Raw genomic sequence first — 72,089 nt, 5'->3', positions numbered from 1 at the left:
CCAGGAGTTGGTGATGGACAGGGAAGCCTGGCGTGCACAGTCCATGGAATTGCAAAGAGTCAGACAGGACTCAGTAACTGAACTGAACTGAACTGAACTGAAAATGAAGAGACCTTTAAATACTTAACCTTCTATTAGAAAAATTCATCATTACAAACTCATGATAATTTTTATTAAAAGGAAACATGACTCAGAGATCAGATATAAGAGACATGGAGAATTGTTCATGGCATGTTCATTGAGCTCCAATTATTGCCTTAGGTCTATCTTTATTTTAGAACTGCTGCAGACCATTGGCTGCAAGGTGCATTCCATTTCCTCCCTTTTGCATAGAAGAATCTATAGTGGTTTTCCTGTCCCTGATTTGCAGTGGTAACTCTATTTTAGAGGAGACAAAAGGGATAATGTTTCCCTTACTTCCTAATTCAGAGTTCTCTGCATTGACAGAAGCTTCTCCTGGGTATTTGTGGTTGTTGTTGCTGTTGTTTTTCCCTCCTCTGAACCTGCTAAGATGATGTGATCTCGATCTTGAAACCTGTTGGGTAAAACTTTGAGGATGTTGGAATGGAGTGAGTACTTTTGTTCATGAGAAGAATGTGAACAGTCTGTGGTCAGAGAGTAGACTACATTGGATTAAAAATTGTTATAATATTTTTATTCAGTCAGTTAAGTCACTCAGTCATGTCTGACTCTTTGCAACCCCATGGGTTGCAGCATGCAAGGCTTCCCTGTCGGTCACCAACTCCCAGAGCTTACTCAAATTCATGTTTGAGTCACTGATGCCATCCAATCATCTCATCCTCTTTGTCCCTTTCTCCTCCCGCCTTCAATCTTTCCCAGCATCAGGGTCTTTGCCAATGAGTCAGCTGTTCGCATCAGGTGGCCAAAGAATTGGAGTTTCAGTTTTAGCATCAGTCCTTCCAATGAATAGTCAGGACTGATTTCCTTTAGGATGGACTGGTTGGATCTCCTTGCAGTCCAAGGGACTCTCAAGAGTCTTCTCCAATATCAAAGTTCAAATGCACCAATTCTTCAGTGCTCAGCTCTCTTTATAGTCCAACCCTCACATTCATATATGACCACTGGAAGAATCATAACTTTGACTAGATAGAACTTTGTTGGCAAAGTAATGTCTCTGCTTTTTAATATGCTATCTAGATTGGTCATAGATCTTCTTTCAAGGAGCAAGCGTCTTTTAATTTCACAGCTGCAGTCACTATCTGCAGTGATTGTGGAGCCCCACCCCACCGCAAGATGGATGTGAGATTTGAACAATAAAGAAAGCTGAGCACTGAAGAATTGATGCTTTTGAACTGTGGTGTTGGAGAAAACTCTTGAGAGTCCTTTGGACTGCAAGGTGATCCAACCAGTCCATCCTAAAGGAGATTAGTCCTGGGTGTTCATTGGAAGGACTAATGTTGAAGCTGAAAACTCCAATACTTTGGCCACCTGATGCAAAGAGCTGATTCATTTGAAAAGATCCTGATGATGGGAAAGATTGAAGGCAGGAGGAGAAGGGGACCACAGAAGATGAGATGGTTGGATGGCCTCACCGACTCAATGGACATGAGTTTGGGTGGACTCTGCGAGTTGGTGATGGACAGGGAAGCCTGGCGTGCTGCAGTTCATGGGGTCGCAAAGAGCTGGACACAACTGAGCTACTGAACTGAACTGAAAATAAAATATATCATTATTTCCAGTGTTTCCCCATCTATTTGCCATGAACTGATGGGATCAGATGCCAGGATCTCATTTTTCTGAATGCTGAGGTTTTAAGTCAACTTCTTCTCTCCTCTTTTGCTTTCAAGAGACTCTTTAGTTCTTCACTTTCTGCCATAAGGGTGGTGCCATTTGCATATCTGAGATTACTGATATTTCCCCTGGCAATCTTGATTTCAGCTTGTGCTTCATCCAGCCTGGTATTTCACATGATGTATTTTGCATATAAGTTTAATAAGCAAGGTGACAATATACAGCCTTGACATACTCCTTTTTCTATTTGGAACCAGTCTGTTGTTCCATGTCTAGTTCTAACTGTTGCTTCCTGACCTGCATACAGGTTTCTCAAGAGGCAGGTCAGGTGGTCTGGTATTCCCATCTCTTTCAGAATTTTCCACAGTTTATTGCGATCCACACAGTCAAAGGCTTTGGCATAGTCGATAAAGCAGAAATAGATGTTTTCTGGAACTCTCTTGCTTCTTCAATGATCCAACAGATATTGGCAATTTGATCTCTGGGTCCTCTGCCTTTTCTAAATCCAGCTTGACTGTCTGGAAATTCATGGTTCATGTACTGTTGAAGCCTGTCTTGGAGAATTTTGAGCATTACTTTGCTAGGTTGTGAGATGAGTCCAATTGTGTGGTAGTTTGAACATTCTTTGGAATTACCTTTCTTTTGGATTGGAATTAAAACTGACCTTTTCCAATTTGTGGCCACTACTGAGTTTTACAAATTTGCTTGCATACTGAGTGCAGCACTTTCATAGCATCATCTTTTAGAGTTTGAAGTAGCTCAACTGGAATTCCATCACCTCAACTAGCTTTGTCTAGTGATGCTTCCTAAGGCCCACTTGACTTTGCATTCCAGGTAGTCTGGAAATATTATTTCTAATATTTTTCTTAGCCCCTTACCTAAAGAGGTTGAACTTGTTTTCTCTCTTTTGAAATATGGATGAGCCTTGTGGTTGTTTCAGCGATGAATGGTAGTGGGATTGACAATTGCCAATTCTAGGTCTCAGCCGATTGCTTTCATGTGACCAGTCACATAACCACTAGGCTGTTGTTGTTTAATCACCAGCACAAGAAAGCATAGAAAGAGACATTCCAGCTCTTCAGTGTCGCATAGGTCAGTGCCCGTGTGTGTGCTAAATCTTCAGGCATGTCCAGCTGTTCGTGACCCTGTGGACTCTAGCCCTCTAGGATCCTTTGTTCATGAAATTGTACAGACAAGAATACTGGAGTGGGCTGTCATTCACTTCTCCAGGGAATCTTCCCAACCCAGGGATCTAACAGAGCCATCCAGATGAGTCCCCAAAACCACAGAATGTGAAAAATAATAAGCTGTTTTTAATATGTTTCCAATCACTAAATTTTGGAGTATTGTTGTGCTTTAATGGTGAGTAGTATTCCATTATATCACTTTCTTTAAAAGCCAACTTTCCCTATAAAAATTAAAACCATCATCAAAAATCAACTCTTTGGCTTAAAGAGTCCATTTTTTAAAAAAATTCTGATTTTACTTTGAGAAATGGTAAAGCAGAAACAGTACTAGACTGGAAATCGAGGCATCTAGGCTTTAATAATTTCACAGTTCTGTGAAAATCTATCTGATAACTTCAAACAAAATTAACATTAATTTCACTTTTTACATAAAATGATAAATTTGGTCTTGATTTAAATCTCTTCTAAATATCACACTTTATGGCTAAGATTTTGATCACCTAGAGCAGAATTTCTCAAAGAGATATGGAAAGTTCTTCCTTTTGAAGTCATATCTTTCTTGTTTCGGCCCTGTTCTCTAGCCATTAAACTATGTTTTGCTCCTCCCCCATCATTAAGAAATAAACCCACTCACACACTACATACACATATATTCCCAAACTTCCTCAGGGATCACTACCATCTGAATCGAGAATCTCCTCAATTTTTACAAAATTAAATTTGGGGGAATTTTTTATGGATTGTATTGAATCTGTAAATCAGGATGTGAAGAATGATTGTCTGAACAATGTTAACTTTTCTAATTTAAAATCAATACATGGCTTTCATATACTTTGGTTCTCTTTAATTTTATATGCAATGTTTTATAACATTCAAAATAGAAGTTAAGCAGGTTGTGATGAATATATTTCCAAGCATTTTATGTTTCTGCTGATGTGAATGTTTTATTCATTTTCCTAATTGTTTTTGGCTACTATATGGGAATAAATATGAACTTTGACTAGTAATAGTGTACAACTCTATGGTGCTAAATCCATCTATTATTTCCTTTTTTGGGAAGTCCCTAAAGTTTTACTTTCAGCAATATTGTTGTTTTCAAGTAAAAGCTGTTTGATTTTGTCCTTTCTAATCTGAATACATTTTATTTCTTTCTTGCCTTATTCCAATATCCAGGAATGCCATTCAAATGGTGGGTAAAGACAGTGAGATACCTGGGCTTCCCAGGTGGCTCAGTGGTAAAGAATCTGCCTGATAAAGCAAGAGAAGCAGGAAGCTCCATTTTGATCACTGGTCAGGAAGGTCCCCTGTAGGAAGAAATGGCAATGCTCTCCAGTATTCTTGCTGGGAATATCCCATGGACAGAGGAGAACTGTGGGCTACAGTTCATGGAGTCACAGAGAGTCAGACACAACTGAGTACCAGCACCACCAGTGATAAACAGCTTTGCTCTCCTCTCCAACATAGGGAGGAAAAGTTTAGTATTTCATTATTAATATCATGTGAAGTTTTATAGACATGCATTATTTGAGAAAAATTCCCTCCCTTCCTATGTTGCCAATAATTTTTTATTGAGAATAACTATTGGATTTTGAAATGAGTTTCTTAAATCTGTGATTTTTTTTTTTTTTGGCTCTATTTATTTGGTGAATTACGTTGACTGATTTTTAAATGTCTAATCAAGTGAGATAAACTCTACTTGGTTATAATCTATTGTTTTTTTGCTTTTGGATTTGATTTGCTAATATTTTAAAATATTTCTAAGTCTGTGTTTCTGAGGAAATATTTGCTTATAATTTTTTCTTATACTGTCTTTTAAAGATTTGATATGAGTTGTTCTGGGCTTCCCTGGTAGCTCAGCTGGTTAATAATCTAACTGCAATGCAGGAGACTGTGGTTCAATTCCTGGGTCTAGAAGATCCTCTGGAGAAGGGATAGACCTCCCACTCCAGTATTCTTGGGCTTCCCTGGTGGTTCAGAAGGTAAAGAATCCGCCTGCAATGCAGGACACCTGAGTTTGATCACTGGATTGGGAAGATCCCCTGGAGGAGGGCATGGCAACCCACTCCAGTACTTTCCTGGAGAATTCCCATGGGCAGAGGAGCCTGGCAGGCTATCGTCCACGCATTCTCAAATAGTCAGACACGACTGAGCGACTAAGTACAACGAAGCACACGTGTTGTTCTGGCTCAGTAAGGAAGCTGGCGAATGATCCCTTTCTATTTTCTGAAAGAGTTTAACTTTTTTATGTTGTTTCTTTTTAAAATGTTTAATAGGTTTCACCATATGTGAATGAAACCAAAGTGCCTGATATTTTTAAAGATAGTTTATAGCAAATTTAAATTTTTAATAAATATGAGACTGTTAGATGTGCTTTTATCAGTTTTTATGAGTTGTGTTTTCAGAGACATTTTCCTGCTTCATTTAAATTGTGGAAAGTATTGGCACAAACATTTATAATGTTATTATCTATTTCATACTTTAATTCATTCTCGATACTGATATTTTGTGCTTTCTCTATTTCTTGGCTATATTTATTGCTATTATTATATTATATTATTATTGTGCATATTGTTATTAAATACATTTATACATAATGTATTGTTATAGATCACTTTCCATATTAAATATAAATAAATTTTATCTACTGTAATGTAAGTATACAATAGTTTGTTGAATATTATATATTATTATTGCATTTAACTGGATTATTGTTAATCTTTTCAAAGCAGAAGCAATGTGGCTTTATTACTTTACATTTTTGCTACTTCATTTTCCTACTTATTTTCATTTCCTTCATTCTGGATTTTTCTTTCTTTTGGATTTTTTATTTTGGATTTTTCTTTCGTTTCTACTTATTAATTTTTAAGTATCTTCTTTCTTAAATGTTTTAAAAAGTATTTATCTTTAACCATTGCTTATATCAAAGGTCAATAAACTTTTTCTATAAATATTCATGCAGTAAGCAAGTATTTTCGAGAAGAAAATGGCAACCCACTCCAGTGTTCTTGCCTGGAGAATTCCAGGGATGGCGGAGCCTGGTGGGCTGCCGTCTATGGGGTCGCACAGAGTCGGACATGACTGAAGTGACTCAGCAGCAGCAGAAGCAAGTATTTTAACATTTGTAAACCATATAATCTATGTCACCATTACTCCACTCTGCTGTTGCAATACAAAAATAGCTGTAGACAATGTATCAATGAATAATGTGGATTGTTTCTAATAAAACTTCATTTACAAAAAAGGAGCTGACTGGACTTTGAGCTATACTTTGTGTCTTTATATGCATCTCACAAATTGTGATATACTACATTTGAATTGTAATTCATTATCATATATACTTTCTTTTGATTTATTTTTTGAATATGGAATAATTAGAACTGGTTATTTAATTATAAATATATTACTTTTCTGTATCTCTTGGATACTTATTTCTAATTTAACTTTTTCTGTTATAGGAGAGTACAGTATAAACTTTTAATCTTTTCAAGTATACTGATATTGTTTTTCTTATGCAGGTGCACATGATCTATCTTGGTCAACATTCCATGCACAGTTTGAAAAGGATATATGTTCTACAACTGTTGGATTAAATATTTTCTAAATATTGAATATTAAAAAAATATTGAATATTGCAAGTGTTTGGCAGTGTTATTCAGATTCAAATATGTAATTTTTAACTCTAGGCATGTGCTGTGGTTTGGGTGATCTCAATTCCTAGTGTTAAAGTCTCCAACTATTATTGTGGATTTATCTCTCTTTTTTACTGTCAGTTTTGTTATAGGAATTTTGATGTATATACATTTTGAGTTTTTGGGTTTTCCTAAATCTGTTTTCTAGTGATTGAAAAAAAAATTTGACATATTTGGATTTTCCTATGAAAATGCAGCCAAATAACATTATAGTGACAACTTTCTTATCATCCAGGAACTATAAAATATAGCTACAGCAAATGAAGGGCCATGGACTGATGCCATACATATCATTTTATCATCTCCAGATCATTCTGTGAATTCGCTATTTTGGGTGCATTTCTGTGCTTGGTATCAGCATCTAGCAGCTCAACCATCAATACCTATGCACTGATGGCAAAAAGAGTAAGTTCTTTGCAAGTGTCCCATAGGACCCCATGTCAGGAACCTATCTTTTTTGATGTGTGTGATTGAATTTGTATTTAAAGTAATATATCTATTCTTAAGTGACAATATATTAGAACATCTGCTTCACAAACCCATAAAAGGGAAAGGAAAATTCACATGATTTGGAGGAGAAACAATATATCTAATTTAGATCAAAACTGAATTGGGATTAAAGACAAATAAGTGAGGGAAGGAAAAGCAGTTCAGGAACCTTGGAGAGAATTTGATACTGAAACTTAACTCGGGAACTAAACTTTGTATGCTTGCTGTGTGACTGAGCCCAAGCCCAAAACTCATGTTACATCTTCTCCAGAATGGCTCTGTGTGTGAAGGACCAAAGAGATTGACCTTGTTAGGGCTTTTTGGAAGCAGAGTCTAGGCTCGCTCGAGCTTACCTGTGAAAGGAGTGATTTATTGCAGGATGTCAGTATGGGGCCATTGAGAATCTGAGGCTAAATACTAGGGCATAACTAGGTCTCATGACAAATGGAGTAAGAAAAGTTTTGACGTCAGGGCCCACACTAGTGTAGAATCCTTGCAGGACATTCTAATCTGAAGAGTCTATTGGAGAATTCAGATATGCCTGATCTACAGATTGCAGGCCCATTAGAGGTGGGCAAAGGGTTAATGTGAAGCATATTTGAATCCATATGCCTGACATGAACTGTAGTTTGAAAATCATATCATACTTAATGAATTATGCTCTGCTATGTGGAGAAATGGACATCCTTGGGGAACCTAGAATTTAGCATTTTTTCAAGCCAATATTTTTAAGAATTGCTATCCAAAATCACTGCAGATGGTGACTGCAGCAATGGAATTAAAAGATGCTTGCTCCTTGGAAGGAAAGCTATGACCAAACTAGACCACATATTAAAAAGCAGAGACATTACTTTGCTGACAAATGTCCATTTAGTCAAAGGTATGGTTTTTCCAGTAGTCATGTATGCATGTGAGAGTTGAACTGTAAATAAGGCTGAGTACCAAATAACTGATGCTTTTGAACTATGGTGCTGGAGAAGACTCTTGAGAGTCCCTTGGACTGCAAGGAGATCCAACCAGTCCATCCTAAAGGAAATCAATCCAATATTCATTGGAAGGACTGGTGATGAAGCTGAAGCTCCAGTACTTTGGCCACCTGATGTAAAAAGCTGACTTATTAGAAAAGACCCTGATGCTGGGAAAGATTGAAAGCAGGGGAAGGGGATGACAGAGGATGAGATGGCTGGATGTCATCACCAACTCAATGGACATGAGTTTGAGCAAACTCTGGGAGTTAGTGATGGACAGGGAGGCCTGGCGTGCTGCAATCCATGGGCTCACAAAAAGTCAGACATGATCGAGCAACTGAACAATGACAACATCTATTTAGTAGAAGTGGGGCTAGGGAGCCTTGAAGAGAGTTACAAAATTCCTACCTGAAGCTGTTATTATCTTCTTCAAGCAGAGAAATAGGGACAATTTACAATTCAATGAGAATTTAACAAGTCAAATTTAATCTGAGTTAACAGGCAACCTAGTTTTATTTCAGTATTGCTTTAGTGCCCTTTGTAGGCCGGCATTCTGATCGACTGCCTGGCATGTCTCTTTAATCTAGCTTCCTAAATATGTACCACTCTTTGTGCTTATACTACTGTGACTTCTTTTTTATTTTTATTTTTTTTAACATTTTGAAGCATCAGTAATTTAAAATAGCTTTAGTCATTTCACAAACATTGACAATACAATAACTATATTGTAGATATCTACAAAATCTTGGACAGCTAAAAAGAGTCCTCATAAAAAAAAAAACTTGAAAACTACTGTATTGAATTGTAAAGCTACCAGCTGCAAAAAGAAAAGCTGTTTTTATTTTACTGTGTGATGTATCTTTTTATTTATAAGCTCAATCTCATTTATAAATGCAAAGTGTCCTTTTTTATTCAGAGATTGCTCTTTCATTTTATTCATTTACCCAAATATCCACTTTCTCTATTACAGAAATTGATTCTTATTTGATGTTGTGTTTTCCTCCTACCCCCACTCATCTCCCACTGAATAAACTAAATGAATTTTAGTCATCTGTAGAAACGTCAGAATTTACATCATTATCTGTCTATTTTTCTCTCTCAAAATAAACTTGAATCTGTATTGTAAGTCTTTCAGATTAAATAATTTTGAACATTTTCATAGAGTTTTCCAAATTTTTTTTCTGAATGGAAACTTTGTTAAAGCATAATCTGTCTGGACCTCAAAAAATATTTGGTTGGTAGTTTTTCCTCTTCTTCTCTTTGCTCCAAATTAAAGTTGAATTCTATGTCATCTCTGATTGGAAAGATTGCTCACCCTTCTTTTCCTTCCTAAATGGGCCACACTACATTTTAAGGGCAATAACACATTTACATGAAATGTATGTGATGATAACCAGTGGACTCAATACTATTAAATATTTATCAATACAATAGTACAATTTTGACCGTGAAATATTAGGTCCTGTAAACTTACTAGTTTCTTGTAAAGGGGAAAAGATCCTTTTCAAGCCTTTGCAGCCCAAAGTTCTGAACTTAAGAAATAAATAGTTCATAGTGTGCAAAAAGTGAATTGCTGAATGACTGACATATGGCACATCCTATATGGCACAAGGAAAAGGCTACTATTGTTTGTACAAGTGTGTTTTGCTCAATGTAGATAAATAGTATGAAGTTGGTATTTCTAAATTAATCTTTGTTTTCAACCAACTACAGACAAGGAAGTGTAACACAGGGAAAAGAAGCTGAAAGATATAAGGAAAGAAGAAGAGAACTTGAGCTGATATATCCTTCTCAGAAGGAAGAATTGTTGATTTAAATTTAAGGAGATTAAACCCAATGTGGGCTTCCCTGGTGGCTCAGAGGTAAAGAATCTGCCTGTAATGCAGGAGACCCAGGTTTGATCCATTGGTGAGCAAGATCCCCTGGAGGAGGGCATGACAACCCACTCTAGTATTCTTGCCTGGAGAATCGCATGGACAGAGGAGCCTGGCGGGCTGCAGTCCATGGGGTGGCTGCACAGAGTTGGACATGACTGAAGCAGCTAGGCAGCAAGAGCAGACCCAATGTAGTAAGTTTTTGTACTCTCACTGATATAAAGACATCTACTACTTCTTGTTTTCTTTTACCGAGGAAGGAGATCAAACCAGTCAGTCCTAAAGGAAATTAATCCTGAATATTTATTGGAGGGACTATTGGTGAAGCACCAATGTTTTGGCCACCTAATGCAAAGAGCTGACTTATTGGGAAAGACCCTGCTGCTGGGGGAGATTGAAGGCAAAAGGAGACGGGAGAAGCAGAGGATAAGATGGTTAGATAGCATCACCAACTCAATGACAATGATTTTGAGCAAACTATGAGAGACAGTGGAGGACAGAGGAGCCTGGCACACTGCAGTCCATGGGGTCACAAAGAGATGGACCGAACTGGGCAGCTGAACAACACTAACAACAAAACTTTAAATATGTAGAGAGTGGTTTTAAGATACTGAACAGTAAATAAAATTATTCTTTATGACAGCACTTGGACACCAATGATATTACTTCAGTAAAAGCTATCTTTGAACAGCTACTTACATTTGAACAAGTTATCTTCCATTGGGTAATTGTTTCCAGTTTTTTTTTGAATTGGAAATACTGCATCAATGTATTATATGATACCTATATTGACCAATTCAATCACAAAACACTAAGTTCAGAGCATGTTTTTATATTTCAAAATATTCTAGAATACATAACACACACACATACATAAACCTCAACTGGCCTATTGACCTTCTAAAGCAATAAATTACCTATAGACAATAGATGACTCATATTAATATATATGTAGTTAGCAATTAAACACCATTAAGTATTTGATCCTAGAAATAGTTATGTATTTAAGATAGAAGAAACAAATATCTTGCTTTAACAATGTTAATAATGAAAATAAAGATAGCATTTATAACAAAGCATCATTCACAAACACTTCTCATCTTTCCACTTCATTCACTGATACATGGCCCAATAGAGAAAAGATAAAGTGTAGTAGCATCCTAATTTTACAGATGAGAAACCTATGACTCACAGGCCTCAGGTTAACAATTAACAATGCCAAACTTATTATAAAATCAGAGATGTCTGTCTTCTGATACTACCGTACTACTTGCCAGAAAATTACCTAATATTTTTATTAGCAATTTGAAGCAGAGGCTTTAAGGAAATAAAAAATATATATATATAATCTTGCCCATACATGGCCATAATTCCAACAGCTTTATCTGCCTTTCCAGTAACTTCCTTGCAAGATGATTTAAGGAGAGTAATATGATTTAGAAGATGGTTGGAAAAGCAACACTGACTGCTCTTAGGACTTTCCTGAACCACCGAATCAACATGTAACAAACATTTTTCTCAACACTGTTTTTTGTTTTTTTTTTTTTCATTCTGCATGTCAGGAGTAAATAGCACCTTCAACTACATGGTTACACAGCCTAAAATCTGAGCATCCTTCTCCATTTCGACTGTTTCTTCTTACCCTTTACCCTTTAATCTCTTAAACCTCTGATCGGCAAAATATGGTTTCCATTGAATCTCACCTTCCTCACAGCTCCAACCAAACTTCAGGAGACTGGAATTAAAGGTCTTCCAGAACAGGAAGTGTGAGAGATGAAGGGAGAAGAAGGCGGAAACCATCATAGTACCTCCCATTACATTTGGAATTCATCACCCCATGATCCAACAAAGCCCTCAGGCTTCTGAGTGCTCACTTTCAGCTCCAGCCTTGCATGATCTGCGTTCAGTTCTCCTGGCCAAGGTGATAGTCCCTAGGGAAAATGTCAACAACAGCTTGGGGAACAACTTATAATGAGGAGGCTTTTTTAGCATCTTCATATCTCATTGCTGATATACCAACTTTTTGGCCTGTATGCAAGGTTATCATCATGATATCTGTAATATACTCTAAAATACGTCAGTCACGATACTGAGAGAGTACATACGCGTCAATATGTTAAAAAAGATCCCTAATGGTCAATATCGTAGCCCAGAATCCATGTTGGAGGGACAGCAAACCTGATATGAAGAAGACCAAATGCAAGTCACAGACCTATAAATTCATCCTTAATCCGTATATACGATGAATATCAGAAAAAAAGATTTTCATTCATTGATTTGTTTGCTAATCAGTCCAATAAAACGTTAGAAATAGGCTTTCATTGCAGACATCAAATTTACTCAAGATTTTACTCAAGATTTACAAATTTACTCAGTTACTAAATGTCTTTTAAAGACTTCTCACATTTGCCTGAACGTGTCATTGTAAGACTTGAGTGAGGTCTTACTGTTTTACCCATGGGGAAACTAGGCTCAAGCTAAATTCCCAGACTGTCCTGCTTCCAGGCTTTAACTCTGTAGGACTCTCGTCACCTAATGCCAACACGTAGAACATTAATAACTTGAATCTGGAACCTTGGTGTTTAACTTGAGTGAACCCTCCATGCAAACAGAAAGGACCTTGAGTGTGCATGGAAAATTGTGTATGTATGTCTGTGTGTGTGTATGTGTTTTCTGCTTACTTTTAAGTGCATGTGTAATAAATAAATGCCTGTATTAATGGCAGAATTTGGTCTGGAGTGTGCTTTCTTTATAGTTTTAAAGCAAGGTTGGTAGGTGATTAGTTAACCTTACTCTGCCAAAACTTCTTTGGCAGCTATCGTTAACACCTAAAAAGTCCCCAAAGTTGTGTAGGAACAGTTCTGCAGGTCACTTTACCTTTACATTCTGAACCCCCCCACCCCCGCTTTTAGGGAACTAGCAGCATAAACAGGTTTTTTTTTTTTAAAATAAGATTTCAAAATGATTTTATCCCTTGTAATTCTATTTTGTCAGTATCTTTTATAGTGCTCTGGAGTTTTCCGCAAATTTTCTCTTAAAATTACTTGAAATCTCAGGATTGGTTTATATAGAATACATACATCATGATATATATGTGTATATTATTTAATATATAAATATATACACAGAAATATGTATATATACAAGCATATTCTTTGTGTAAGTATATATATATGCATATAGGTATATCTAGATTTTAAGTCATCTGTGAGTGGCTAGTTATCACATTTGATAATAACTATATGAAAATATAGATAGGTTGATAAATAAAAGACATATCCAGCATATGGCATAGTCAGCAGAGAGCAATATAACTTTATTCTAAATGGGTTTGATTTTCAATGAGGATAAAAGTCGTGGTAGTTTGATAGCACCAAGATATTACTAGTAAGGCCTGGAGAGAAAGGAGGGAAAGCTTGCTCATCTTGACAAACATTTGATCATATGTAATTTCCTTTCATTTCTAGCATCTTATCTCTGTAGAAACAATCAGTTATCTCTGTCAAACAATCGGTCAAAGAAGATCTGTAGACCTAGTGTGCAAAGAATAATGTCTTCAGAGGATCGGTTGCCTTTTAATCATTTTGGAGATCCAGAGAACAGATAGCAGACATGAAGGCATTTGTTTTCAGGCTAATCACCTGAGTAATTTTCATGTACATTAGCATGCTATTAATCCACAGCGCACCAATACTTCCCTTACACATCGCTCAGGTACTGCTTGCACCGTTAACTTGGTTCTTTATCTTATTTACACTGTTTGGACTACCAGACTTCTCAGACAAGTCTTAGAACAGTTCCAGGTCAGTTAGCTCCTAGTGTCAGCAAGAGAAGAAAATTCGATCTGTTGCAGTTCTTAATGTCTTTTCTGGCTAAAACACTCAAGGGGCTACCCTCTCAGTTTAGTGTTTCTTAAAGTCTCATTCTCTGTGAATTTGTATGAGCCATCTGAGGAGTTATTAAACACAGAGATTCTGGGAGCTCCTCCAAGGTCACGGATCAGAATGGGGACCATGAACCTGAGTTTTAAATATATAACCTCTTTTAGTGATTCTCAGTGAATGTTAAGACAGCTATATTCCAATGAGTCTAAATGAGCTGTATTTTTTCTATCTTGAGGACCCTAAATATCCCTCTATATCTTTCCAGGAGGCATGTCTAGGGCATACCTTTCTACAGTAGGGGACTCAGTTTTGCAATGTTTGGCAAGAATCCCTTCTTTTCTCACCTCTTTATGTCCTCATGGGTTTCCACCACTGGCATCACCTTTCTGTGCCTCTCGTCTCTGCTCTCCTCTTCTCAGTTTTCTCTCCTCTTCTCTTGAATCCATTCTCCATCTGTTCTACTATCAGAACTCTCTTCCTTTCGTTCTCAGTCAGGAAGGGGAGATGTAGTCTGTACATTCTGATAGTGTAAGTTTCCAGGAGATTAGTGAAAAAGTGTGATCCATGAAGAAGAAAGTCCAGTATTTCAGGCAGAGTGATTCTGTGAAATATGTATGGAGAGACCTATATTCTAGGAGATCAGGAACTTCAGGGAGGTATTTTGGAGTCTCCAGTGAGAACTACCCTTAAGCCCCGAGTTCCTGGATCCAGATATTGAAGCCAAGAGAGGAGCCAAACAGGAGTCTGAAAACTGGTAAATAGGACTGACACGTTCTTGTTGTTTTAGGACCTAGGTCATCAGCTTGGGAGTGAAATGCCTTTCTCCAATCACATAATAAGATAACCCAGCTTGACAAACTTGACTACATAATTGGAATATCGATATACGTAAAACATGTATCTTGTCCACATTTTCTCATATGGGCAGGCACTGCTAACCTTCCAAAGTTTTAGCTGAATTCAGTGCCTCATGTAACCAAAACAAAAAACCATTTTACCAAGTGCTTAGTGAGAAATGATTATTTTACTGAAGATTTCTTTGATGAAAACAAGAAGGCTTATATTAAATGTTACACAGAAAAAATCAATACAAATCCCCATTTGTCATTTCTATTGCTTCCCAAACACGTACTTTCTCCATCAGACCCCAGTTCTTCTCCACAGTCACTTTCAGAAGAGCCTGTTTATTTTCCCTCTTAATGTTCTTGGTCTTAAAATCAGGAATCTTCATTCTGGATGTTTCAATAGTTTTTGTTTCATATTATCTAGTTATGAATAATTTACATTTGTGTCAGTCCTTACCCACTTTAACACCCAAACCCATTAACTTTTGATTCAAAGTTAACCAATCCTTTTGCTGATGATCCGCCCCCTTAAGAAGTCAGTGTTGCTGTTTTGTCTCTATGTCCTGTCCAACTGTTTGAGACCCCATGGACTGCAGCACTCCAGGCTCCTCTGTCCCTGGTATTTTCCAGGCAAGTATACTAGAGTGGGTTGCTGTTTCCTTTTCCAGGGGATTTCCCCAACCCAGGAATTGAACCTGTATCCCTTGTGTGGTAGGCAGAATCTTTACCACTGAGGCACCTGGGAAACCCTAAAAAATGAAAAGCAAGTTGCTAACATGTCCTTTTTACCATGTCACAAATGTGACACTTCTTATATATAGTATATTAAATAGCACTATATACACCCTATTATTTTTCTTGAGGCTTAGAGAGGTTAAGGGCCTTGCACAATATCAAATAGCTGGAAAGTAATAACTAGCTATTTGATGCCATGAAAGATCTTTAATCTCTCTTGGCCTCAGGAAAAATATTAGTACTCATTTCAAAGGGGATCACAAGAATATATATATACACAGAGTCCAGAATACTGTCTGGCCAAAGTCAGGATATACAAAGTACATTAGAAATATATACTGTTATTTATTTTTCATTTATCAAATATATGACACCACAGAAGTTTACTGGAGGAGTTTTTAAAAATAGAAGTCTCAAAATGGAAAAGTGAAGCTTAAAATCTAACTCACAGCAGAACATAATAAAAATATTTAAAAAGACCTAGTGTATGTTTTTGCATCTGTAGGAGATTTGACAGGACTCAAGTTTAGCTCTTTTCATCCTGTTTTGCAGCACCATCCACATATCCCAAAGTCTTATCTTCATCAGAATCTCTGCCTTCTTTGTAGTTATACTTGGAGGCAAGGATAAGATGATCTACTCTTTCACTTGGTAAGTGTCAAAATTTACATAGGAACATAATAGTGAGCCGTCCTTGCCCTTGTTCCAGGCGTCTTGCCAGGTTGTGAGGTTGAGTATTCAGTTGGGTTTGTATCTCATCATTACAGCTCTGGCCTTCCAGGAAGGGCCAAAAGGGCCAGACAGAGATGAATTAATGAAGCTCCATGGGAAGTCTAAATAGAGACAAAAGTTTTCATCTATATTTGTTTAAGAATGTTGAAGTAGAGACTGCTTTCCAAATGCCATGTCTAATTTAAGAGCAGGCCTGCAGTGGTAATAGACCAATATCACCATGTCTCCACTGCCTGCTAAAGCTGATATTAGGCGACATCATGCTGAGGAAACAATTATATCAACATAATTGGATTTTTTTTTTTGGGGTGCTGTTGTGCCTTAATTAAAGCTCATTTTACATCTTGAGGAAGGAAGTGTTTTCTCAAAACTTTGGGGTATATTCAAATATCTTTCAAAAAAATAAAGCCTGAATGAGGCACACACGAGAAAACTAATGTAGATTGCAGATACAGAAAATCAAATGGCAAGCTTTACATCAGATGATCCAAGGTGGAATTCCAGTCCTGTCACTTACTGCCTATATGACCTGAGACACATGATCTCCAGCCTATAAATCTAGGGCTTTTTTCCCTCTGAAAATGCCCATGAAAAATATGTGCCTCTGAGCATCATTGTGGGAAATGATAACATGCTCATGAAAGTATTTTGAGAAATACAGCAGTGGAATGTGCCATCCTGGGTGAGTATGGTGGTAACAAACCTGTTCTTCATGAGTAAATGAGAAAAAATGCTGTTATGTTCATGAGAGCAGCATAAAAAATAGAGAGGATTTAAAGTGAAACAGGGAAAGAGGAGAGCCCTTAATAAAATGGCAGAAGGTTGGACAATGAGGGTTCATGTACCTCAGGCAGCCATCATTGAACTTTTAGAACACAGAATAACAATAACACTAACATACAATTTTTTATAACTACCCTCTGATTCTGATTCGATGCATCTCATTAATCAGAATTCCTAATGATACCTGTCCATCACACCTGTGACTACATTCAGTTCAGTTCAGTTCAGTCACTCAGTCGTGTCCGACTCTTTGCAACCCCATGAATCGCAGCACGCCAGGCCTCCCTGTCCATCACCAACTCCCAGAGTTTACCCAGACTCATGTCCATTGAGTCAGTGATGCCATCCAGCCATCTCATCCTCTGTTGTCCCCTTCTCCTCCTGCCCCCAATCCCTCCCAGCATCAGAGTCTTTTCCAATGAGTCAACTCTTCACATGAGGTGGCCAAATACTGGAGTTTCAGCTTTAGCATCATTCCTTCCAAAGAAATCCCAGGGTTGATCTCGTTCAGAATGGACTGGTTGGATCTCCTTGCAGTCCAAGGGACTCTCAAGAGTCTTCTCCAACACCACAGTTCAAAAACATCAATTCTTCAGTGCTCAGTTTTCTTCACAGTCCGACTCTCACATCCATACATGACCACAGGAAAAACCATAGCCTTGACTAGATGGACATTTGTTGGCAAAATAATGTCTCTGCTTTTCAATATGCTATCTATGTTGGTCATAACTTTTCTTCCAAAGAGTAAGCGTCTTTTAATTTCATGGCTGCAGTCACCATCTGCAGTGATTTTGGAGCCCAGAAAAATAAAGTCTGACACTGTTTCTGATGTTTCCCCATCTATTTCCCATGAAGTGATGGGACCAGATGACATGATCTTCATTTTCTGAATGTTGAGTTTTAAGCCAACTTTCACTCTCCTCTTTCACTTTCATCAAGAGGCTTTTTAGTTCCTCTTCACTTTCTGCCATAAGGGTGGTGTCATCTGCATTTCTGAGGTGATTGATATTTCTCCTGGCAATCTTGATTCCAGCTTGTGCTTCTTCCAGCCCAGCGTTTCTCATGATGTGCTCTGCATAGAAGTTAAATAAGCAGGGTGACAATATACAGCCTTGACGTATTCCTTTTCCTATGTGGAACCAGTCTGTTGTTCCATGTCCAGTTCTAACTGTTGAGGCAATTTCTCAAGAGTCAGGTCAGGTGGTCTGGTACTCCCATCTCTTTCAGAATTTTCCACAGTTTAGTGTGATCCACACAGTCAAAGGCTTTGGCATAGTCAATAAAGCAGAAATAGATGTTTTTCTGGAACTCTCTTGCTTTTTCCATGATCCAGCAGATGTTGGCAATTTGGTCTCTGGTTCCTCTGCCTTTTCTAAAACCAGCTTGAACATCTGGAGTTCACGATTCACGTATTGCTGAAGCCTGGTTTGGAAAATTTTGAGCATTACTTTACTAGTGTGTGAGATGAGTGCAGTTGTACGGTGTTTGAGCATTCTTTGGCATTGCCTTTCTTTGGTATTGGAATGAAAACTGACCTTTTCCAGTCCTGTGGCCACTGCTGAGTTGTCCAAATTTGCTGGCATATTGAGTGCAGCACTTTCACAGCATCATCTTTCAGGATTTGAAATAGCTCCACTGGAATTCCATCACCTCCACTAGCTTTGTTCTTAGTGATGCTTTCTAAGGCCCCCTTGACTTGATATTCCAGAATGTCTGGCTCTAGGTGAGTGATCACACCATCGTGATTATCTGGGCCGTGAAGATCTTTTTTGTACAGTTCTTCTGTGTATTCTTGCCATCTCTTCTTAATATCTTCTGCTTCTGTTAGGTCCATACCATTTCTGTCCTTTATCGAGCTCTCCATTCATATGCTTATATCTTTCCTTTTCTCCTTTGCTTTTCACTTCTCTTCTTTTCACAGCTATTTGTAAGGCCTTCCCAGACAGCCATTTTGGTTTTTTGCATTTCTTTTCCATGGGGATGGTCTTGATCCCCAGCTCCTGTACAATGTCACGAACCTCGGTCCATAGTTCATCAGGCACTCTATCTATTCGATCTAGTCCCTTAAATCTATTTCTCACTTCCGCTGTATAATCATAAGGGATTTGATTTAGGTCATACCTGAATGGTCTAGTGGTTTTCCCTACTTTCTTCAATTTAAGTCTGAAATTGGTAATAAGGAGTTCATGGTCTGAGCCATAGTCAGCTCCTTGTCTTGTTTTTGTTGACTGTGTAGAGCTTCTCCATCTTTGGCTGCAAAGAATATAATCAGTCTGATTTTGGTGTTGACCATCTGGTGATGTCCATGTGTAGAGTCTTCTCTTGTGTTGTTGGAAGAGGGTGTTTGTTATGACCAGTGCCTTTTCTTGGCAAAACTCTATTAGTCTTTGCCCTGCTTCATTCCGTATTCCAAGGCCAAATTTGCCTGTTACTCCAGGTGTTTCTAGACTCCCTACATTTGCATTCCAGTCGCCTATAATGAAAAGGACATCTTTTTTGGGTGTTAGTTCTAAAAGGTCTTGTACATCTTCATAGAACCGTTCAACTTCAGCTTCTTCAGCATTACTGGTTGGGGCATAGACTTGTATTACTGTGATATTGAATGGTTTGCCTTGGAAACGAACAGAGATCATTCTATCGTTTTTGAGATTTCATCCAAGTACTGCATTTCGGACTCTTTTGTTGACCATGATGGCTACCCCATCTCTTCTGAGGGATTCCTGCCTGCAATAGTAGATATAATGGTCATCTGAGTTAAATTCACCCATTCCAGTCCATTTCAGTCCGCTGATTCCTAGAATGTCAACATTCACTCTTGCCATCTCTTGTTTGACCACTTCCAATTTGCCTTGATTCATGGACCTGACATTCCAGGTTCCTATGCAATATTGCTCTTTACAGCATCAGACCTTGCTTCTCTCACCAGTCACGTCTGCAGCTGGGTATTGTTTTTGCTTTGGCCCATCCCTTCATTCTTTCTTGATTTATTTCTCCACTGGTCTCTAGTAGCATATTGGGCCCCTACTGACCTGGGGAGTTCCTCTTTCAGTATCCTATCATTTTGCCTTTTAATACTGTTCATGGGGTTCTCAAGGCAAGAATACTGAAGTGGTTTGCTATTCTCTTCTCCAGTAGACCACATTCTGTCAGCCCTCTCCACCATGACCTGCCCATCTTGGATGGCCCCACGGGGCATGGCTTAGTTTCATTGAGTCAGACAAGGCAGTGGTCCTAGTGTGATTAGATTGACTAGTGTACTTTGATTATGGTTTCAGTGTGTCTGCGTTCTGATGCCCTCTTGCAAAGCCTACCATCTTACTTGGGTTTCTCTTACCTTGGACTTGGGGTATCTCTTCACGGCTGTTCCAGAAAGTGCAGCCGCTGCTCCTTACCTTGGACGAGGGGTGTTTTATAATTGGTGGTACCAATGGTGGAAAGTGGAGACTTATCTGAGTTTTAGCTCTCTGGTTCAACATGGCATCGAAAAAGGGTGCAGTTGGAGTCAGGAACTTGTTCAAAGAAGGAACAATGAGAACAAATTCCATAAAAAAATTGCAAATACTTTGAAGAGATCAAGTTTGTTGTTAGACATAGAAGAGGGATCTGGCATGAAAATCATTTGACTTGGGAGCCCCTCTAATACCTGGGTTACAGGCACATGGTAATCAGCGTGTAGCCTGGCACAGTGTGTGCTCAATGCATTTTTATTACAGTTGTTAAACTGAGGATGCTATCTCAATACAGTAATATTATGTTTTCACTATATGATATTACCCTTTATAACATCTTCTCATTTTTGTAATCTCTTGGTCTCTTAGACCTGGTTGTCTTTTACCTTCCCCCACTGCTTTTCTAAAATGTCCCCAGAATATTATTCATCACAATTCATTCAAGCTTACTTACACATTTGTTCTAGGAGAGATTCGCTAGAAATGAGTTTATGTCCATCTTGTATTATAACTATCCTCATGAAATCTAGTAAAGTATCTGATGCATAGTTAGTATCTATTGTAAAGAACCTGGTGCTTTACTAATATACTAGTAAAGTATCTGATGCAAACAAAAAATATTTGTTAAATGAATCAGTGGGTTTGATTTTCCCAATAACAGATAGGAGGGATATAGTTTCCTTTTGTGCTGTGCTGTGCTTGGTTGCATCTGACTCTGAGACCTATGGACTGTAGCCTGCCAGGCTCCTCTGTCCATGGGATTCTCCAGGCAAGAATACTGGAGTGGGTTGCCATGCCCTCTTCCAGGGGATATTCCCAACCCAGGAATCAAACCCATTTTCCTGGCACACTTCTGCATTGCAGGCAGGTTCTTTACCCACTGAACCACCTGGGAAGCCCAGTAACTGTGGGCAAACTGAAGAGAAGAGCAACATGTCCAAAGTCAAAGAGAAGTAAACGACACAGTCATGACTAAGATCTGGGCCATCTCCAAGGGTAGAAATCTTCTCTTTGTGCTTCTTTTTTCATCACACACTTTTCCAACAGACAAAGCCAGCAATGGCACCCCACTCCAGTACTCTTGCCTGGAAAATCCCATGGACAGAGGAGCTTGGTGGGCTGCAGTCCACAGAGTCGCTAGGAGTCGGATATGACTGAACGACTTTCCTTTCACTTTCCACTTTCATGCATTGGAGAAGGAATTGGCAACCCACTCCAGTGTTCTTGCCTGGAGAATCCCAGGGACAGGGGAGCCTGGTGGGCTTCCATCTATGGGGTTGCACAGAGTCGGACACGACTGAAGTGACTTAGCAGCAGCAGCAGCAGAATTTAAAGTTTCTGCTAATTATTTTAATTTTATGGGAAATTAGACAACTCCCTCATACTAATAGTTGCTACTCTAAAAAGAGTTTGAAACTTTAATGACAGATTGTATAAATTTGTTTCCCTTGGTACTGGATTTAGCCATAACTTCTCGAAATAAAATTGCATCATTTTTAGTTTGTTATATCCTTTCCAGTGAAGAAGAAATGAGTGTTTTTTCTGCTTGATGACACAAATTCATGACATTAAGATGTATTTTAAGATTTTAAAATTCTGTCTTTACATTTTTACTCTAGATTGTTGGATGCTGATTAGCCTAGACATTGCTTTTAAATCTCAAAAAAAAAAAAAAAAAAAATGCAAGGGATTTCTGTGTGTTAATTTTATATTTCACCTTTATTATATTCATTGATTAGTTCTAGTAATTTTCTGGTGGTGTCTTTAGGTAGAGGATCATGTCTTCTGCAAACAGTGAGAGTTTTACTTCTTTTCTAGTCTGGATGCCTTTTATTCCTTTTTCTTCTCTGATTGCTGTGGCTAAAGCTTCCAAAACTATGTTGAATAGTAGTGATGAGAGTGGGCAATCTTGTCTTCTTCCTGATTTTAGGGGAAATTCTTTCAGTTTTTCACCATTGAGGATAATGTTTGCTGTGGGTTTATCATTTATGGCTTTTATTATGTTGAGGTATGTTCCTTCTATACCTGCTTTCTGGAGGGTTTTTTTTTTTTTAATCATAAATGGATGTTGGATTTTGTCAAAGACTTTCTCTGCATCTATTGAGATAACCATATAGTTTTTATCTTTCAATTTGTTTAATGTGGTGTATCACATTGATTCATTTGTGAATACTGAAGAATCCTTGCATCCCTCAGATAAAGCCCAGCTGGTCATGATGTATGATATTTTTCATATGTTGTTGGATTTTGTTTACCAGAATTTTGTTGAGGATTTTTACATCTATATTCACCAGTGATATTGGCCTGTAGTTTTCTTTTTTTGTGGCATCTTTGTCTAGTTTTGGAATTAGGGTAATTGAGGCCTCATAGAGTGAATTTGGCAGTTTACCTTCCTCTGCAATTTTCTAAGAGTTTGAGTAGGATAGGTGTTAGCTCTTCTCTAAATTTTTGGTAGATTTTACCTGTGAAGCCATCTGGCCCTGGGCTTTTGTTTGTTGGAAGATTTTTTATTATAGTTTTGATTTCTGTGCTTGTGATGTGTCTGTGAAGATTTTCTGTTTCTTCCTGGTTCAGTTTTGGAAAGTTATACTTTTCTAAGAATTTGTCTATTTCTTCCAAGTTGTCCATTGTATTGGCATATAGTTGCTGATAGTAGTCTCTTATGATCCTTTGTATTTCTGTGTTATCTGTTGTAATTTTTCCATTTTCATTTCTAATTCTGTTGATTTGATTCTTCTCCCTTTTTTTCTTGATGAGTCTGGCCAATGTTTTGTCTATTTTATCTTTTCAAAGAATCAGCTTTTAGTTTGCTGATTTTTGATATAATCTCCTTTGTTTCTCTTTCATTTATTTCTGCCTTAATTTTTATGATTTCTTTCCTTCTACTAACCCTGGGGTTCTTCATTTCTTCTTTTTCTAGTTGCTTTAGGTGTAAAGTTAGGTTATTTATTGATTTTTCTCCTGTTTCTTGAGGTAAGCTTATATTGCTATGAACCTTCCCCTTAGCACTGCTTTTACTGAATCCCATAGGTTTTGGGTTGTTGTTGTTGTTTTTTTTTTATTATTATTCATTTCTATGCATATTTTGATTTCTTTTCTGATTTCTCCTGTGATTTGTTGGTTATTCAGAAGCATGTTTTTAGCCTCCATACACTAACATTTGGAAAACAGAAAGAGAAATTAAGGAAATGCTTCCATTTTTGCAATTAAAAGAATAAAATACTTAGGAATAAATCTACCTAAAGAAATAAAAGACCTATATATATAAAACTATAAAACACTGATGAAAGAAATCAAAGATGGCACAAATAGATGGAGAAATATACCATGTACATGGATCAGAAGAATCAATATAGTGAAAATGAATATACTACCCAAAGCAATCTATAGATTCAATGCCATCCCTATCAAGCTACTAATGGTATTTTTCACAGAACTAGAACAAATAATTTCACAATTTGTATGGAAATACAAAAAACCTCAAATATCCAGAGTAATCTTGAGAAAGAAGAATGGAACTGGAGGAATCAACCTGACTGACTTCAGATTATACTATACTATTCAAAGCTACAGTCATCAAGACAGTATGGTACTGGCACAAAGACAGAAACATAGATCAATGGAGCAAAATAGAAAGCCCAGAGATAAATCCTTGCACCTATGGACACCTCATCTTTGACAAAGGAGGTAAGAATATACAATGGAGATAAGACAATCTCTTTAATAAGTGGTGAGGGAAACCTGGTCAATCACTTGTAAAAGAATGATATTAGAATGCTAACACCATACACAAAAATAAACTCAAAATGGATTAAAGATCTAAATGTAAGACCAGAAACCATAAAACTCCTAGAGGAAAACATAGGCAAAAATCCCTGACGTAAATCACAACAGGATCCTCTAAGATCCACCTCCCAAAGTACTGTAAATAAAAGCAAAAATAAACAAATGGGACCTAGTTAAACTTAAAAGCTTTTGTACAACAAAGGGAACTATAAGCAAGGTGAAATGACAGCTTTCAGAATGGGAGAAAATAATAGCAAATGAAACACCTGTCAAAGAATTAATCAAAAATATAAAAGCACCTCATGCAGCTAATTCCAGAAAAATAAATGACTCAATCAAAAAATGGGCCAAAGAACAAAAGAGGCATTTCTCCAAAGAAGACATACAGATGGCAAACAAACACATGAAAAGATGCTCAACATCACTCATTATCAGAAAATACAAATCAAAACTACAATGAGGTACCATCTCACGCCAGTCAGAATGACTGCTGTCAAAAAGTCTACAAATAATAAATGCTAGAGAGGGTGGAGAGAAAAGGGAACCCTCTTACACTGTTGGTGGGAATGCAAACTAGTACAGTCACTGTGGAGAACAGTGTGGAGATTCCTTAAAAAACTGGAAATAGGACTGCCATATGACCCAGCAATCACATTCCTAAGCATACACACTGAGGAAACCAGAATTGAAAAAGACATGTGTACCTGAATGTTCATCACAGCACTGTTTACAATAGCTAGGGCATGGAAGCAACCTAGATGTCCATCAGCAGACGAATGGATAAGAAAGCTGTGGTACATATACACAATGGAATATTACTCAGCTATTAAAAAGAATGCATTTGAACCAGTTCTAATGAGTTGGATGAAATTGGAGCCTATTACATAGAGTGAAGTAAGTCAGAAAGAAGAACACCAATACATTAACACATATTTATGGAATTTAGAAAGATGGTAGCGATGACCCTATATGTGAGACAGCAAAAGAGACACAGATGTAAAGAACAGACTTTTGGACTCTGTGGGAGAAGGCGAGGGTGGGATGATTTGAGAGAATAGCACTGAAACATGTATATTACCATATGTGAAATAGATCGCCAGTCCAGGTTTGATGCATGAGACAGGGCGATCAGGGCTGCTGCACTGGGATGACCCTGAGAGATGGAATGGGGAGGGAGGTGGGAGGGAGGTTCAGGATGGGGGACATATGTACACCCATGGCTGGTTCATGTCAATGTATGGCAAAAACCACTACAATATTATCAAGTAATTAGCCTCCAATTAAAATAAATTAATTAATTTGCAAAAAAAAAAAGCAATTTGGCCATAGAAAACAGGTAAAGGGGTCATGCCAGGGGCTCTTAAAAGCAAACCACTAGCCAAGTTTATGGACATTTCCCATTTACTTTCTTTTTTTTTTTTTAATCTGACTTTATCATTAAACTCTGTTCAAATCTCACATGATTTCTTGAAAGTCATTTCTTAATTTCACCCCTTTACAGATTAGTCATCTCTTTGGTATTCATTAAATGCATGAATTTGAAGTTGAATCCAGCCTCTATTCCCACACCTAATTCAAAGATGGCATGGTCAGCTTGTGGACATTCCTCTGATTGGTGGATATTCCTCCACTTGGTGGTGTTATAAAGGTTCCAACCCGCCTGAAGCCTATGTACTTATGGGGAATATACAGTTAACTTCTTTCACCTGGTGGGAGTTTCAGTATCTGCAAAACATCATTGAGGTATTATTATTTATATCCATTGAGGGGGAACCAGGACCTCACACCAAAGCTATACTATTGTTTCTTGATTGTTTCTTTCTTGTCTCTGCATCCCCTCTCTTCCTTTAATTAGCATCTATTTGAGCTCACTCATTGGAACCCTTGGAAATTGAATGAAGCCTATTTCCTATAATCAAGAAACAGGGGATACAGAAAAGCTTTTATGCCCTGGAGCCCCACAAGGTCCTGCTTGGTATCAATTTTGGCTGTGTACTCTTATACTCAGACTCTCAGTCATGTCTGACTCTTTGCAACCTCATGGACTGTGTGACCCCCCCAGGCTCCTCTGTCTATGGAATTCTCCTGGTAAGAATATTGGGATGGCATGTCATTTCCTCCTCTAGGGGATCTTCCTGACCCAGGGATTGAACCCATATCTCTTAAGTGGTCTGCATTGACAGGGGGACCCTTTACCACTGTACTCTCAGTCACACATTATACCCTTTTTTCTGTATTGGTTTCAGAGCTTTTTGATTAAAAATGGCAGAAAAAGAAATGTAGTCATTTAAAAACACACAGATCTGTTTATTTTATATGATTTTAAATCCAGAGGAACCCATTCAAGAATTGGGAGGGCTGCTTAGAGTTATTCTCATTTACCTACTTTTTTTTCTATCTTTCTGCTCAACCTAGTTTTTCCCCACATAGTTTGATGATGGCAACTGCCCCTCCAAATGTCCACTGTGGATTTCTTACTGATGTCTCACATTTCCATTCATAGAGACATTAGTACATATGGTTTTGATCAGATATTTATCAAATGGATAACACTAGCTGGAAGGTTGCCAGGGAAGACAGGTTTGTGATTAAGAGAAAACCAACAGTGTCTACCCAAATGGCGTTATTATAGTTCATCTCAAAATTTTGACTGTTTTTCTTATCACTGCTACTATCAAAGATATCTAAGTATAAGAGAGAGGTTAAGTAACTCTAATATATGTAATTTCTATAGTAAAACTCTGTGTTCCCAAACCTCTGAAGCTTGTGCATGGGAAGGACTTTAAAGGTCATCTAGACCAATCTTGCATTCGGTGCTGATTTTCATGAAAATGAATTTGCTCAGCTTGCTTTAGAAAATCTTCAGCAATTTCCATAAGCCAATGGCTAGGCTGAGGCTGGCATCAGTAGAGTGTGGCTTTTGATTCGCTTTAGTTCTTTCTAATGGAGCCACCTACCAAGTAAAGTGTCTCTCTGGTCAGCCTTCCCCCTGGGCTCAGATGGACGGGAAAAGTGCACAGCAGAATATACAATAACTTACTTATCTGGAGTTCTTTTTCCCAAGTGGCTGCTGCTGGCCTGAAATACTAACAGCCCACTGGAAAATTCTGGGGGTGAAATTAATGGTTAGAACAAGCAATGCTGTCAGGGAGATTGCCAACAAGTCCCTTTCCTAGAACGCTATCCATCCTCTGAATGTGACATGGGTGGGCTGGCTAAATTGTCAGTTCATTTTGCTGGGTTAAAAAGGGAAGAATGTTTGAAAAAAGAACTGGGGAATTCTGAAGATGGCTCTCCTAGAGTATGATTTGTTAAAGGAAGTTATGTTTGTATTCACAGGCTTGAATTAGCTCAGCTAGGTGGAGACACTGTAATATTTCATTGCAGCCTAACTATATATATGTATATCTGTTCGTCATCTCCTTACTATTCACTAAGTGCATGGTTTGGGCCTCGTATATTTATGCACTTATTATATCTTGATGAGTATATCATATATATATATATATATATATATATATATATATATACACATATATATACTGCTTATCTGGTTTTAATAGTATGGGAAGTGAAAATAAAAAGGGGCCTTTGTTCTTGAGAGAACAGTTCATATTTTTTGAGATATTACATAAAATGAATATTCTCAAAATTACATGTTTTTCAAAAACAAAACAAAATGTTACCAAAAGATCTCTAAGCTCAACTACCACACTGTCCTGGAGAGATTACATAAAAATATGTGCATTGCCCTTTTCAAATTGTTGTGGAAATTGGTATGACTGGAAACAAATGTTTCTGTGGCCTTTTTAGTTGCAGTTCTGACATATTTTAGATAATGCAAAAGCACAAAATTTTAAAAAATATTCTTTTACACCTAGAAAGAATTCTGTGTTATATAATGTCTCTAATATCATATAATTTATTTCATGTGATTTTTGTTACATTAGGTTTCAATTTCAAATTTTAGAGATATATGTTTTCCTATTTCCTCTGTGATAGCAAAAGAATTAGTATAACATGCTCAACAATTCACAAAAATTTGATTGCCTACAAAGAGACATTTAATAAAACACTTAACTCATGCTGAATTTTTGCCCAATTCCAAAGGGTTTTTGTATCACTGTACATTTATATATTTAATATTTTATTAACAGCATATCTTTTTACATACATAAAAAGTTACTCATCAGGTCTTTAATTGGCAGGGAACAAAAGAAGGATAATTTGGACCTTTTATATACACACAGCCTCCTATATTCAGCTGTATCATAAGGGATGTACATTTAACATTTTCCCATTCTTCTTTCTAAGTTTATTCCATTTTTAATCTACCAGAATGTGCTGACACTTTAGCCTATCTCTTCATAGGTAGGTAAGAGAGGTAAGTAAGTATATAGATAGATAGATAAAGATGAATAGGTAGATAAATAGATAGGTAGATAGACAGACAAATAGACAGACAGATGTAGTGGCTCAAAACAGAAACTCAAGTTTAACCTCTGTATATGTAAACATAGGTTTCAGAAAAGGATTCTTACATACCATAGAGAGTGCTTTAGTAGAGTTCTTGCTAGAACTTTCTTCATTAGGGTACTTCACTGACTTTCCGAATTGAAGTGCCTGCTTGAGGAAAAGAGGTACGTTTTGCCTTTTGAAGTATGATATACAAAAGCATTCTTTTGGTAATATCTCCTATTGCTGTTCAATCCTTCAGTTGTGTCCGACTCTCCGACCCCATAGAGTAAAGCATGCAGGCTTTACTATCTCACCGAGTTTGCTCAAACTCATGTCCATTGTGTCAGTGATGCCATCCACCATCTCATCCTCTGTTGTCCCTTCTCTTCCTGCCCTCAATCTTTCCCAGCATGAGTCTTTTCAAATGAGTCAGCTCTTCACATCAGGTGGCCAAAGTATTGGAGTTACAGTATCAGTCCTTCCAGTGAGTATTCAGGACTGATCTCCTTTAGGATGTACTGGTTGGTTCTCCTTGCATTCCAAGGGACTCTCAAGAGTCTTCTCCAACACCACAGTTCAAAAGCATCAATTCTGCAGTGCTCAGCTTTCTTTATAAGCTCTCAGCTTTCTTTATAGTCCAACTCTCACATCCATACATGACTAGTGGAAAAAACATAGCCGGACTGATGGACCTTTGTTGGCAAAGTAATGTCTCTGCTTTTTAATATGCTGTCTAGGTTGGTCATAACTTTTCTTCCAAGGATCAAGCATCTTTTAATTTCATGGCTGCAATCACCATCTTCAGTGATTTTGGAACGCTCCCCAAAATAAAGTTAGCCACTGATTCCACTGTTTCCCCATCTATTTGTCATGAAGAGATGGGGCCAGATGCCATGATCTTCATTTTCCGAATGTTGAGTTTTAAGCCAACTTTTTCACTCTGCGCTTTCACTTTCATCAAGAGGCTCTTCAGTTCTGTTTCTTACTCTTTCCTATTTTATGATCTTGAAACTTTTGAGGAGTAGTGTTTGGCTACTGGTGAGGAATAGTTATAAGTCAAAATGGCCCTCAATTGAGATTTTTTTTTAAAAGGAGAAATAATTATCATGTTTTCAAATTCAAAGCTAGTGGAGGTGATGGAATTTCACTTGAGCTATTTCAAATCCTAAAAGATGATGCTGTGAAAGTGCTGCACCCAATATGTCAGCAAATTTGGAAATCTCAGCAGTGGCCACAGGACTGGAAAGGGTCAGTTTTCATTCCAATCCCAAAGAAAGGCAATGCCAAAGAATGCTCAAACTACCACACAATTGCACTCATCTCACACGCTAGTAAAGTAATGCTCAAAATTCTCCAAGCCAGGCTTCAGCAATATGTGAACCATGAACATCCAGATGTTCAAGCTGGTTTTAGAAAAGGCAGAGGAACCAGAGATCAAATTGCCAACATCCGCTGGATCATGGAAAAAGCAAGAGAGTTTCAGAAAAACATCTATTTCTGCTTTATTGGACTTTATTTAGACTATGAGAAAGGCTTTGACTGTGTAGATCACAATAAACTGTGGGAAATTCTGAAAGTGTTGGTAATAACAGACCACCTGACCTGCCTTTTGAAAAACCTGTATGCAGGTCAGGAAACAACAGTTAGAACTTGACATGGAACAACAAACTGGCTCCAGATAGGAAAAGGAATACTTTAAGGCTGTATATTGTCACCCTGCTTATTTAACTTATATGCAGAGTACATCATGAGAAATGCAGGCTGGAGGAAGCACAAGCTGGAAGCAAGATTGCCAGGAGAAATATCAATCACCTCAGAAATGCAGATGACACCACCCTTATGGCATAAAGTGAAGAGGAACTAAAGAGCTTCTTGGTGAAAGTGAAAAAGGAGAGTGATCAAGTTGGCTTAAAGTTCAACATTCAGACAACTAAGATCATAGCATCTGGTCTCATTACTTTATGGCAAATAGATGGGGAAACAGTGGAAATAGTGTCAGACTTTATTTTTTGGGGCTCCAAAATCACCTCAGATGGTGATTGCAGACATGAAATTAAAAGAAACTTATTCCTTGGGAGGAAAGTTATGACCAACCTAAACAGCATATGAAAAAACAGAGACATTACTTTGCCAACAAAGGTCCATCTAGTCAAGGCTATGGTTTTTCCAGCAGTCATGTATGAATGTGAGAGTTGGACTATAAAGAAAGCTGAGAGCTGAAGAATTGATGCTTTTGAGCTGTGGATTTGGAGAAGACTCTTGAGAGTCCCTTGGACTGCAAGGAGATCCAACCAGTCCATCCTAAAGATCAGTACTGGGTGTTCATTGGAGGGACTGATGTTGAAGCTGAAACTCCAATACTTTAGCCACCTGATGCAAAGAGCTGACTCATTTGGAAAAACCCTGATGCTGAGAAAGATTGAGGCAGGAGGAGAAGGGGATGACAGAGGATGAGATGGTTGGATGGCATCACTGATTCAATGGACATGAGTTTGGGTGGGCTCTGGGAGTTGGTGTTGGACAGGGACGCCTAGTGTGCTGCAGCTCATTGGGTTGCAGAGTTGGACACGACTGAGTGACTGAACTGAAATAGTACAGGTTAGTGGATTTTAGTATATACACCTGCTTGTGTAATCATTACCCTTATCTAATTTCTGAATGTTTCATTATTCCAAAGTGAATTGTCATTTGCATTTCCTCTACCCTCAAACACTCAGAAATCACGAATATGCTTTGTGTCTCTATAGATTTGTATATTCTGGACAATCATACAGATTGAATCATATTATACATGGCCTTTTGTATATATTTTTTCATTTAGTGTAATGATTTCAATATCTGTCTGTGCTATAGTAGGCTTCATATCTTACTTCCTTACTAGGGTAAATGATATTCAATTGTATGAATATACTTTTATTTTTCTATATATCAGTTGATCAACATTAGGTTTACTTCCACTTGTTGGCTATTACAAATAATGCTTTGCTACGTACATTTGAGTATAAGTGTTGTGTGAGCATATGTTTTCATTCTCTTGGATATGTGCCTAGAAGCAGAAATACTCTTAAATTATTGAGGAACCACCAAATTATTTTCTATAGTGGCTGTTCAATTTTACATTTCCACCAGCAATGTATAAGAATTTTAACTTCTCAACATCCTTGTAAACATTTGGTATTGTCTATATTTTTAAACTTGATCATGCTAGAGTGTGGAAAGTGATACCTTACTGAGGGGCTTCTCTGGTAGCTCAGAGGGTAAAGAATGTGCCTGCAATGCAGGAGACCTGGCTTAAATCCCTGGGTCAGGAAGATACCCTGGAGAAAGGAATTGTCACCCACTTTAGTATTCTTGTCTGGAGAATTCCATGGACAGAGGAGCCTGGCAGGCTGCAGTTCATGGGATTGCAAAGAGTCAGACATGACTGAGCAACTAAGACACACACACACACAAACACACATCTTGCTGTGATTTTGATTTACTTGTTCCAGATGGCTATTGATGCTGAACATTTTTTAATGTCCTAATTGGTCAATTATATATCTCATTTTGAGAAATGCCAGTTCAAATTTATTGACCATTTTTAAATTAGTTTATCTTTTTATTTTTGAGTAATAAGCTTTATTACATTCTGGATACGTGTGTGCTCAGTTGTGTCCAATCTTTGTGACCCCATGGACTGTATCCCACCAGGCTCCTCTATCCACAGGATTTTTCAGTCAAGAATACTGGAATAGGTTGCCATTTCCTTCCCCAGGGGATCTTCTCAACACAAAGATCAAACTTGCGTCTCCTGCATTGGCAGGAGAATCCTTTACCACTGAGCCACCTGGAAAGCCCAATATTCTGTATACTAGACCAATATTGGATACATAGTTTACAAGTATGTATTTTCATTCTATGGTATTTTAAAATTTTCTTGATGGTATCCTTTGACGCACAAAGTCTTAAAATTTGGTGAAATCCAACTTATCTCTTTTCCTTTGATTGCTTGTGCTATATCTGTTATATCAAAGCCTCCACATACATTGCCTAATCCAAGGTCACTAAGATTGACATTTATGTTGTCTTCTAAGAGTTTTATAGTTTTAGCTTTACATTTAGGTTGTTAATCTGTTTAGTTAATTGTTGTGTATAGTGTGAGGTTGGAATTCTCCACAATCTTTTGCAAGTGGATGCTCAGTTGCTTTGGCACTGTTTGTTGGAAAGAATAAATTCGGGATTTGTCTGTGTTTTTATCATGATGAGGCTGGGTTTAAGGCTTTGAGTAAGAAGGTCTAAGAGATAGAGTTCTGTTGTGGGATTTTTGACTACTGTACTCTTTCAGTTGTCTCCACTGACATATTCATTCACTACATTCTCATTTGAATTCTTCCTTAACCTTTGACATTTCAAGATGTTTCAGATTCACATATTACATGACCTGGTCCTAGAAGTAGCTGTTTTTCCAAAGAGCACAGGCTTGATTTGTTGGAAAATAGCCTTAGAAACAAATATCTGAGCTCCAAGTTGTTCATTATTACTAAGGGGTTATTATTTCTAGGTGTTTTTAACTGATAGATCAAGGGGATGTGTGTGAATACTAATGTGTGTGTGTGTATTTCATGTGTAATTTTACATGTAGCTATATATAAACTTCTGTGTAAATATTAAGCTAAATATGAATTTATAAAGCACCTTCAACTGTCATCCATTACCACCTGAATCATTTTTCCCTTCCCTCTTTGCTTATCTGTAAAACCTATCACTCCAAAAGGAAGAAATCCAGCTTTTATGAGTGTATTTTATGTATGCTGTACCTTTTGAAATCATGCCAAGATTCTTGAAATTTTTGTTGTTACTTTTTCATTCTTTTTTCTCTTCCCATGTAATTTGGGAATTTTCTAATGGCCTATTTTCAACATCACTCATTTTTCCCTCAGCCATGTGGAATTTACCAAGTCATCAAAGGCATTCATCTTTTTCTGTTACAGAGGGCTTTTTCCTAGTATTTCCTTTTGCTCTTTTTATGAATAATTTATATATGTTCTGCTTTGCTCATAGAGACTTCAGTTGTCTTTCCATGAGACTAGAAATCTGAGTGATTAAGTGCAATTAAGTCAATCAAGTGGACATATTTCAATTATCTAGAATTTTATAAATGATCAAATTAAGCATTCAGACAATTAAATTGTCATTTTTAAATCATTTATTTGATCCATGTAAATACATTCTCATACCTGCCTTAGTAGGAAGCAGAATTTAATTTTGGCTGCACATTAAAGTGAATTTGCCATAAAATTTGGTACCAAAACCACAGAACCACAGCATATACTAAAATATAAATCCTGGGGTTAAGAGTTGATCTGGGGATAAATCAGTGTCAAGTACATAATTAGAATTATCCACACATTTGGGGAACAAAATTGAAGACCATAATCTTTGCTTAATTACCAGGACCAATTCAGTTGGATCTAATGTAAACACCAGGTGATGGGATAAAACTACAGTGAAATGTGAGTGAAAGAAATTTCTATGAGCACTCGTTTCTGTCTTCCTGTTGTGAAGGCTAAGAACTCCATTCTTGTTGGTTCATCTTCATACCGATTAAAGATACAGTGTGGTAAGACTAGTATTCAGGGATTGTTGAGGAGTGGGCAAAACTTACTTAAATCCTTTCTTGAAAAAAACTAATCACAAAGAAACAAATAAATACTAACATTTAATCCATGTTCATGTGTACTCAGTTGCTCAGTTGTGTCCAACTCTCTGTGATCCCATGGACTGAAGCCCACCAGGCTCTGCTCTCCTTGAGATTATTTCAGCAAAAATACTGGAGTGGGTTGCCATTTCCTCCTCCAATAATCCATGTGAACAATCCTAAGTGCAGATGGCCCCCATGTTACCATAATTTTACACAAATGCTGTACTGATATAATTTATTATGCGCACTGAATGTTGTTGAGTCGTAGTGCATATATATACTTTTGCACAACCCTCCCTCGAAACTCCTATATTCAGCCCAGAGTGCATTGTTTTTATAATCAAAGTTTCTCAAAACATTTTCTTTGAAAAGGTTAGCATCAACATGACATACTGGGGAAAGTGCAAAAACAACTTTCAACTGCAGTCATTTATTTCCAACACAAACCATAAACTATCACTCTTTTCTAATACTTGGAATTGAAAAAAAGAAGAAAGGTGTTCAAATACCAAACCTTCAAAATATCCTTGTTTTCTTTGAAATAGCAAGAAGAAAACACTTCCTTACAACAACTTGAAACAGTAACACAGCAGAGATAGTCATTACCGGGTAAAATTCTTTATAAGAAACATCACTAGACACTTGGCTTGGGTATCCTCAAAGCAGTAACTGAAGAGCTCAATGATGCCATTTTTTTTTAAATAAACAACAATGAAACTCTGAGTCTGACTGACTCCATTCCTTTCTCAAAAATTCATCTCCATACGAATGTAAAGCTGACTCTATGCCGTTGTGGTTTTGTTGCTAAGTCATGACTGTTTGCTGACTTTATGCATCCATTTAATTCTTGTCAAAAGTATCACAAGCAATTTGCTTTCTAATGAAGATAACAAAAGAGCCATGTCTCATTCTGCAGGCAATTTTTAGTAGAAAATACAAGAGACTGGCAACTTATTTTCTAGTGGTAGGATTAGTTTGTGGGGGAAAAATATGTAGGGAGGTAAGATTGGAAGGTGGGCAGAACTAACTGAGAGAAAAGACAATTCTCTTTTGTCTTTGTATTCTTAGTCCTAGTAAAAGACACTTGCTCAATTATTGCTTGTAGAGTGAAAGAGTGAATGAACCATTAAACTATGAAAATTTCCACATGGGTGTTTGCTACAACACAAAGTAAACGCTTCTTTGTTTACTACAATCATGAGTGACATCACTGAGGTCAGAGCTTAAGGATACACTTCTCATGGTCAATGTATCAGTTGTGATAGCATCAATGAAGAAGCCATTTTTTCCTTTGAATAAAATAAGTGTTGAAAACACTCCATGTTCTATAAAATTTTCCTGGTCTTATTAAACACATGCAAGAACACTAGACATATTTCTCTTCCCTCAGAGAGCTATAATGGATGAAGTAGGCATTAATCAAACTGATGAAATATTTAATTATAACTTGCAGTTATTGCTGTAGAAGAAGGTAATAGGGGTCTCCAGGAATACATATGGGGTCTCTTATCTGGCTGAGGAAGCGGTGGGGATGCATCCCTGAGAATACGGTGTTTGAGCTAAGATGGAAGAGATCGAAAAGGAGTTGACTATGACATGGCGTAGAAGGGTGGCTCTTGAGTAGGGAGGAAAAAGAAGATATTAAAACTCTGAGGTGATTGGATGATTGGAGACTACTGACTTGGAGAATGTGCTTTGTAGAGCTGTGTGCAGACTGAACTCTCCAGATGAGTGCAAGTATATTTGCCTGAGAGTGGAAAAGAGTCCCAACGTGCCAGACCCTGCCTCATCATCAGAGGCAATGAGACAACCATTGGGAAGACCAGAGCTCAAATCGTACTCCTCTTTCCCCTCAAGGCAACAATTGCTCATGCCTACTTCACTTCACTTCAAGCCAGATGCAACTGCACCTTCCCACACAGGATTTCCAAGGTCTTGCCTGTAACACTACCCTATCTTCAGAGTGCATGTGTATAAAACACAGGTCATGCAGATTGAATCTTTCCCTTTTTTTCAATGTGAAGCCTTTCTTTTCTCACACATTCTCTCCATTTTCTCTACAAGATGCCTCAGTAATGTTTCTACCAGACATCCTCTCTCCTGGTCCAACAGGACTTCCATCAAATGTGCACATCCAACCATGCCATTTCCCTGCTTAAGCTTCAGCCGTTTTCTATGACCTAAAGAAACCCCACTTCTTTGCTGGGCATTTGAACTTGTAACGATTCAGCTCCAGCCTAACTTTTCACCTTCCTGTCTGCCCCCTTGCTCTGTGCAATTTATAATCACATGATGAAAATAATTGCTTTAGAGTTCATAAAAATACAGTGTGCTCCCTTCTTCTGCTATGTAAATGATATTCTTCCTAATTCAACTAGCTTCCTCACTATACTTCATTGCCTGCTTAATTTCACATTTGTTGCCAGATCTGACTATAGCTGTATCTCTTCCAGACAACTTCCCTGATAGAAAAGTAGTTGGGCATAAGTTGGTGGGTGGCTTTGGATTTAAATAGATAGGATAGTGAATCCTGGACTTTCTACTTACAAGATATGGACATATTTAGCTCTTAGATGATGATGTTTTTGAGGATGACAGTTTTATTCTTATTGACTAGAATGATGACAATTATACCTACTTTCTTCAGTGAAGACTCAAGGAGAATAACATATAAAGTACTTAGCAAAGAACCTGAAACATCAAAAAAAAACATTTCACAGTTGATATTAATAGTCACTTTTCTGTACTTTTTTATTGTTATTTAAATGATATCTATGTTCTCTGACAGCACATCTATTTTAACTTTAAATAAATGAGACTGAAAATATATGTTTGTACACCCATAGTTCCCTTGACAGTGCAAGATCCTTATGTCACAGAAAACCAGCCCCCAGCACACTGGGACACGGACACAGCTTTGTCTGTTCAGTCTTGTCTAGTCTCAGGAAGTAAATAAACTTCTTTCTCCTTCCGACTATTTATCTGTACTCAGATAAAACTCATAATTTCCCAACTCATTAGCTGCATAGGTGTTAGAAATTCTCCATTAGTGTCAAGGAAATAAAGCTAAATTTCAAAGCAATTAGTCAATTATATTTGTATACTTTTTTCCTTTTGGCTCTTTCTAAATAAAAACAGACTTCAATAAATCTCCAGTTTGTCTTTGAAGTTTGTTTTTTTCTTTTTTTAATGCACAGATTGTACTCAAAGTATAAATAGAAAAATTGCATCTTTGCAATTTTTGAAATATGCTGATTTCAATAAAATTGCACTGTGTACTTATCTATGAATTCTGGAACAGATAATAAATGCTTTTAGGACAAACCCTTTGGCTAGTCTACAATTTTTAAAAAATAATTTTTGTTACTGAAAATCTCAATCTTTTTAAAACTTTTTACAATCCCTTGTTAAACATCAGTTCTATGACATTATAGGAAACTCAACAGAACTAAAAGTCATATATTGATAAAGTTTAAACCATAGAAATAAAAAAAGGTAGTCTAAGAAACTAAAAGGCAAGCTTCTGATATTTTATCAACAAAAAATTTAATATATATATCAGCATATGGTAGTAGAAGAATAGTTGTTTTTGTTGATGTTTAGTTGCTGAGTTGGATGGACTCTTTTGCAACCTCAAGGACTGTAACCAGCCAGGCTCCTCTGTCCATGGGATTCTCCAGGCAAGAGTACTGGAGTGCTTTGCCATGCCATCCCCCAGGAGATATTCCCAACCCAGGGATTGAACCAAGGTCTCCTGCATTTGCAGGGCGATTCTTTACCACTGAACCATCAGGGAAGCCCTATGAATGCCAATGTATGTTTGATATGAAAATAGATTTCCATTTTATTTTCTCAGTTCAATGGAAGGAGCTCATCCAGCCTCTTTTTGAGTTGAATTGGGAATCGGTAGTTGGAATGAGAAGCAGGAGCAGAATAAGTATCTCCCTTACCAGTAAGTATCAACTGCAGAAATTCAGTTCTCATTGCCTTTTACAAGTGGGAAAACCTTATTTATTTATTTTTTTATTTTTCTGTCACTCATAGTTTGGTTTTAATGGATTATTATTCAAACTACTGATTGGCTTTCAAATGTTATTACAGAAAAAAGAGTGATACGTGTCTGTGGCAGGGAAAAAAGGGCTATGAGCTAGAAAGAGAGTCTGAAAATTAGGGGAGAAAAGAGAGGTACGTGAATTTTGGGATTCCTCTAACAGGAACATGGTCACTGAGAAAGGATACTTTGTGGAAGAATTTAGTAGTAGGGGGAAAAAAAAAAAAATATATATATATATATATAATGCAAAAAGCATTGCTTTATTGCTGAAGAGCTTTGTTGAATAAAAGCTCTTTAAGTCATTCATCAGTCAGGTTCCCATTATTCAAAACATTGGGCCAACAGCCTTTAAAAACCTGCTTCCGAGCCAACAATAGGACAACGCCTGGATTCTTTGCTCTGTGAGTCATCTGACTCTCATGTGATGCTCTGTAGTTCACTCTTGAGAAACCGTAAGATCAAATGGACCCCTGAATATCTGGTGGGATAGGAAAGAGGAAGTCCTAACCCTTGTACTTGTGAGTCAAACTGTGATTATGCCCAGGTTCCTGTGACTGAGACAGTTAGGAATGGATACTCCTCATGCACCTGTGACCTGGTTAGTCACAGATAAACATCATGGCAATTCAATTTGTTAATGATGGCTCATGTAAAGCGTACACAAAATCTGCATTATAAGGAAGATATTTTGTGATTTTCCTACATGATATAAACTCATGTATCATCAGTTGGATTGTATATTAAAGAAAAAATGAATTTCTCTACTTATTTAAGAGACTGAAGTATTTATATCGAAAATTTAAGAGAACACTGAAAATAACCGAGGTTGAGAGGATTCAGATATCTCAAATGTCAGTTGATTGTCTCAAATAGAAATGGACTCAGTTATAATAGAGACCAATATTTCAAAGAGAATCATGACAATAGAATACCGCTTTCTGATTTCTGACCTAAATCTTCACCTTCCAGTCCTGGAGAGTATTTACTGTAATCTTTTTTTCAGGGTAAATCACTGAACTACCTACTTCTCTCCCTGAGGAATTTTCCACTCTTCAAACTTAAGAAGCAGAAGTGCCAGAACAATTGTGAAACTATTCAGAGGAAGAATGTCAGCTTTTGACAAGTTGACTTTTCTCTCCCTTGAAGGGACCAGAGGAAATCAGCAGATGAAAGGAAAACTCATGAAGCTTTTAGCACAGAAAATAATATCCATGTACACTGCCTCTCATAGGTCACTCACTTTCTCGGTGCTCTACCTACTATCCAATTTGTTGACAATAAGCCACTCCTTAGATGACAATTCCTAGGTGTCCTGCCTGATGACCTAGTGCTCTGAGATTGTCTGTACGGAACTGGCTATTATCTTGGTACTGACCATCAGTTCATTTCTAAAGAAAAACTTATTTCTTCCTTCTTGGACCACAGATTGACTAAATTGAGTTATTAAATGGCTGATTTTAATAAAAGATAGGAAACAATCTTACTCTAAGTATTTTCCAATTATAAACAGTTTCCTTAACTAAAAAAAAATGCCCAATTTTAATACTTAATGCTCTTTTATATAATCTTGTCTTCAGAGCTGAAGTTAAATGTGTGGATCACAGAAAATACTGCTAAAAATACTCCATGACCTTGTACAAGATGGCAGACTGAGTACTCAGCATTACTGCCTCTTCTTCATAAACTCCCTTTGGGATTATAAGAAGTTATGAAAGAAGTAAGAAGACTAACTGCAGCAAAATAAGAACTCAGTGGGCCAGGATATTTGAGGAAATCTGGAACATTTCAAGCAGATGGGTTGATATTAATAGAGAAATTCACAATCCAAAACACCAGAGGTGAGAACGAGCTGTACTGAGAAAGCCCTGGGGGCCCTGAAATCTGAGTGAACTGCAGGAAGGACGGGAGTGGGACACAGGGCAATTAGGAGTGCAATTAATTAAAGAACTCTATCAGGAATAAGTGGACCAGTTAGGGATTCACCCTTCTAGTACCATTTCTCCTCCCCTCGCATGCGAAATGGCAGTTTTCTAGTCCCAAGACAAAAGCATAAGAACTGCTCTCTGTTGAAAGGAGATGGAGCCATAAAGATAGACCCAATAAATTTCAAAAGAATGATATTATTCAGAGTATGTTCTTTAATCCTAAAGTGATTAAGCTAGAATTCATTTTTATTTAAAATTATTTTTCCCCATAAAAAGAAGATAACTAGAAAAATCCCCATTTCTTAAACTCCAAGGTATTAGGCAAATTTTTTTTACCTATTCCAGGGTCAAAGAAGAACTTAAACTGTAAGGTGGAAGATATTTTAAATAAAAGTTAACAAGCTATGAAATATTTGCAAGTGTGGAATAGAACTAAAATGATGCTTTAAGAGAAATGTATAGGGTTAATTATACATATTTTTAAAAATGTGAAGTTTGAAAATCAATGGCTTAAGCATTCATCACAAAATTTGAGAACAAGAAAGTCAAGTCAAATCCAAAGAATGCACAAGAAAATAAATACCAGAGAGAAGAAATAAAGAAAATATAATATAAATATGCGGCAGAGAACATAAAACTAAAAGCTTTTTCTTTGAAAATACCAATAAAATGGATAAACCACTAGGAAAAAAATTCAGGAAAATTTTTAAATGACAGGAATTATTGTTGTTACACTTGACAAAATAACATAAATAATTTCAATATCAAATGATGATAAGAGTATAGTAAGACCAGCTTTCTAGGATTCAATTTTATAATTTGTAAAGAATAGAAAAATTCACTGAAAAATACAAGGCTGGAAGGAAAATAAATATAAAGTCTGATTACTTCAGTATTTGTTAAAATATTGAATCCATAATTTGAGTTCTTCCACAAAGAAATCTCAGAACCAGATGGCTTTTCTCGGTAATTTTTCCAATAGCGCCAATCTTACTCAAACTTATTCCAATAAAAGAATAAAAAGGGAAATGATTCCTAACCTTTTATAAGACTATCATAATTTTTATTCCAAATATTGACAAGCATTTTTCAAGAAAATATACACCATTGCCCAGTTTTTCTCAGGAACTTACATGCAAAACTGTAACAAAAATATATCAGAACACAGAATGGTAATTGATAAAATTTACACATTCAAAGAAAAAAGAAATATAATTAGATAATTTTAATACATGTTCAAAAGGCAAAAAACAATTTGACAATGTTTAAATCTATTTAAAATTTAAAAAAAAGAAAACAAAAAGAAATTTCCCTTAACCTGAAAAAGAATAGCCCCTCAAAACCTACGTTACACATTTGCAAATAGTGAAATATTGACATCTTTTCCCCAGAAATTGGGAAAACTATCAATAAATGAATGTCCATTATTAGTGTTTCTATACTATATTTCAATAAATCAAGGAAAAAAAATAACCAGAATTATAGCATGGAGAAGATTATAGCATCAATATTACAAATGACATTACCAGGCAGACTGACAATCCAGAGAAGCCAATAAACAATTAGAATGAATAAATATAGCTAGTTTGTTAGTTACATAGTAATGTAAAAAAAATCAAATTTAGTTCTGTGTACCAACACCAAAAAGTTAGAAAATCAGATTAATAAATTATCATAAGAATCCTCCAATACTAGTCCCTAAAAATGGGTAGATCAGAAGATATGTATTGCCTATCTGTGGTGTTAATAGTGGTAGAATATTTGTTTTTAGCTCCACATGGGCTTCTTTTGGTACAATTATTTTGCCTTCATCTTGATGCCTGGTGCAATGTCTTGCACTGTTCAGACAATCATGAGTGACGTGCTCTGATTCTTTCTTGAATGCACATGTAAAGAGAAAACACACAAACAAACACATAAACAAGAAAACAAATGAAGAAAGACCTGGCACAAACACTTTGCTTTTGTTTCTTTCTTTTTACGGCGTCTCCCTCAGTCCTGCCACGGGGCATGGCAGAGGTCCACCCAAGGACAGTGTATCTTTCATGTAGACAGGCCTGAGAAAATTCTCATCAGAGGTTTGCAACTTCATCCCAAGTTATTACTGTTAAACTCTAAAACAACGGAGGCTCTTAATTTTGGTAACAATCAAGACTTCTTCCCAAGATACTGCCACACTTTTCTTTGTGGTCACGAACTAAAACCATGGTTTAAAATAGCAAAATACATGTAGAAAAAAAAATGAACTGTAGCTAAGCAGTCGATGTCATTATACTTACAGAATCTCAAGACTCCTTGACTTATACATAGGTTTCAGTATCCCATAATGGGGAACATTTTCCAAGAAATGGACCCAGAGTCATTCTCATATTCTGTTGGTCAATGTTCCCTGAACATGTTGTATGGCATTATTGACTTTATGCTAATTTTTAACTCTTGGTTTGTTGGTATTACAGTAAACCACGCCACCACAAGGAGTCGGACAGGACTGAGCGATGGAGCTGAACGGACAGTACACCTGATCAGCATTTGAAAGGCTTGACTGTTGATTATTTTTAGTTAGCTCAGACTGCCATAACAGAATGCCACAAAGTGGCTGATTTAAACAAAAGAAATTTGTTTTTCTCATAATTCTAGAGACTAGAAGTCCAATATCCAGGTGCCAGCAGGGTTGCCTTTCAGTTAGAGCTTCCTTGCTGTGTTTCCACAGGGCATTCTCTTCGTGTGTACTCTGAGACTTGAGAGAGAGAGAACTGGCCAAGGGTGCTATTTTCCTCTTCTTGTAAGGACATCAGTCCTATCAGACTAGGGGCCAGCCTTTATGACCTTATTTAACTTTTAGCTCCCTCATTAAAGGGACTATCTCCAAATATAGTCATACTGGGGTAAGGGCTTCAGTATGTTAATTTGCTGCTGCTGCTGCTGCTAAGTCATTTCAGTCGTGTCCGACTCTGTGTGACCCCATAGACGGCAGCCCACCAGGCTCCCCCGTCCCTGGGATTCTCCAGGCAAGAACACTGGAGTGGGTTGCCATTTCCTTCTCCAATGCATGAAAGTGAAAAATCAAAGTAAAGTCACTCAGTCGTGTCCGACTCTTCACAACCCCATGGACTGCAGCCTACCAGGCTCCCCGTCCCTGGGATTCTCCAAGCCAGAACACTGGAGTGGTTTGCCATTTCCTTCTTCAATGCATGCAAGTGAAAAGTTAAAGAGGAGAAATATAATTCACTCCATAATGTTAACACTGAAAGTCTTAGCCATTCAGTCCTGATAATTCTTTATGACCCCATGGAATGTAGCCCATCAGGCTCCTCTATCCATTGAATTCCCCAGGCAAGAATATTGACTGGGTAGCCATTCCTTTCTCCAGGGGATCATTCCTACCCAGAGATTGAACCTGGGTATCCTGCATTGCAGGCAGACTCTTAACCATTTGAGCCACCAGGGAAGCTCAATGTGGTATTATATTACTTTTTAAAAAAAGCAGTATTGGAATTAAAAAATGGATTTTAAAATATTTTTAAAATTTAGAATAGCAGATTTTAAATTTAAACTATATGTGTTTGATAGCAAAATTCACCAGTCAGAATGGCTGTGATCCAAAAGTCTACAAGCAATAAATGCTGGAGAGGGTGTGGAGAAAAGGGAACCCTCTTACACTGTTGGTGGGAATGCAAACTAGTACAGCCACTATGGAGAACAGTGTGGAGATTCCTTAAAAAAACTGGAAATAGAACTGCCTTATGATCCAGCAATCCCACTGCTGGGCATACACACTGAGGAAACCATAAGGGAAAGAGACACGTGTACCCCAATGTTCATCACAGCACAGTTTACAATAGCCAGGACATGGAAGCAACCTAGATGTCCATCAACAGATGAATGGATAAGAAAGCTGTGGTACATATACACAATGGAGTATTACTCAGCCATTAAAAAGAATAGATTTGAATCAGTTCTAATGAGGTGGATGAAACTGGAGCCTATTATACAGAGTGAAGTAAGCCAGAAAGAAAAACACCAATACAGTATACTAACACATATATATGGAATTTAGAAAGATGGTAACAATAACCTTGTATACAAGACAGCAAAAGAGACACTGGTGAATACAACAGTCTTTTGGACTCTGTGGGAGAGGGCGAGGGTGGGATGATTTGGGAGAATGACATTGAAACATGTATACTATCATGTATGAAATGAGTCGCCAGTCCAGGTTCGATGCACAATACTGGATGCTTGGAGCTGTGCTCTGGGACGACCCAGAGGGATGGTATGGGGAGGGAGGAGGGAGGAGGGTTCAGGATGGGGAACACATGTATACCTGTGGCGGATTCATTTCCATATATGGGAAAACCAATACAATATTGTAAAGTTAAAACATAAAATAAAAAAAAAAAAAAAAGAAAATTATAGCTAGTTAAGGTAAGTGAAAAATACTCTCAGTCAACTGGAGAAAAAACTGTGAGTGGCTGTCAATACTACCTTGCTGTCTTATTTTGATATTCTGTGATCTCATAAATAAATATTAAATAAATAGTAAAAAAATAATGTAAAGTTTAACATTAATTAGAGCATCACAAAATTTAAAAAATAAAATAAAACCTTACCCCAACATTTTTCACATACCTTAGCTAAGTTAACAAAAATGATTCTAATGGTATCCTGAAGTGATTTGTATTAAGCAAGAATTTTTTTAGTTTCAGCTTCCTTGACTAGTGAGAAGTGATAGTGTATAACAATACAAGGAAATAATATTTTAAAACGTTTACTTAAAAATTAAAGAATGGATGTTTGTGTGTATGTGTGTGGCCATCTAGTGTAGGGACCAAAACACTTTAAAAAAATCCTTTACGATTGTTTTCCTAAGTTTTGTCATAGGAGAAATTAGTAACAATAAAATTGTTTTTTAGGATCTTCAGTTTAGGCAGCTGGAAATTTGTGAAATATATTTTAGAAAAAAATTCCAACAGAAATTATAAAAGAAGCAAGAGTATTACTTGGCTATCTAAAATCATTGATTTTACAAAACAATTCATTCTCCTACAATATGAGGAAAACAAGCATTCTCTATCAAACTGAATTAGTAATGCTACCAGTGCTCTGGAACCACTGTTTCAAACTATGGCTGAATCCTGTCAATTACTGAAAAATTTATCAAAGTCTAGTGTTGTCATTATTATAAACAGAAAATTGAATAACTAGTAATTTGATATTTGATATTTTGATCCATACTGTGGAACCTTTTCAGTATTTCTTGAGTAACTTCAAGCTATATTTGATGAAATGTTCCTCTAGGTAAATCAACCATGTGACTTATAGTACTTTAGAGTTGATCTACATTAAGACCATTTTGAATCATCAGTGCTCAGATAGAGCCACACGTAATGTATTTTAACCAAATTGTACTTGGTTTTGTACTGTAGCAACTTCCAGAAAATGTAATTCCTTGAATATCATGCAGAGAAATGTTTTAGGTGGTGCTAAGGGAAGTTGGATATAGAGGGTACTAGTAACTGGAGAAATGCTTTTATAGATGTGATATTCTAGTACTTTGTAACTATAATTTCCTCACTGAAATCATTTTTTTTCTGTTATCCTTCACTATTCAATTGTCTTTAATGCTGTTCAAATTCAAGACAAGATGAAATTGGCATCACTATAAAATTTCAGCCTGGAAACTGGAAGAAAAATCTATTCAATTTATAAAACTGGAGTTTGAATGTTTATTGGGGCTCTTCAGGAAACTTTGTTGGTTAACAAAGCACGGCTCTGTTTCAAGAACGTAAACTTGAGAATAAATAAATCTTTTTCACAAGCAACCCCAAATGCCTGGTTCTAACACCGAGCACACTATAGAAATTTTTATGAATGCAGATAATGCTGTGCTAAATTTAAATTGCTTAAGCATCTTTTTTTTTTTTAATCCATTAATGTGATTTGTGATCCAGGAGGTGCCGTTGTAAATGAACGTGGATTTAATGAGACAATTACCTCAGTTAGGACTTTGTTCTTCTCATATTTTTGGCACAGATGCCTATAAAAGTTGGTCAAAAGTTACAAATTTGGTTGTTTCTCGAAAATGTTATTTAAAATGAAAGAATATTGGTGTTAGTACCTGTCCCTTATTTGGGACTTCTTTATTTCATTCGTATCATTTTTTCCTACCTTTCCTTTCTTTCTAATATAAAGTTACTTTGATCATGTTAGCTTTCAAATATCTTGCAATTACACAGTTTGACTAAAATACAAAGCAACAGTTCTCATTAGCTTCACGTCAATCACATTTAATCCTAGACAGGGTCACAATTTTTTTTTAATTAGTCCATGATAGAGAAGCCATGCATGCCATTTTTAAGCCTTCCTAAAGAGTATAGATTCTCAAGTGGAAGAATGAACATAGCACCACTTTTTCATTACAAAGTAATTTCTCAGGTATCTTCAGAATTCCATAGCTTTCCTGGCTTATACACTGTGTCTCTAAGAGCTTTCTTTCTTTTTTTTTTTTTTTTGGACCTAATCCAAAGAAACTTCACCCCATCACTCCAGTTGGTCTATAAATGTCAATTCACTACTGATGACTCCTTAAATTCTATTTTTACTTATTTATTAACTGCACACTCCAATAGGATCTAATCTACATCAAGCCAGGCACTTTGTCCATGTTTTCTTTTGCTGTAGTTCTAAAATATAGAAGAATGCCTACTAAATAAAACATATCTAGTAAAGCTATTTTGAATAAATTATTTCATTACTATTTTTCTTTTTGATGAGCATTTTAAGAGACATGCTTGTACTATTTAGAATTTCCTCCAAATTCCAAACAAAAATATTGAAAATGATTACTTTTCCTGAGATAACTTTCTTTAAAAATACACACGTGGATTCTAACAGATTTCTCTGTTTTCTTTGCTCTTGATACACACATTCTATGAAAATCTACATCCATCTGACCCACAGAAAGTATTTGTTGAAATCAAACAGCCCAGAGCTTATATCTTAATTCAGTCATATAATAGCTGTGTGAATCTTCTAAGTCACATAACATCTGTGAACCTCAGCCTTTGCAATCAGACATAAATAATTCTTAATTTGCAGAAATGGTAGAAGAATTAGAGATAGTATACATACAGCCAAGATCATAGAACCTGGACATATTTCAGGGGCTCAAAAAGAGAAAGATAATTATTTCCATTCATTTTATTATGATCAAAACTATTTAAATGTTCTCAATAAAACAGAACTCAATTTATTTAAATTTTCTATAGAGTTCAAGGGATTTTGTCAGGCTCTGTAAGGCTGTTTACTTCTGCTTCTGGAAACCAGCTATTTTAGGCTTGGACCCTGGAATCCAGTCTGACTTGATGGAAGATGTCAATCATTGTGAGGGCTGGTTTTCTTCCCTTCGAAGTAAGACTTTGGGGGGTCCCAACAGAACTGGTGGTGTTAACCAAGATTCCGCTCTCATGTCGAAGCTTGATCTCTGAGCTCCAGTCCCCTTCTACCCTCTTATTGCTCAAAGCTCCCTACCAGCGTCTCAGCCTCCAGACTTCCACTTGCATGTTAGCAAATGCCTCCAAGGGAAAAACTATGCTAATCTTTGGGCATACATTTGAGCATCCCACCTTTAAGACTCTGAACCCTCAAGTCCTGGCCGCCTTGGTTTTTCACCAACACTTTCAAACAAAATGTAAAAGAAAAAAAAATTCATTTAGCTCTTGTTGTTTCCAGTGGGAGAGTTAATCTGGAGTAGTTTATCTACAAATACCAAAAGAAATATCTGGACTGGCAATTCGTTTCATATATGGTATTATACATGTATTAGCCTCCAATTAAAATGAATAAATTTATATCAAAAAAAATCTGTAACATTGACCTTAGATATGCAGATGACACCACCCTTATGGCAGAAAGTGAAGAGGAACTAAAAAGCCTCTTAATGAAAGTGAAAGTGGAGAGTGAAAAAGTTGGCTTAAAGCTCAACATTCAGAAAACAAAGATCATAGCATCTGGTCCCATCACTTCATGGGAAATAGATGGGGAAACAGTGTCAGACTTTATTTTTTGGGGCTCCAAAATCACTGCAGATCATGACTGCAGCATGAAATTAAAAGAAACTTACTCCTTGGAAGGAAAGTTATGACCAACCTAGATAGCATATTCAAAAGCAGAGACATTACTTTGCCAACAAAGGTCCATCTAGTCAAGGCTATGGTTTTTCCTGTGATCATGCATGGATGTGAGAGTTGGACTTGAAGAAGGCTGAGCGCTGAAGAATTGATGCTTTTGAACTGTGGTGTTGGAGAAGACTCTCGAGAGTCCCTTGGACTGCAAGGAGATCCAACCAGTCCATTCTGAAGGAGATCAGCCCTGGGATTTCTTTAGAAGGAACGATGCTAAAGCTGAAACTCCAGTCCTTTGGCCACCCCATGCGAAGAGTTGACTCATTGGAAAAGACTCTGATGCTGGGAGGGATTGGGGGCAGGAGGAGAAGGGGATCGACAGAGGATGAGATGGCTGGATGGCATCACTGACTTGATGGACGTGAGTCTGAGTGAACTCCGGGAGTTGGTGATGGACAGGGAGGCCTGGCGTGCTGCAATTCACGGGGTCGAAAAGAGTCGGACACGACTGAGCGACTGATCTGATCTGATGACAGAAGTGTTAAAACCTCCTCTCTAATTTTGCTATCACTGAACTTCATTTGCAATTAAAAAAAAAAATCGTACTCCACACAGGTTGTTAAATATTGTATCACAAGCGAATCAAGGAAGATCTGGGATAATATTGACCAGGTGGCTTCTGATGGCTGCTGACGAAAAGGAGAAACATTTCTCCTCCAAGACTGGGATGGAGATGCGTCTCTTGCACAGACAACTTTCAGGGTAGATTTGCCTGATCTCCTTTGTTTACTCTACGAGGCTGACTGTCTGTGAGGGCCTTCGTGTCAGACTACATTAGCATGCACCTACATGTAAAATTAATCAACAGACCCAGCAGCTTGCCAAGTAGTCCCCTTAGAGCCTGGGGTTAAACATCTGTCTGGAGTGGTGTTTCCTAAAAGGCTTTATGTAATGGCCAGAGGAGCTCAGAGTAGGCACTTAGTGTGGAAGGAAGGGCAAGACTGACACTTGAGGGGAAGCGCTGGTTTCAGTGAACTGACGAGCTCACCAGCATACCCAAAGGTTACAACCTTAGACTCCGAAAGCTTTTAAAGCTTCTGGCATCTGTGTTGCCTGACTGCCTTTAACATTAAGCACTTATGCCCAAGATACTCTGCACATATGTCTTTGTTCAGAATATCTTTAACGCTGGGTGAAAATGGTTGCATCTTTCTGAAATGTCTGTTCCATTAATCACAAATTGCACTTTGTCGTATTGGGCTGAAAAATTTGATTTTGCCATGTTTTGCAACTGAGAAAACTTGAACCAGTAATGCATGAGATACTTTTTGCAGTGGTTGAAAGCATCAGCAAGTTTTTTTGTTGTTGTTGTTTGTTTTGTTTTTTTCTTAATAGTTGACAAATTTGTGATGTGTTAGAATGAAGCATCATGTAATCAAAAGAACATGAGCTTTGGGCTCAATCTCAGCTCTACTACTTATTAGCTGCGTGACTGAACCTGTCTTCCTGTCTATTGAACTACATCATGCCATCTTCTGAGGGGTATCATCCATAAGTCTGTAGTTGGGGTTATACATACTGTACTTCTATTTGGAAGGTGCTTTATAAGAAAACTTACTCTGGAATCAGTTCAATAACTCAGTCTTATGTGGTTGTTTCTAAAACTAATTGTGGTTGCTTAGCCATTAAGTTAATTCTGACTCTTTTGCAATGCCATAAACTATAGCCCACCAGGCTGTTCTGTCCATGGGATTTCCCAAGCAAGAATACTGGAGTGGGTTGTCATTTCCTTCTCCACGATCTTCCCCACCCAGGGATCAAACCCATGTCTCCTGCATTGCAGGCAGGTTTTTAACACTGAGCCACCAGGGAGGCCCATAACAGATAATCGTAAACAAATTGACTTCTGTACTGACACTCTACAGACAAACAAATAATTAATACTTTGGGGGGGGAAACTTTAACAGTGACAGAATAGCTCCTTCCACTTAGCTGTTTGAATGCCACTTGGAAAATTTTGCAAAATGATAATCAACTCATCTTAAGGCAATTTATTTAGAATACAGAAGATTTAGAGACATGCATAGGAGAGATTTCCCGGGGTGAACAGATGCGTCGCTAAGTATCACTCATTTGGAAGTGAGTTATAGTCAGCTGTCTCTGAGTTGCATGGCAGGGTTTCTTGCTCAATGCAGTGTTTGCACTGAATGTTTGAAGGTGCTCTACTAGTGAAATAAGAGAAAAAGTGATTAGGTTTTTGTACAAGTGTCCTCAAATTAGTCTCTTATTAAATAAGAGATATTTCTCAAACTTAAAATGAACTCACTTTATATACGAGATCTGACAGAATCACTTTTTTTCTGGGAAATAAATGGACCAGCAGTCATAAGCTTTGAATTTTAACGATATTCTGCTCCTATCACCTGTGACCTTGGGCTTATGAATTTAACTCCCAGAATATCAGTTGCCTCATCTTTAAAGTGAGAATTAGAAAGAAGATTAGCTCTCAAAACAATTTCTTGCTTGAAGAGTAGATGAAAGACAGTGCAATATTTAGATGGTTTCCTGGTTTTGTGATGAAGAAGGTAGTCGGAATTTGGGGACACAGCTAGATCTCATGAGTAAAGATGAACAATGTAGATTTGAGACTGTACTAGCAGAATAATCCCCCAAAATCCTAATCCCCAGAACTTGCAAATATGATATTTTACATGAGACTGTGCAGCTGTAACTAAACTAAGACCTTGAGGTGAGGAGATTATCTTGGATTATCCAGGAGGGCCCAATGTACTTGCAGGTATCTTTGCAAGTGGCAAAGGGAGGCAGAGTCAGAGTGAGGTGCTGTAAGTAGGACTCCTACAACCTGTCCTACAGGCCTGCTGTTGGGTTTAATGATGCAGGAAAGAGAACATAACCATAGGAATGCAAATAGCATTTGAAGACGCAAAGGAAGTTTCCCCTATAAAACCTCCAGGCAGGAATGCATACTAGACATCAACTTGATTCTAGTCCAGTAAGGTCATGTCACACTTCTGACCTAAAAAACTGCAAGTTAATAAATTTTGGTTATTTTAAGCCACCAATTTTGTGGCAATTTATTGCAGTAGTAATAGAAAATGGATACAGCACTTAACATGGTAACCAACACATAAAAGCTTCCCTATAAAAGAAAGGTTTAAATTTCCTGGTTAAATAAATGAATGAGTAATGAATGGATGAATTCGTATGATAAACACACACGTAGAGCTTCCTGAAAAATCTGGTTAAATGGAGCAAGGGCCTTTCACTTTCTTAGTCTTTATGTATCTTCTGAATCCACACTCAAGTTTCTCCTTTTGAGGAAGATATCTCACCCTTGAGATGAACTCATGTGCTTGTTCTCCACAGTGGACGCACTGTGATGCAAATACTACTGATAACTCACAGCCTACCTCTCTAGAATGGAAGTGTCTGGAAAGTCAGATTGTGTCAACTTCATTACTATCTTCCCAATGCCCAGCCCAGAACCTGGCTCAAGGAAGAACGCAATAGACAGTGAGTGATAGAATGAGTGGAATTAAGGATGGAAACCAGGAAATGACTTAGAGTTCCATTTGCTCATCTCTGAATCAAATGCTTCAGGAGATTTAAACATTGTTGACACTTTCGCCCGCTCATAGCAAATTCTAATTCCATCCCCCTAAAGAGGAAACACAAGGTCCAGTCTTGTCACTGTATCTACTCAAAATCTAGGGTCTCCTGAACTTGAACAATCTTTTCCATGTGGTCTGACTGGGATTCCCTGTCCTCTGACTGCCCACAAACCAAAAAGATCACCTTTCCCTAACCACATGTGGAACTGTACATACAATATAGAATAGCATTATAGAGGAAGAATGGGAGACTCGGTAGTTATTCTTTTGTATTAACTCTGGAATGCCACTGGGGAATGCTGGAAAGCCTTTGACCCCAGAAGAGGAAAAATAATCTTCGTGGCCCCAGTTCTGCCTTCTAGAAGTTCTGCCTTATCCATCTTTATCCATCCAGCGGGCTATCATGTCTGATTCTTCATGACCCCATGGACTGTAACTGGCCAGGCTCCTCTGTCCATGGGATTTTTCCAGGCAAGGACACTGGAGTGGGTGACCATTTCCTCCTCCAGGGTATCTTCCTGACTCAGGGATCAGGTGGATTCTTTACCACTGAACCACCTGGTAAACTCCTTATCCATCATTCTCCATGGCAAAGTCTAAAGCAGAAATAGTGTTAAGACATTGAATATCTTTAAAAAACTAGTTCTATGAAAATTCAGAGGACTATAGATGGTCATTAAGAAAAAAATTCAATTTTCAGTTTGCCCCATAGTTTGTTTGGAAAAATTACCCCTTCAGAAATTTTGTAGTCTTCTAATACATTTAATTTCAGTTATATATTTTAGTAATCATAGTTATATTGTTACACATTATCTTACATACACTTTCTTTGTTTATGCACCTCCATACCCTAACTTTTAAAATAATTGTTATTACATGGACGCTACCAAGACTCAATGAAAAGCCTACGCAATGCCATCTTTATTGCAAACTACATTTTCCATCTCGAGTCACAAATCACATATAACTAAGTTGTCCGATATTATATGTACAATCTGATTATATTTACAAAATATGCAATTCTGCAACCAATGTTACAACTATGACATAAAACATTTCTGGCACACCAAAAACTTTTCTCATGTACCTTTGCAGTCAATCTCTGCTTCACATTCAGCCCCAGGCAACCACTGATATGCTTTCTGTCACTAGAGATTATTCTAATTTGTCTGTAATTTCTTATAAAATGAATCATATACTATGCAATCTTTTGTATCTGGCTTTTTTTAATCTGCCTAGTGATTTTGAGATTCTTCCTTGATATTGTGTATATCAGTAATTCATTCTATATTTTGGTGACTACAATCTCATTGTTTGGATACATTAAAATTTGTTTCTCTTTTATCCTCTTGATAGCCATTTGGATTGTTTCCAGTTTTGGGCTGTCATGCTGTATGACCTATGATTGTTTGTATGTGAATGTTTATGGGAACATGCTTTCATTTCATTTTGATAAATATGCGAGTGATAAATATGGTACATGCATGCTTGACTTTACAAGAAACTGCCAACGTGATTGTAGGATTTTTCATTCCCACCAGCAATTTATGAGTTTCAGTTATTCTTTCCAGCATGTGATATCATCAGTCTTTTTAATTTTAGCTATTCTGGAAAGTGTGCAGTGATTTTATTGCGATGTTTATTTCCTGTTAGGAATGATTATGCTATATGTCTTTTTATGTGCTTTATATATCTTCTTTTATCTTCTTCTGTAAAATGTTTCTTCAAATATTTTGTCCCCCTGCTTGATCTTACTGAGTTATAGAGTTCCACATATATAGTTTTTTTTTTTTTTTTTAAAAAAGGTCCTTTGTCAAAGTTTATATTGCAAATATTTTCTTCCAGTTGGTGACTTGGCTTTAAATTCCCATAAAAGTGATTTTTTGTTGAGCAGAAGTTTTTGATTTAGTTAAGTCCAGTATATCAGTTTTGTCTTTTGTGGTTTGTGCTGTTTGTGTCTTATCAAAGTATCATTGCCTTTCCCAAGGTCACAAAGACTTTCCCATACGATTTTTTTGAGACATTTAATTGTTTTAGCTCTTACATTTAAGTCAGTGATACATTTTGAATCAACTTTTTGTATATGCTGGGGGGTAAAAGGTAGAAATTTAGTATTCTGCATATGGATGAGATTGTTACTTCACTAACAGAATTATAAATATATTTCTTCCATTGAATAACCTTGGAATAATGTTGAAATATTAGCAATATATATTGATATTATCTGGGGCTTCCCTGGGAAAGCATCTGCCTGCAATTTGAGAGACCCAGGTTTGATCCCTGGAGAAGGAAATGGCAACCCACTCCAGTACTCTTGCCTGGAAAATTCCATGGATGGAGGAGCCTGATAGGTTACAGTCCTTGGGTTCGCAAAGAGTCGGTCATGGCTGAGCGACTTCACTTTCTATTGATATTGTCTAAATATTTATATATATACATGTGTGCATGTGTATTTTAGAATCTTCATTCTGCCCTGCATGTCTGTCTATATGCCAATACCAACTTGTTTTGTTACTCACATTGTAGTAAGTCTTGATATTATGTATAGTAAGTACTCCAACTTGGCTTTTATTTTTAAAATAATATTTCTTACATATGGTTCATTTTCACTTCCACATAAAATTTTAAATAATCTTGTCTAAAAATTCTAAGAAAAGCAAAAACAAAAAATTCATCTTAGACTTTGATTGGGAGTCTATAGATCGATTTTATGAGAATGAACATCTTAAAACTATTTTTGTCTTTCAGTCCATGAATATGGTATGCATTTCCACTTCTTTTGGTTTTCATTAAGTTACCAGAGCAACATTTTGTAGTTCACATGTCTTACTTATGTTTAATTACACTGCTCCATATTTAATAACTTTATTATTATATGCTATTATAAATGGAGCTGCTTTATTTCAAGTTACAATTTACAGTTGTTAATCTATAGATGTACAATTGATTTTTATATTGCTTTTGGATATTGTGACCTTCATAAATTCATTACTTAATGCAGAGACTTTTGATACTTTCTGTATAGATGACCATGGTGTATGCAGATAAAGATGTTTTTTTACTTTTCCTTTTCTGATGTGTAAGGTTTTTTGTTTTTGTTTTCAGTTTCCTTTTCTTGACCTTAGTATCATATTGAATAGGAAGGGTAAAGACATACATCCTTGCCTTGTTCCAGATCATAAGAAGAAAGAAAGCATTCAGTCTTTTATCATGAAGTGTAATGTTAGCTACAGGTATTTTTGTGAATGTCCTTCATCAGTTTGAGGGCTTTCCCTTGTACTTTTTATTTCTCAATTTTTTTTATGAGTATATGTAGACTTTTGTGAGAAAAAAAAGAATTTACATTTATTGAGAGGATCATATAGTCTTTCTTCTTTCATTCTTTCCTCTCTCTCTTTCTCCTTTACTCTTTCCCTCTTCCCTTCCCTCCCTTCTTCCTTCCTATACTTTCTTAAGTTGTCTAGTTGTTTAAGGAAAAATAATAAGCTGTTCTCTGTTACTTCAACATTAATGGAGGGGCTTTTTCCTGAACACAGTTGTGTTTTAATATGATTTTTGTTACCTAAGATTGTTTTCATCACGTGCTGAGTTGTTCAGTCGCTGAATTGTTCTGACTGTTTGCAACCCCATGGACTGCAGCACATCAGGATTCTCTGTCCTCTATTATCTCCCAGAGTTTGCTCAAGTTGTTTATTCATCATATTACCCCCCTAAACTTTCCCAATAGAGTGTCGGAATTTCCAGACACTCTAATTTCTGCTTGCAAAATGACCAGTTTTCTCCTAGACATGTTTTTTTTTTTTTTTTCTCCTTAAGACAAAAATATTCAATAGTAGCCAGCAGACACTAATACCCTGATTCTTCTCAATCTTTTCTCCACAGCTGCCTGTACAGTAGACACGTGATCTTCCCCCAGGAAATTGCAGGCAAGAGTTTTGCCAAATGTTTCCCATTATGTAATATGGATCATCATCTCTTCAGCCTCTGATAACAGGTTTATTACTTCTTGTTTCCTGTATGCTAAGCTTTTGCCACATGTTTTAGATTTTTTGTTACAAAGCCTGTCTCTTGAGTTTATCCAAGGCTTTGACAGCCAGATGGCAGTGGGAATCAGAAATGAGCGAGAGAGAAGGCACCACATAAGTGACACATCTATTCTACTCACATTCTACTGGAGAAAATTAGCCCCATGTCATACCTGTGAACAGGAGAGATTTATTTAACTATGTAGTCAGAATACAGGGAATAGATGTAAAGACCTATCAATCCCTCTTTGGTACAATGCTGCAGCTTCTTTTCCTCCGAAAGTTACCTTGTAAGTACACACTGACATAGGGCTTCGCAGATGTCTCAGTGGTAAAGAAATCTGCCTATCAAGCAAGAGATGTGGGTTTGATCCCTGGGTTAGGAAGATCCCCTGGTGAAGGAAATGGCAACCCACTCCAGTATTCTTTCCTGGAAAATTCCACAGACAGAAAAGCCTAGAAGGCTACAGTCCAAGTTGGACATGACTGAGTGACTGAGCAGGCACACACCGATGCAAGTCTTCTAAGGACTCATGACCAAGCCTTGTGGTATGTGGAGGAGGACTCGTGTCTAAATATCAATTTACTAGACAAATACCAGAAAAGATATTGACCCTAAGAGAATTTTGAAAGTGAAAGTGTTAGTGGCTCAGCTGTGTCTGACTCTTTGCCACCCTATGGACTATAACCTGCCAGACTCCTCTGTCCATGAAATTCTCTAGGAAAGAATAGTGATGTGGGAGGTCATGCTCTCCTACCCAGGGATCAACCCCAGGTCTCCTACAGTGCAGGTAGATTCTTTACCATCTGTGCCACCAAAGAAGCCCAATTTTAGAACTTTGCTAAATCTTAACAGCTAAAAAATCTTGCTGGTAGATTTTGGGATAGACTGATGCTGGTCAACTTAAAAAGAATATAATTTCATATTAGTCTGAATCCATCAAAATGTCTAAAATTCTCAGAGTTTTGGGATTCAATATTTTCGCTCAAGCAGCTGGGGACAGTAGCAATTGTTTGGTTTTAATTGTTCACTCAGTGGGTCTCATACTAAGTCTAGTTGAGATGTGAGGATTTGAAGACAGTGCTGCTGAAGGCCTCCACATAATCAGGAGAGAGTGAAGTGCTAAAGTGAATATGTGATTGCTGATCTGCTTTGTCCTTCATGAAAGCCCAACAGATAGGAGGCTGTGAGAAATACCTCAATAAAGAGAGCAGCGGCACATTTGAATAGTGACTAGTGGCTGCATTTGTCATCTGAAATGCTGGTGCAAAATGCTACGTTTGAAATGAGTCCATTGTTTGGAAGGGGATGTGAAGAATCCTGGAGTGGCTGGCACCAAAATGAGGTACATAAATAGAAATTTATTATGAGAGGCAAAGGAGTTGCCATGAAAATCAGAAGAATCCAATATACTGGAATGTTTAGCACTTTAATTATGCTTTGGACACCTAGAGTTCAGATATATAGGTGGTATAATATATTTAAATTTTATTATCATATAACTATAACAAAATCATAAGATTTATATAACTGCTGCCCTGCTTTAAGACATCATGATGTTGTGTTGCTGTTTGGTGGCTAAGTTGTGTCTGACTCTTTTGCTACACCAAGGACTATAGACTCCTCTGTTCATGGGATTTTCCAGACAATAATACTGGAGTGAGTTGCCATCCTTCTTCTCTAAGGGATCTTACTGATCCAGAGACTGAAGCTGAGTCTTCTGCTTTGCAAGTGGATTCTTTACCATTGAGCCACAAGGGAAGCCCTAAGATGTCATGATCAGTTCAGTCGCTCAGTCGTGTTTGACTCTTTGCAACCCCATGGACTGCATCACACCAACTGTCCTGAAGTTCCTGTCCATCACCAACTTCCAGAGCTTGCTCAAACTCATGTCGATTGAGTTGGTGATGCCATCCAATCATCTCATCCTCTGTCATCCCCTTCTCCTCCTGCCTTCAATCTTTCCCAGCATCAGGGTCTTTCAAATGAGTCAGATATTTGCATCAGGTGGCCAAAGTATTGGAGTTTCAGCTTCAACATCAGGCCTTCCAATGAATATTCAGCACTAATTTCCTTTAGGATGGACTGGATGGATCTCCTTTCAGTCCAAGGGACTCTCAAGAGTCTTCTCCAACACCACAGTTCAAAAGCATCAGTTCTTCAGGGCTTAGCTTTCTTGATGATCCAACTCTGATGTCTGAGTAGTAGTTCTTTTTTTTCTCTCTCTGTCTTTGCATAGATGACGTGATAGCACTGAATTGCATTCTGAATGGCTCCCGCAGCCTCCATGTACTGCTCTAAATTTAGGTCCTATGCTTCAAAGACTAACAGTGCCTCCTCAAAGAAAATCCCCTTGACATTTCCTGCATCATGTCTCTTTCGTTCTTCAGTTATTTCTTCTACTTGTCTCTCTTCATTCTTTCTCTGAGCCTCCGTTTCCATCAGGTGTTCATAAGTAAGCTGCACACTCACATCTTTGAAAGCTTGCAACTTGAAAGTTTGTATGTCTGGGACTTACTGTATTGGGCTTACCCGTGAAATAGGAGCTAGTATAATAGAAAGGACTGAATAGAAGAGCCTATGAAGTTGGAGAAGGCAGTGGCACCCCACTCCAGTACTCTTGCCTGGAAAATCCCATGGACAGAGGAGCCTGGTAGGCTGCAGTCCATGGGGTCACTAGAGTCAGACACGACTGAGCGACTTCACTTTCACTTTTCACTTTCATGCACTGGAGAAGGAAATGGCAACCCACTCCAGTGTTCTTGCCTGGAGAATCCCAAGGATGGGGGAGCCTGGTGGGCTTCCGTCTATGGGGTCGCACAGAGTCGGACATGACTGAAGTGACTTAGCAGCAGCAGCATGAAGTAATCCCTGTTCCAAAACCAACGAATCAAAAGAAAACTCACATTTCAGCAGTGAGATGTCACACATTTGGCTATAATCAAAACTTGAAAGATGCAGAAGTTGTGACTACCAACAAAATACTATTTAATGTTCCAAACTGGCCAATGCAGAAGACTGCACAATTGGCAGTGGGTTAGCATAAGCTTAATCAGCTAGTAAAGCCAATTGGGGTGATATTGGCACAAATGAATATATAATATCTAATGCTTCATATTGATATTTTAATAGAAAATTTATTTTTTCTTTCTTCTCTATTTCAATAAATAGAAAACATGGCAAGAATTTCTTATCATGTCAGGTGCCTCCTCTTTGCAATACCTCTGAGATAAATTCTCCCAATTTGCACCATATTATAGCTCACAGAGATCTTTATCATCACACTAAACTTCACCACTTTGGTGGCCTCATACTTATAGGGTATATACACAAAGAAAAAAGCAAACAACATAGATGATTTAATAATAAATGTGCATTATTGAAGATGGGGGTAAATTCCATACAGTCAAGAACACTATTTGATATAGACACATATTTTGAGAGCTACCTGGATCAATCAGTAGATAGATATGGCTTACTTATAAATAAGTATAAATATTTATATAGATAAATACCTGAATGTACTATGCATATTATTATAAATAAAAACACAAATAAGATATAATTTTTTACTTCAATTACTTAATTTAAGATCTACAGCATCCTCAGACATTTTAGAACAACATTACAGATACATTTCTTATATGAAAAAGCAAATTCAGCCTGGAATTCAACAGCAATGAGAGGCACATTCAACAAAAGACAATATCTGGACATTGATGTAAAAGGTTTGAAAGTAAGAGAAGTGAACTGCTAGAAATAAAGGAATAATAAATATAAAATAAATAACATTTTATCTCAATACCAAGCCCATGTTAAAGAAGAATGTGGGGGAAGCTAAATAAAGATTATTGAATTTTAATAAATATAACTTGGCCAAAATGGTTTTTTTGGAAGCATTTAACATTTTAAATGTCATTTAAATATTTTTAAAATATAATAAATATATTAAAATATGCAAAAATCACTTAAAAGAAAAAGTGAATATATGGCAAATCTAGGGACAAGAATAAGGTCAGTCAACAATCTCTATTGCAGAGATTCAAGCAGAAGACAATGAACAATTTAACAATATAAGTTATGGAAAGATAATTTGGCTTTAAGTGTTAACAAAAATTTAGGACTGTTAAACAAAATATATTAATAAAAATAAATCTATATAGTGTGACAACATGTAAGCTTATTCTTCAAAACATTTTTAAGCAAGATACAATAGTAAAAAATATATATAAGGATTAAGAAATAGTGTTAAGCTACTTTTTCAATCTTCCATAACATGAATTAAAAGGTTTACTGAGAAAAGTATAAGTGAATAAATAAAATAGTATAGTTACCAAAAGTTATTTTAAAATATTTGTTGTTAAAGTATTGAGGATGACTAGATGATGGATTTTTAAGATGTATTTTAAGATGTATTTTAAGATGTATTTTAGATGTATTTTAAGAACTGTATAGCAAAATGAAATTTTGAAAAATAAAAGCAAATTTGCTTACTATAAATTAAATAAAATTTTTCATATTCTGCATATCCAATTAGCTTCTGGATCTAGGTAATTATTCTAGCTCAATAAAATAAAGAGCTTAACCTCATTAAATACCAAATAAATTTATAAAAAGAAATATGAACAACTAAAGGTAAATTTATAGGATTTTATATATACATACATACACAACATTCAAACACACACATATATGCATCTGTATGTATATAGGTATACACATATATATACATGTATATATGCATACACATTCATATACACATATATACACATATGTGCAAATTATATATACATGTATGTGTATGCCTATATAAGGTAATATGTAAATGGCCTTAACTTCTCTATAGAAAACTATGGATCATTGAGTAGATTTTTAAAAATTCAAAGTTACTCTGTCTATAAGTAGAATAAGCAAATAAACTAGAAGCAAAAGAATAATTTAGACTGTACCAGGCTTGTGTGGATAACAGAATTAAGAATAGTTAATGTATCTATCTCAAACAATATAGCATCTGAGAAACATTAAGGAAAATAGAATTATATCTAGATATAACTGCAATTTCAAATTAACTTATTTACCTGGATTATTAGATCAATATATTAAGAAAATACAATAGAAAGGGTGAGTCTGGACTATAACACTATATTGACCAGTTACCGCATAATAACATTGGGTCTGAAGAAATATGCTAGATAAAATAGGTTGAGTTTCTAAGTGGTTGAACAACTGAACCCAAAAGACTTTAATTAATGGATTGAAATCAAAAGTAATGGAAGTTTCAAGGAACATTCCCAGAACACTTTTCCCAGTTTGATGCAATAGTTCAAGTAAGTTTAAAAATAGCATGCTTATCAAATTCGAAGAGTAGTGTTGCTGTTGTTTATTTGCTAAGTCATGACCAACACTTTTGCAACCGCATGGACAGTAGCCAGCTAGTCTTTTCTGTCCATGGGATTTCCCAGGCAAGAATAATGGAGTTAGTTGTCATTTTCTTCTCCAGGAGATCTTCCTGACCTAGGGATTGAACCTGCAGCTCCTCTGCATTTCCTGCACTGCAGATGGATTCTTTACTGATGAGCTGCAGGGAATGCAATGATTTGCTTACTAAATGTTATTTTAATATATTTGATAGAATTATTCATGCCAGATGAGTAAAAATCTATTAAGTTGGATTTTAATAAAGATCCTAATGTGTTACTACATTTTGGACCAAAAGGTCAAATGTATAACTATAAGGCTGTAGAAATGACTTAAAAGATTATCTTAAAGAAATATTAGGTGTTGTGATTGACAATAAACTCAGCATCAGCCAACAGTGTCTATAGGAACCAGGAAACCTATAGTAAGCATAAGCTGCACTTAAGAGCCAGCATAGATTGAAGTGGGAAAAGGATCAATTTTATGGGCTTATAAATAAATAAAGTATAAGAACAATAAGAAACATAAATGCTCTAAAAGTTACTTAATTTTAAAAGACAAATACCAATGGATCCCCTGAAGAATGATGAACAAATAGTGAAAGAACAATCTGTGTATTCCATAAGCTGTTCCAAACATATGGGTGTATATCAATTATCAAAAAACAGCCAAAATAGCCCCCAAAAGGAGCATTATATACCATTTATGAATAGCGATACAGAGTGAACATAACTTATACATTGCATTAAAGTGTTACTCATGGTTTAAGTACTCTCAGTGAAGAAAGGCATGTTCAGCATATTCAAATTTTCTGTACCACAATCAAGTAAATATATGTTATATCTATAATACATATTTATATCTATAATTTTATCCAGATCTTTATTAACATGACTGGAAGAAATTCATGTCAGCAATGTTTTAGGGGTTTCTCCCTTACAGATTTTGTGGAGAAGCATAAAGAAGAACATTTTGAGAAGTGTATTCTGGGCTTTAGTTTTTCCTGATTATCGCTCATGGGTTCATTGCCCAAACAGCCATATTTTCTTTAAGGTCTGTGACTTTATTTTTTCATTTTGAAGTTTGTACAAGGATTTTTTAATGGCTCCCAAGATCTGTTTTAATTGTCTGAACCATGCGTTCTTCCCTATGAAATTGCCATTGCTTTAAATACTTGTGTTGAGGCAGATAATGGGCCTGACCCATTTGATGGCGTTCCTCTTAGGAAAAACTTAGACATTTCTTCATTCCTCCAATATTAGCCTAAATACACCACTTTCTAGCTTTCAAATCCTCTGTTCTTGACAATTTGGCATCATCATTCTATAAGCCTATTTTTCAAATAAAGAAATATACTTTGTGACATTTGTCTTTTCAGTACTTGGAAATTTTTCCTTCGGAATCTGCAGTTTCATAGCTTTTATCAATAGATAACTCTGCTTCCAAGATCTTAGAGAAAAAGCCCAAAGATTAGACTTGGCAAATTTCTTAGGTGCGTAGTGATTAAATTCAACCACATAATGATAACCATCAGGAAATTATTGACTTAACATGTCACATAAGATGTATGAATTTCACAGGTATTACACTCTAATTTGATTGTCATTTTATATCATTCTAGATCTGTTATATAGTGAAATACTCTAAAAGCCCCTGATATGTATAAAACAAAAATATACATTAAAAGAATAAGAAATCATTCTATTCAGTGTCAGTACTTTTTCTTAAAAACAAAATGTAGATATAGAATACAACCTTGTCATTCTTTTGATATTGCATTGAGAATCCATACAAAATATATAATAGCAAAAAAAAAAAGAATATGTGCCAAAATACAGCAATAGAAAACACAGTTTAAAAAAAAAAGCACTTTTCTTGCAGATTATCACTGTATATGAGAATATCTAGGAAAGTCAACAAAAATTGCTAGAGGAAAACTTTTCAATTAAACTGCAGTGTATAAATAATGCTTATATATAAAAAGTGACAATACCAAAGGCATTTGTATTCATTTCCTGTGGCTCCTATCACAATTTATTACAAACTTGAAGGCTATATCAATAGAAAATTTTCCCTTTTTATTTCTGGAAGCCTGATACACGAAATCAGTATCAGTGGCCCTGAATCGAGGTGTCAGCTGTATTCCCTCCAAAAGCTCTGTGGAGAATCCACTTCTTGGCTCTTGCAGCGTCTCGTGCCTGCTGGTATCCCGCTGCTGGTAGCCGAATCACACCAAGTGCCTCTGCGGTCACACTCTTCTCTTTCTTCTGTGTCATGAACTCTCCTGATAGTTTAAGTCCTTGTGGAAAATTTCATAGAAATTGACAAACTGTTAGTAAAATTAAATTTAAAAAGCATGCTACTTTAGTTAATAATTAACACTTTTAAAAAAATTAATGATGACAAATTTACCATGCCAGTTTTTAACATATATGAAACAATTATAACTACCACTTTTTAAAAAAAAAACACGTTATTTTATTTTGCTCTTTCCCATCTGCAGCTACTCTCATGGGCATTCAGAGTCATACAAATGACACAAAAAATAAAAGACCAAGATACTAACCAGAGGTGAGGGGCCCTGCCTGGCGGGGCTGCGGCCCGGGCAGGGTGGTTTCCACAGGGTTGCTGGCAGAGGGCCATGCCCAGTTTCATCCTGCTGAGACTCAGGAGTCTGGGCAGAAGAGAAGCAGAACTCACACCAGGGGCTCTGGCTGAGGCAGTGAGGGGCCCAGCACCCAGAGAAGAGTCAGCAGGAGGGGTCTGGGCAGGGAGGGGTGAGGGATGTGGGCAGCGGGGCCTAATATCCCCACAGGGTAGCTGCGATCGATAACACTACCGTAGGCCTTCAGTACCCCAATGGTTGTGCCGGGCCACCTTGATGGGCACTTTGCTGTGCATACAGGACTCTAAGAAGTTGTACACAGGGGTGTCACCGCAGCTAGTGACTGAGGGGCCCTTGCCCCCATCCACTACTTTGCCCGTAGAGTCTTTGATGTAGTAGATACCATCTCTGAACTCCAGCTGGAAGACATCCTAGCTGAAGCAGTTGGTGGCCAGGGTACCCGTGACCTTGCAGCGGCCCATGAAGCTGTGCTCCCAGGGGAACACCACCATCTGGCGGCTCATCAGCTTCCGACAGACACGCACCAAATCAGCTGCTGTCTCCACTGAAGCAGCCAGCTGGCTGTTCCTCTTGGGTCACAGACTTGCCACTGGACACACTCAGGATGATCCTCCGATCACACCTCTTGACGTCAAAGTAGCTGCTGGCGTCCTGGGTGGAGGCGGTGGCCGGCATCCTCCCAGGGGTGGCCGGCATCCAACATTTGGTCAAATGTGTGCAGAAGGTGCACTTTTTCCATGAGGCGCTCACCCTCCAGCTGGAAAGTCTCTTGGTCGGTCCGTACTGACCAACAGGTCCACACCCTGATGCGTAGACACACAGGTCTCCCGTTCGCCTCCTGAAGCTGGACCTGCATGCAGCTGCGCTCCAGGGCAAAGACGTCGTCTTTGCCGTCCTTAGTGGCCTGGCCTTTCTTGAACGTAATGGCGCCAGACACAGGCCCTTGCAGTCGCGGAAGGCCACTGGGCCGGGATGGTCCTGAAAGCTGGACGGAGCAGCGGGCCTGGGCCGCGCGGGTAGGCCCGCGTCCCGGCGCAGGAAGCTGTGGACTGCCAAGCCATAATGGGGGTCCTGGAAGGCCCAGGCGATGATCAGGCAGACGCCACAGGGCAAGGGGCAGTCCTCTGCGCTCGGAAGACAGGCTACCTGCCCAGGTGCGCGTGGTACTTGCGCCCAGGCTGAAAAAGCAGCAGAGAGCGCTGGGCCCCGAGTGTTTGCAGGTCAGGTTGTCATCCTTGGTTGCTGCCAGGTAGCGGCCCAGGTTCTGCATGGGCGCCCGGCTGCCCTGCCTGCGTGGTCAGAAGGTTGCTTCAAGCGTCCAGAGCGGCTGCCGCTTCAGACGGCTGGCCCACAGGTTCACCTCTAAGCCAGGCGTCTGGGCCTCGGGTGCTTGTTGCAGCTAACAAGACCCAGCTGGATCTGCAGCGGCACAGTTGTGCTCTGGGAGGTCTTGCTGGCCACGTGGCCTGGGTCCTTGGGGCGTCGCCCTTCTCCCTCGTCCAGCTGCCACTACCATGGTGCACACCCTCAGTAGCCGTCTGTAATCTCTACAATTTTTTGAGGTAGTATTAAGAAGAATAAAAATGTCTGGTGGAAAAAGCTAAAAATGGACTACATAAATTCCAACTACGATGGAAAAAGAATAGAAATGTGAGTAAGCATGTCTTTCATGGGCTTTAAATCTGAGTTTAAATATTAATTAACCTCCTCCTTCATTCTACACATTGAAATAAACTGCAAAGAATATATCTAAATAGAATAATTTTGTGAGATTAAAAACACAAGGTGATATTTGTTCCAAATCAAAAGAAAGTTGAGCAATGATGAGAGAAATGAGAAGCTTAAATCTGTGATAGATAGTTTAAGTATATCCATCATAAAGTTCCATCATAAAATTATACCAGGAAGACTTTCAGACACAAGCAGTAGAAAACCCCATCTAGAATGACTTAAACAATAGCAGTGTTTAATTATTTTAAATACAAGGAAGTCTGGAAATGGGTGATCTAGAACTGGTATAGCTCAATGATATTACAAAAGATATTCTGCTACTCCGTTTTCTAAAGCTGGTTTCTTTTTTTGATTGTAGACATACTGAAATGTGGTTTGCAGATGGCTGCAACACCTCCAGAGACACCATGACTGTATTCAAAGCAAATAATCATGGGAGATGCTGATAAAAATGAGTTTTTCTTTTTTCTTTTTTTCCCCTAACAACAGAAGAAAAATAATTCCAAGAATTCTTCTCAGAAAATTTAATGTCAGTCTTAATAGTAAGAAATGGGTGATATTGATATGGCCCCTACTGGATGAAAAAGTGGATATCTGGTGAAGAAGAATGTAGGCTTGGTAATGTAGGTATTACCGATACTTGGAGCTGTGCAAATAACAGAACTAGAATGTTTTGGCTGGAAATAACAGATTGAGTATCTACTGATTAAGAATCAGAATGTGTGCAACATAAACCTATAACATTAATCTAGTTCTTGGTGGGTGATAGGTGATGCTAAAATGATACATCTGACATGTGGATATAAGCAAACTCCAATGCTTCCTTCATGGCTCAGATGGTGAAGAATCTGCCTGCAGTGCAGGAGACCCAGGTTCAATCCCTGGGTCAGGAAAATCCCCTGGAGAAGAATGGCTAGCCACTCTAGTATTCTTGTATGGAGAATTCCATGGACATAGGAGTCTGATGGGCTACAGTCCATGGGGTCCCAAAGAGTCGAATACAACTGAGTGACTGACATTTTACACTATGATGTTACAATACATCTATGAAATCAACAGAGGTAAGTTAAAATGTTGGTGTCCACCCAGTCATTCATTTATTCACCCAATTGGAAGCTAATTATTATGTTTATATCAAGCAATGTGCTAAGTTCTAGGTATATACTAATGAGTGAAATAATCTTTGACCCCATAATGCTGAATTTAGTGACTGATTCAGTAAAAACTGATTGAACTTTGGAAAATCGAGTATCCTTAAATATCACTGGTGGCTTAAAACAAACTGCTGTAGTTTCCTCAGAGTTAAGTCTTGAAACTCTTAACATCTGTAAAACTATAGTTAATACTGTGACTAGACTTTAAGTTTTCAAAATTCATTTTCTTCTGAAATATATATGGCAACTTAATGAAACACTAGAAACAATTAGATATCTAACAGTAAGTGAGCAATTTATCAAGCTAGCTTTATTCATACATTAAAATATAATGTGGCTATTGAAATTATTAGGCTTAGGGAAATAAGCTTGTATAGAAGTGTATGTAAACAATAAGTGAAAAAGCAGAACAAATAAAAATATATCAAAACTAGTTATAATCTTCTGTATTGCTCAGAGATTTGAGAATTCCTCCTTCTTTTATATTACCTAGGGAATGTCTCCTCATCCTTAGTAGACTGTTATCAATAACTTATCTGCTGGGAAATCTTCCCTGATACTTTCTCTATTCAACTAAATTATTAGAAATTGATCATTTCTATCTCGGAACTAGTAATCTCTGTCAATTCCTATTTCGTTTGTTATTGTAGCATACCAGAAATGAAAGTCAAATCTGACTCTTTGGGACCCCATGGACTGTAGAGTCCATGGAATTCTCCAGGCCAAAATACTAGAGTGGGTAGCTGTTCCCTTCTTCAGGGGATCTTCCAAACCCAGGGATCAAACCCAGGTCTCCTGCATTGTGGACAGGTTCTTTACCAGCTGAGTCACAGGGAAAGTGGAGTTCATGTAATTCCAGTTGAGCTATTTCAAATCCTAAAAGATGATGCTGTGAAAGTGCTGCACTCAATATGCTAGCAAATTTGGAAAACTCAGCAGTGGCCACAGGACTGGAAAAGGTCAGTTTTCATTCCAATCCCTAAGAAAGCCAATCCCAAAGAATGCTCAAACTACCACATAATTGCACTCATCCCCCACGCTAGCAAAGTAATGCTCAAAATTCTGCAAGCCAGGCTTCAATAGTACATGGACTGTGGACTTCCAGATGTTCAAGCTGGATTTAGAAAAGGCAAATGAACCAGAGATCAAATTGCCAGCATCTGTTGGAACATTGAAAAAGCAAGAGAGTTCCAGAAAAACATCTACTGGTTTATTGACTATGCCAAAGCCTTTGATTGTGTGGATCACAGCAAACTGTGGAAAATTCTTGAAGAGATGGAAATACCAGACTACCTGACCTGCCTCCTGAGAAATCTGTATACAGGTCAAGAAGCAATAGTTAGAACTGGACATGGAAAGAACAGACTGGTTGCAAATTGGGAAAGGAGTACATTGAGGCTGTATATTGTCACCCTGCTTGTTTAAATTATATGAGGAGTATATCATGAGAAATGCTGGGCTGGATGAAGCACAAGCTGGAATCAAGATTTCGGGAGAAGTATCAATAACCTCATATATGCAGATGACACCACCCTTATTGCAGAAAGCAAAGAAAAACGTAAGAGCCTCTTGATGAAAGCTAAAGAGGAGAGTGAAAAATTTGGCTTAAAGCTCAACATTCAGAAAACTAAGATAATGGCATCTGGTCCCATAACTTCATGGCAAATAGATGACAAAGCAATGTAAACAGTAAGATACTTTAGTATTATTATTATTTTGGCTTCAAACTCACTGCAGATGGTGACTGCACCTAAAAAGTTAAAAGATACTTGCTTCTTGGAAGAAAAGCTATGACCAACATAGACAGCATATTAAAGCAGAGACATTAGTTTGCCAACAAAGGTCCATCTCTTCAAAGCTATGGTTTTTCCAATAGTCATGTATGAATGTGAGAGTTGGACTATAAAGAAAGCTGAGCCCTGAAGAATTGATGCTTTAAAAACTGTGGTTTTGGTCAAGACACTTGAGAGTCCCTTGGACTGCAAGGAGATCCAATCAGTCCATCCTAAAGGAGATCAGTCCTGAATATTCACTGGAAGGACTGATGTTGAAGCTGAAACTCCAATACTTTGACCACCTGATGGAAACAACTGACTCATTTCAAAAGACTCTGAGGCTGGGAAAGAGTGAAGGCCGGAGGAGAAGGCGGCAACAGAGGATGAGATAGTTGGATGACATCACCAACTCAATGGACATTAGTTTGAGTAAACTCTGGGAGTTGCTGTTGGACACGGAGGCCTGGCGTGCCACAGTCCATGGGGTCACAAAGAGTCGGACATGACTGAGCTACTGAACTGAACTGATGAACATACCAGAATTAGTTATACATGCTTCTGTCTCCGATTTGTCAACCCTTCTTTAGAGGAGGACACAGTCTGTTATTCATCTCTATATTCTTGGGACCTTAGATATGGCATTTAATTCTGTGTCCTCAATATCTTCAGATATGTCTGTCACAGGAAAGGTTCACAAAAAATGTTTGCTGAATTAAGCCAGCAAGGTCTCAGTACTGAGTGGGTGTTTTGATTCTCAAAGGATTACAGTCATGTTGATGATCAGAATTGAATTCCAAATAGGTTAATAAAATTTCAGTTTCATTAAAAGCTTTTATTCTGGAGTACATGTAACACTTCGATTGTTTTCATGCAGGATGTTTTTGCAATATGAAGTCTATTAAAATATATATGTAGAACTTTGAAGGTCTGTTTTTTAAATGTGAGCTCCTGACGGTTCAGTTAAGTTATCTGAACCTTCATGTCTGGACTAATGAACTCAATATCACACCTGACTCAGCTTTCTTTGATTAAGCCTGCCAGGTAGTTGGGCAGATTGAATGCTGTTGGTATAGCTTATTACCTTAAATAACTACATGCATTCTTCTCTAGTTTAAGATCCAAGATGACTCTATACTGTGTTTTTTTTTTTTTTTCACGTTTGTTTGTTTGTTTTGCATCTATGTGAAAACAGAATAGGAGGGATCTTGGTTAGACAGTTGTCGTTCAGTGGCTAAGTCATGTCCTGCTCTTTTGACCCCATGGACTGCAGCATGCCAGGCCTCCCTGTCCTTCACCATCACACAGAGCTTGCTCAGTCTCCTGTCTGTTGAGTCAGTGATGCCATCCAACCATCTCATCTTCTGTCATCCCCATCTCCCCCTTCCTTCAATCTTACCAGCATCAGGGTCTTTTCCAATAAATCAGTTCATTACAATAGGTGGCCAGAGTAATGGAGCTTCAATTTCAGCATCAGAGCTTCCAAAGAATATTCTGGATTGATTTCCTTTAGGATTGATTGGTTTGATCTCCTTGCCTTCATACAAAGAAATAATAGAAAAGTGTCTCCTCTTTTATTATTTCCCTCAACAAGTTACCAAAATATGTTGTTCACTGGTTTTCTATCCTTATATATGTTTCATGAGAGTGAATTTTATTTAAAGATGTGAAAGTCAAAGTTTTCTGACTCTTCCTCTTGAATTAACACAGGCTTAAACAAAGGAATAAGCACAGAATGAATGGTTCAAATAAGTATGTGTACATACAAGTTCTGCCAGTCTCTGAATTTAACCTAAAATATCCTGAATCTCTACTCCAAAGTAGTAATTATGGTGCCTGAGCAGTTCTATTTTTTTCTTTCTTTTGTGGAGGTTTTAGTGTTTTATCCAATAAAGACAGCTATCGAGATTGCTTTAAAAGCTGCTGACAAAGATAGATGGAAATAGAAAGTCTTTGATGTGAAATAAGCAGTACTATTTTCATTACATGTTTTTCTGCAAATCTCCATGAAAAATTAAGTTCTGTCTCCTTTTAAGGACAGGAGGTGTCTGTGTGTGTGTGTGTGTGTGTGTGTGTGTGGCTGCTCCTGCTCGTGTGTGTATGTGTCATGGTGGTGGGGACGTGAGGGAGAGATATGAAAGGTTACGATACAAAAGAAAAGGATTCTCTCCCCTTTCTCTTAGCCAAACAGTTTAGGTTTAACTGCCCTTGTTTTTGTTGGACTTGAATAGAAAAATGGGGTATTTTAATCTTCTTTTTCAAAACATACAGTCTTATGAAAATTTAAGTCAACAGCTGTTCAACTGTCAAGTCACAGGCTAAATTCAAGTCTGAGAAGAGAAAGAAATCTGTTTAAATGAAATCGTGTTTGAATGAAGGCCATAGGTTTCCGCATTTGTATCTGAAAAAAAATTAAATTGTTACTAAAGTAAAGAATCTTTTCTTGGGATGACCTTTCTTTGTTGAAAATGTTAGAAAATCAATATTCAACATAAAATCAGAAACTGAAGTGTGTCAAGTGTGGGATCACCAGAAGTTTGAGGGCATTGAACACCATAAACTCATGAACTCTTCAAGGTCAGAGGTTTGACCTAACACAATTTCCAGTGTATAGGACGTGTTCTAGAAAAAAATGTTTGTTGGCCTAGGGAACAAAAGGAACAGTTAAAGAAATCAAGTGGTCATTTTCCCCATTTTCTAAAAGTCTTATATAACTGAGTTCTACTTTAGAAAGATTAATGATAGTTGGCAGGATATATAGTTGTGTGAAAGATAGGCAATTATTTGAATGTTTTTTAACAGTTCAGAAAATTAAGATATAAGCTCTTGGTCAAGAGTGGGAATAGCCTGTCTCATTATGATGCTGATTAATGGATTGATTATTTTTCTCCATATATGATAAAAGCCTGTGTTCACGTGTGTTTTGCTTGAAAAGGTATGATAAGATTATGTGAGTTTTTCCCAGAGTAGACTGGCTGCAAGTCTCTGTATCCTATAAATGTAATGACCTTGATGAAAATATACTGATTTAAACACCAGACATTAGATTTGCAGATGCAGAAAATCAATGATGTTAATATACTAAAACATATTATACTCTTGCAATGATTCATACTAAAGAGACTTAAGGAGAACTCGTATATAAATAACATGGCAATGTATAATTTATTATGCTGGTGGTTTCTATGGCCACCTTCATTGTAGATGTATATCACATAGACAGAGTTGGAATCTGTTAGGACTGTAGTCATTCCTGTTGAGTCAAACTCTCAGATCCCTTCAGTCAAATGACACTCTGCTCAAAGGTGTTCTCC

This window comes from Bos mutus, chromosome 10 (assembly GCF_027580195.1).
Source record: "Bos mutus isolate GX-2022 chromosome 10, NWIPB_WYAK_1.1, whole genome shotgun sequence".
NCBI lineage: Eukaryota > Metazoa > Chordata > Mammalia > Artiodactyla > Bovidae > Bos > Bos mutus.
This window is presented reverse-complemented; position numbering follows the sequence as displayed.